General features: G+C 36.5%; 1 protein-coding gene across 1 annotated transcript; it reads left to right on the top strand.

The window, feature by feature from the left end:
* Positions 1-17,764: 17,764 nt before the first annotated feature.
* On the top strand, positions 17,765-60,996 carry PPM1A (protein phosphatase, Mg2+/Mn2+ dependent 1A). The gene is made up of 6 exons (XM_068544571.1): positions 17,765-18,169; positions 50,022-50,875; positions 53,255-53,372; positions 57,541-57,649; positions 59,089-59,146; positions 60,102-60,996. The coding sequence occupies exons 2-6, from the start codon at positions 50,042-50,044 to the stop codon at positions 60,129-60,131; spliced, it is 1,149 nt and encodes a 382-aa protein (XP_068400672.1). The 5' UTR covers positions 17,765-18,169; positions 50,022-50,041; the 3' UTR covers positions 60,132-60,996.
* The last annotated feature ends 11,093 nt before the right edge of the window (positions 60,997-72,089 follow it).

Here is a 72,089-nt window from a genome sequence, read left to right as displayed (position 1 = left end):
GTGAATAGAGCAAGTTAAAACACCACAAAGCTCACTGTTCTTACCAAGATTCAATAATTTTTCTTGAATAAATATTCCCAAGATTGTTGCAAGCCTTTGGTTTTTTTCAGAGTTCTGAAAAAACTGTCTGACAATTTCCCCAGTGTTCTCATTGCTTTTAGGGAGGAGAGGATTTTCAGAGGTCCTTACTCCACCATTTTCACTGGCATCTTGTAGCACCTTCTAAAACCTAAGATTATCATTTTAATCAATAGACATAGTGTCACTTCTGCCATATTCTCTTATTAAGGCAGTTATAAAAGCATTACCAATTTTAAGGAAGAGAGACTTTTTATGGGGGAATGGTGAGGTTCTAGAAGAACATTTGGGACTAGAAATATTGTTTTGGTCATTTTAGGAAAATACAATTTACCACAGTCCATCCTCTAACCATAATAATTCACAACTCTCCCACATGCAAAATCCCCTAACCCCTTCCCCAAGAACCCCTAAAATATTATTACCATGAAGGCATCAGCATCGGGTTTAAAGTTCAGAATTTCATCATCTAAATCACCTCTAGGAATGGATGATGTTTCTTGTGCATGGCTCCTTAGGCATAGCTCCTTGAGTATCTTTGATCCTTTGATCTAAAGACCTGCAAACTAAACAGTCAAGTTATCTGCCCTGCACATACCTCAAGTATAATATTAAGATAATTGCTATAGACACTCCATTCAAACAAGGAGAAATAAGAGGCACAAAGTAGTCACTGGCCCATAGTAACACTAAAGTCCAGCTGGGCACATGTTGCCAGTTCTTTAATTATGGCTTAGTCATTTTACCTAGAAATCATGCTCCATAGCTCTTGGCTTTATTCCCTAAGCTCTCGGTTCCACTCTCTGTATTATTTTCCTCTTTCATCATTAGTTTGGATTTGCAGATAAATTATTTTCTCAGCTTGCTTCTGGCCCATAGAAGTTCAGGTATGCAGAGTCCTCTTTTAATTTTTTTGCTGTCTCTGTCTCATTTTTTTACAAGCTGATAAAATTCTATTAAAACTCTGTGGATTTCTGTGTATCAGTTTGTACCTGAATCCACTTCATTGAGGTAAGTCCTTCCCTACCTTGGGCTGTCTGTACAGCTGCTGTGGGAAACACCCTTAAGATTCTTGGACACTATTTTTTTTTAGCATCTTTATTGGAGTATAATTGCTTTACAATGTTGTCTTAGTTTCTGCTGTATAACAAAGTAAATCAGCTATAGGTATACATATATCCCTATATCCCCTCCCTCTTGCGCCTCCCTCCCACCCTCCTCATCCCACCCCTCTAGGTGGTCACAAAGCACCGAGCTGGTCTCCCTGTGCTATGTGGCTGCTTCCCACTAGCAATCTATTTTACATTTGGTAGTGTATATATGTCAGTGCTACTCTCTCACTTCATCCCAGCTTACCCCTTCCCCCGCCCGTGTCCTCAAGTCCATTCCCTACATCTACATCTTTATTCCTGTCCTGCCCTTAGGTTCATCAGAACCATTTTTTTTTTAGCTTCCATATATATATATATATGTTAGCATACAGTATTTGTTTTTCTCTTTCTGACTTACTTCATTCTGTATGACAGACTCCAGGTCCATCCACCTCACTACAAATAACTCAGTTTCATTTCTTTTTATGGCTGAGTAATATTCCATTGTGTATATGTGCCACATCTTCTTTATCCATTCGTTTGTTGATGGGCATTTAGGTTGCTTCCATGACCTGGCTATTGTAAATAGTGCTGCAATGAACATTGAATTATGGTTTTCTCAGGGTATATGCCCAGTAGTGGGATTGCTGGGTCGTATGGTAGTTCTATTTTTAGTTTTTTAAGGAACCTCAATACTGTTCTCCATAGTGGCTGTATCAATTTACATTCCCACCAACAGTACAAGAGGTTTCCCTTTTCTCCACACCCTTTCCAGCATTTATGGTTTGTAGATTTTTTGATGATGGCCATTCTGACCGGTGTGAAGTGATACCTCATTGCAGTTTTGATTTGCCTTTCTCTAATGATTAGTGATGTTGAGCATCCTTTCATGTGTTTGTTGGCAATCTGTATATCTTCTTTGGAGAAATGTCTATTTAGGTCTTCCACCCATTTTTGGATTGCGTTGGTTTTTTTTTGATATTGAGCTGCATGAGCTGCTTGTATATTTTGGAGATTAATCCTTTGTCTCTTGCTTCATTTGCAAATATTTTCTCCCATTCTGAGGGTTGTCTTTTTGTCTTGTTTATGGTTTCCTTTGCTGTGCAAAAGCTTTTAAGTTTCATTAGGTCCCATTTGTTTATTATTTTTATTTCCATTTCTCTGGAGGTGTGTCAAAAGGATCTTGCTGTGGTTTATGTCATAGAGTGTTCTGCCTATGTTTTCCTCTAAGAGTTTTATAGTGTCTGGCCTTACATTTAGGTCTTTAATCCATTTTGAGTTTATTTTTGTGTATGGTGTTAGGAAGTGTTCTTTTTTATATAAATTTTTAAAAAATTTTTAATTAATTAATCAATTAATTAATTTTTGGCTGCGTTGGGCCTTCGTTGTTGCACGTGGGTTTTCTCTGGCTGCTGCAAGCAGGGGCTACTCTTCATTGTGGTGCACGGGCTTCTCATTACGGTGGCTTCTCTTCTTGCAGAGCACAGGCTCTAGGCGCAAGGGCTTCAGTATTTGTGGCACGTGGGCTCAGTAGTTGTGGCTCGCAGGCTCTAGAGCGCAGGCTCAGTAATTGTGGCGCATGGGCTTTGTTGCTCCGCAGCATGTGGGATCTTCCTAGACCAGGGCTCAAACTCGTGTTCCCTGCATTGGCAGGCGGATTCTTAACCACTGCACCACCAGGGAAGCCCCATTAAGAAGTGTTCTAATTTCATTCTTTTACATGTAGCTGTCCAGTTTTCCCAGCACCACTTATTGAAGAGGCTGTCTTTTCTCCACTGTTTATTCTTGCCTCCTTTATCAGAGATAAGGTGACCATATGTGCGTGGGTTTATCTCTGGGCTTTCTATCCTGTACCATTGATCTATATTTCTGTTTTTGTGCCAGTACCATACTGTCTTGATTACTGTGGCTTTGTAGTAGAGTCTGAAGTCAGGGAGCCTGATTGCTCCAGCTCTGTTTTTCTTTTTCAAGATTGCTTTGGCCATTTGGGGTCTTTTGTGTTACCATACAAATTGTAAAATTTTTTGTTCTAATTCTGTGAAAAATGCCATTGGTAGTTTGATAGGGATTGCATTGAATCTGTAGATTCCTTTGGGTAGTATAGTCATTTTCACAATGTTGATTCTTCTAATCCAAGAACATGATATATCTCTCCATCTGTTTGTATTGTCTTTAATTTCTTTCATTAGTGTTTTATAGTTTTCTGCATACAGGTCTTTTGTCTCCTTAGGTAAGTTTATTCCTAGGTATTTTATTCTTTTTGTTGCAATAGTGAATGGGAGTGTTTCCTTAATTTTTCTTTCAGATTTTTCATTCTTAGTGTATAGGAATGCAAGAGATTTCTGTACATTAATTTTGTATCCTGTTACTTTACCAAAATCATTGATTAGCTTTAGTAGTTTTCTGGTAGCATCTTTAGGATTCTCTTTGTATAGTATCATGTCATCTGCAAACAGTGACAGCTTTATTTCTTCTTTTCCAATTTGGATTCCTTTTATTTCTTTTTCTTCTCTGATTGCTGTACCTAAAACTTCCAAAACTATGTTGAATAATAGTGGTGAGAGTGGGAAACCTTGTCTTGTTCCTGATCTTAGAAGAAACGGCTTCAGTTTTTCAACATTGAGAACGATGTTGGCTGTGGGTTTGTCATATATGGCCTTTATTATGTTGAGGTAGGTTCCCTCTATGCCCACTTTCTGGAGAGTAATTATCATAAATGGGTGTTGAATTTTGTCAAAAGCTTTTTCTGCATCTATTGAGATGATCATATGGTTTTTATCCTTCAATTTGTTACTATGGTTTATTACATTGATTGATTTGCGCATATTGAAGAATCCTTGCATTCCTGGGATAAACACCACTTGATCATGGTGTATGATCCTTTTAATGTGCTGTTGGATTCTGTTTGCTAGTATTTTTTTTTTAATTTATTTATTAATTGATTGATTTTTGGGTGTGTTGGGTCTTCGTTTCTGTGCGAGGGCTTTCTCTAGTTGTGGCGAGCGGGGGCCACTCTTCATCGCGGTGCGTGGGCCTCTCACTATCGCGGCCTCTCTTGTTGCGGAGCACGGGCTCCAGACGCGCAGGCTCAGTAGTTGTGGCTCACGGGCCTAGTTGCTCCGTGGCATGTGGGATCTTCCTGGACCAGGGCTCGAACCCGTGTCCCCTGCATCAGCAGGCAGATTCTCAACCACTGCGCCACCAGGGAAGCCCTGTTTGCTAGTATTTTATTGAGGAGTTTTGCATCTATGTTCATCAGTGATACTGGCCTGTAGTTTTTTCTTTTTGTGTGACATCTTTGTCTGGTTTTGGTATCAGGGTGATGGTGGCCTTGTAGAATGAGTTTGGGAGTGTTCCTCCCTCTGCTATATTTTGTAAGTTTGAGAAGGATAGGTGTTAGCTCTTCTCCAAATGTTTGATAGAATTCACCTGTGAAGCCATCGGATCCTGGGCTTTTGTTTGTTGGAAGATTTTTAATCACAGTTTCAACTTCAGTGCTTGTGATTTGTCTGTTCGTATTTTCTATTTCTTCCTGCTTCAGTCTTGGAAGGTTATACCTTTCTAAGAATTTGTCCATTTCTTCCAGGTTGTCCATTTTATTGGCATATTTTTGCTTGTAGTAATCTCTCATGATCCTTTGTATTTCTGTAGTGTCAGTTGTTACTTCTCCATTTTCATTTCTAATTCTGGTGATCTGAGTCTTCCCCCTTTTTTTGCTTGATGAGTCTGGCTAATGGTTTACCAATTTTGTTTACCTTCTCAAAGAACCAGCTTTTAGTTTAATTGATCTTTGCTATTGTTTCCTTCATTTCTTTTTATTTATTTCTGATATGATCTTTATGATTTCTTTCCTTCTGCTAGCTTTGCTAACTTTTTTTGATCTTCTTTCTCTAATTGCTTTAGGTGGACAGTCTATTTTTTAATGGAGAGGATCTGTGGGGCATGCTATTAAGATTCTTAGATGGTCTTGTGATTATTTGAAATGGTCTATGAGGCACCACATTAAATCTTTCAAATTCTTAAAAAACGTTCAAAGTTACATTTTTGACTTCTTTTTTAGACTGTATCTTCCTGAAAAAAACCTTGATTTGATTTCTTCCAAGAAGCCATTTCTTACTTTGGCATCATTTGCTGTCTAGAGACATTCGGAATGAGAAACAGTTTTGTTGTTGTTGTTTTTTGGTTGTTTTTGTTTTTTAAACCCAGCAAGTTCTGGGTCTTTATATTTACAGCTCTTTCTTTAGCTTATCTCTCTCCTGTCACATTTTACTAAGGCACCTAGAAAAAGCCATGGGTCATATTTATCACTCTGCCTGGAAGTCTTTTGGCTAGATCATCCAGTCAATTAGGTAAATTCCCTTTGTTCTACTTTACTGCAGTCAACAGTGTTGCTAAATTTTCTGCCATCACATGAAAAGAGTCTATTTTCCTCTAGCTTCCAATAACATTTTCCTCACTTTCTTTAATCCTTTATTAATTGGCTTCTTGAGGACCGCAAACTTCCACTAACAGTGTCTTCAAGACCCTTTAGGCTTTAACTCTTCTCAAGGTCCTTTCACCTTCTGCCTGCCACTTAGTCTGAAAGCCATTGCCTCATGTTTTAGGTTTTGTTACAATTCCACCCCACTCACAAGTACAAAAATATGGTCCAGTTATCTTTTGCTCTTTAACAAATTTCCCTAAAATGTGGTGGCATAAAACAATTCTCTATTATGCTGAAGGAGTCTATGGGTCAGGAATTTGGGCAGGATGCAGTTGAGATGACTTCTCTCTGGTCCATGTTGCCTAGGGCATCAGCTGGATGACCCAGAGGCTGGGGGTAACTTGATGGCTGGGAAATCAGCTAAAGGCTTATTCACTCTCACGTCTGACGATTGATTCTCTTACTGTTAGTTTGGACCTTAGCTATGGCTGTACAATGACTTCAGACACCAACTACCCAGAGTTGGGCCAACCTCACAGGTTAAGGGCACAGTCCTCCATAAGACTACACTCACTTCAGATACCAGTGATAAGTCTGAGGATCTCCAGGTCATCCTCATTTCCGACCAGCTGGCTACAAATTCAGGGGTTCCCACTACCCCTTCAGGATGGGTACATCACTAGTATGACTCACAGAACTCAGGAATGTGCTATACCTATGATTCAATTAAAGGATACAAATCAGAACCAGCCAAAGGGAGAGACACTTAAGGTGAGGTTTAGGAGAGTTCCAAATGTGAAGCTTTCATTGTCCTCTCCCCACAGAGTTAGGACATGTCACTCTCCCAGCACATCAATGTGTGAAGATACGCAGAGTATTGCCAACTGTAGAAGCTCACCCAAACTTCAGGGTCCAGAGTTTTTATTAGGATTCAATTACATAATCATGATTAATTAATCTTTGGCCATGTGACTCAACCTCCAGCTCCCCTCTTCCCATAGGTTGGCATAATATTACCCAATTCAAAACCCCAACGCTCTAATCACATGGTTGGTCTTTCTGGCACAGGCAGCTTCCATCCTGAGTCATCTCATTTATTTAAACTGTCTAAGAGCCCACCATTAGAGTCACCTCATCAGCATAAGCTATCAGGGAACATGATGAATAACAAAGACTCTCCTATTACTGGGGAAATTCCAAATTTTAGAGGCTACTTCCCAGGAACTGGGGACAAAGGCCAAATACTTTATTATACAGGCTGTCAACTAGAACACCTACACATGGCCTCTCCAGATTACCTGGGCTTCTTTACAACATGGTAGTGTGGTTCTAAGGATAAATGTCCTGAGAGAAAGAGAACCAAGTAGAAACTATATTGCCTTTTATGACCTAGCCTTGGAAGTAATGCAGTGTCACTTCAATCATATCCTATTTGTTGAGGCAGTTTTAAAGACTCGCCCAAGATCTTGATGGGAGAATAGCAAGGCTTGGAAAGGAGAAATAGAATTTTTCAAACAACAAATATCATAAGGGCCTCTTTTGAAAAGTAAGTCTGACATAACCATCAAGTCTAAAGTCCTCCAAGAGGTTTTCAAAACCTTTGACAATTTGGTCTCATACTACTTTTCCTTCAAGATATCTAATTGCCTCTCCACACTTCGCTTCCAATTCAGTTAAGGGAGTCATTCCCATCTCAAGGATTCTGGGCATAGTTTCCCCCTACTTAAAAGTATCCTCCTAATGAAAATCTAACCCATCCTTCAAGGATTACCCCTATCATGACATCTATGAACCAAGAGACAGAAACCCCAAGTTAAACTGACTTAACAGAATTTATTGCCTCAAGAAACTGAACATTCCAGAAAAGGAGCTAGCTTTGGGCATGCCCCTGGAAGCGCCAAACTCTCATCATCATTCCTTCTAGCAATCACAGAGAAATAGGGTGTCTTTCCTCTAATGTCTCCCAAATAATTCCTGGGATTTACTCTAACTGGTCCACTTGGGTCATGTGCCCAAACTGCAACAGATTCTGAGATCAGAGGAAGAAATTATACTGAGAGAGAGGAAGAGATGGTTTCCCCTAAAGAAATGTGGATTAATGTGTTACCAGTCTGGGGAAATAGATGTCCGTTTCCAGAGTCAGGGTTTTTTCCTTGCTAGAGTGGTGGAATGTTGAAGCTGGAAGGGACTGTAAAAATTATTTTGTTCACCACCTTTATTTTACATATGTGGAAACTTGAAATTCAAAAAGATGGAATGACTCTACTGAGTTGCACACAGTGGCAAAGCATCAGAGCCAAGACCAAACCCTGTGTTCTGACACCCCAGGCCAGATGATTTTTGTATAGCCCGATGTCTGAATAGACACCAAGATTATATGTTAACCTTCAGTTTTGCATTATAAAAAATAGCAAAAATTGCAGTCACATGGGGTTCAGATATTATCCACTCACTTGCTCTAAGAATTTGGACAAGTGACTTAACTCCTCTAAGCCTCCATTTCTCGTCTGTAAAATATAGTAATAAAAGCTATCTTGAGGAGCTGTTGTCAGGAGTAAATTAGATACTATAGAAATAAAGATTCTAGAAAACAGAAAGTGCTCAGTAAATGGTAGCTATTATTTGTATCTCTTGCCATGTTTAATAGGGTTTGTCGCATACTTTGTTTTTATCCTATACTTGGTGTTTGATTAACTTAATTCTTTTCATAGGTGGGGGTTTATTAGAGTATTTTTATTGAGAAGACAGCGAAAGTTCTTGTCCTTAACAGGCTTCAAAGAAATATTAAATAACCAAGAAGGACCTAACTAATCCAAATTAGATAGAATTACAATCTTGGCCTTTTAAACGCCCTTTTGTAACGTTGCCTTTGGGAATCTAAGTGTAGAACAGGAGAAATTTTATATGTTCTCAATTCCATGTGTTTCTGTATTTTAGTTTTTGCTTTTGAATTCAGGCAGGACTGACACGTGATGAGTTTAGTGATGACAGTCTAAAGAGTCTGACTGCCTTGAAGCCAGTGTTTATGGGTACATAACCCAGATATGGTGCACATGACTCACCAGGCTGTATAAGTCACTGGTATTTTATATCAAGCCAAAATTTTTCTTTTGGCATCGCATGTTTCAAGTACTCACATTGTTCCCTTTAACCTTTCCATACTTTTGCTGTGATTGACAACACAAAAGAGTTTTGTATGTCTTTCCTACTTGGACAAAGGTCAGTACTTTTACTGACCCCCAAGTAAAAGTACTTTACACATGGCACTTTAAAAGTACAGCTTGGGCTTCCCTGGTGGCGCAGTGGTTGAGAGTCTGCCTGCCAGTGCAGGGGACACGGGTTCGAGCCCTGGTCTGGGAAGATCCCACATGCCGCGGAGCAGCTGGGCCCGTGAGCCACAGCTACTGCGCCTGCGCGTCTGGAGCCTGCGCTCCGCAACGAGAGGCCGCGATAGTGAGAGGCCCGCGCACCGCGATGAAGAGTGGCCCCCGCTTGCCGCAACTGGAGAGAGCCCTCGCACAGAAACGAGGAACCAACACAGCCATAAATAAATAAATAAATACATTTTAAAAAAATAAATAAATAAATAAAAATAAAAGTACAGCTTCATATATTTTATTAATTCTTTCTTTCAAGAACTTATAATTGCCATAAAATATAATTTAAACAACAAATTATATCTAACAGATATTTTTAATAGAATTGATATGCCATATTTAAGAGTCTGGTATATAGGAGGTTTGCAATATATTACGGCAGCTATTATTTGTATCCCTCTCCATGTTTAATGGAGTTTGACACATGGTAGGTTTTTAATCAGTACTTGGTTTTTGTTTTTTGTTTTTTTTTTTAAATTGGGTTGCTTTTTTTTTTTTAATTAATTAATTTATTTATTTATGGCTGTGTTGGGTCTTTGTTTCTGTGCGAGGGCTTTCTCTAGTTGTGGCAAGCGGGGGCCACTCTTCATCGCTGTGTGCGGGCCTCTCACTATCGCGGCCTGTCTTGTTGCAGAGCACAGGCTCCAGACGCGCAGGCTCAGTAATTGTGGCTCACGGGCCCAGCTGCTCCGCGGCATGTGGGATCTTCCCAGACCAGGGCCCGAACCCGTGTCCCCTGCATTGGCAGGCAGATTCTCAACCACTGCGCCACCAGGGAAGCCCCAGTACTTGGTTTTGAATGATTAATTATTCTTTCCAGTGGTAGGTGCTTATGATTTTCACCACCTAGTGCTAGGCTGAATTCGGCACTACGGGCAGAAATTGTTATTTGGCACATCAATGTGGAGGCTACAGATTCTACAAATGTAATATATAATATCCATAATACTTTTTATTATGAAATAATTCTTGGATATCTATAATGTACTAGTTATAAGATTAAACATAAAATTAGTCATGGTCCTTTCCCAAAGGTCTATTCTAGGTTTACTTGGAAGACAACTAATATATGACCATCAGATTAAATGAAGAAAACCCAGTAGCCAATAAGAAGACCGAATATGTGAAGTGTATGTATTTCTTTCACAGCTCCACGAGCAAGAGGGAACCTAGGTATGGTTGTGGAAGTACAATTCCACAACTGGTGTTATTGAGGTCTTTACTAAATCCCTTCTTAAATTTCTTTTACCCTATCTCACCAATGTGTGTCAAGGCAACTTGCTTCTAGAGTATTAAAACTTTACTCTGCAAACGATGTAAAAACTTTCATATTAAGATGTAAATGTCTGCCTTAAGTAAGGGACACCTAAACTATCATCCTCACTGGATAGCACAAGGCATAAATTAACTAGCAGAATTTTAGTCTTCAGCCTTCAGGTGTGTGTTGGGAGAATGGTGAGTGGAGAGGGAGAGAGGAATGAGTTCTTAGAGAATATTTTTGAGGACACTAAGTATTCACCTGAAATTGAACACTTAAGTGGGCATCTATTTTACCTACTCTTAACTTGGCTTTTCCTGCAAGGTACACTTTGCTACAATTCACTAAACTTACCAAGAAAGGTTACTTGATGAGTCATTCGTAAAAATATCTAAGTATAGTTCCCAGAGAAAGAAAACATGAGCCCCAGTAACAAGAACTCTCTAAAAGACCACATTCCTACCACCAAAATGTAATCACTGTGCCATTTAAAGCTGAAAGCTAATTTCACTTCCTCTTTAAGGATTTATGAAACTGACATGAAAGGATTTTTCTACTTCCACTTTTGCTTTTCTAAAATCTCTTCTCCATACTGCAGCAAGAGCAAAACAAATTAGATCACATCACTCCCCTGCATAAAAACCACCAGTGGTTTTCCATCACACTTAAGATAAAATCAAAATCCTTACTGTGGCCTAAAGTCACGCTGCCTAAATAGCTCTCTCTCCCTCCATGACCATGCCCCAGACATCCCAGAGTTCTGTCTGGTCCTTGACATGCCAAGCTCACTCCCACCCCAGAGCCTTTGTTTTTGTCTGGGACACTCTTCCCCTAGATTTTCACATGGTGGCTTCCTCCTGTCATTCAGTCCTGCCCAACTGCCACCTCTTCTAACAGGCTCTCTCTGATCAACCGGTCTAAAGTAACCTCTCCTTGGCCCCCTCTCCCATACTGCTTGCCCACATCATACTCTGCTTTACATCCTTTATGGTACATATCCCTCTGCAATAACCTTGCTTATTTTCTATTGACCCCAAGTAAGTTCCATGAAAACTGCCTCTCTTTCTCACTACAATATTCCTGAGATCTAGAGGAATGCCTGGCATATTCAAGATGCTTTGATTGAATAAAATGTATGGTGACTCAAGTATATAATATAAAAATTATAAATACTATAACACATATAATATAGGGCTCGGAGTCCTTCCGAAGAACTGTAAGAAGAACAATCTAGAGTTTAGGTTCAGAACCAAACGGTTGCCTTTGGTGCAGGCGGCAAGAAGGAGAAACTCACACGAAAAGGGTCAACATTGGTTGGGGAGGCAGAACACTCCAGCAGAAGATCCTTGTCCTAGGTCATGCAGAAGTTCCCACAGGCCTCACCAAGCCAAAGAACTAGAAGTTAAAACAAGTCTTGAAAATAATGAGTTTAGTCCTATAACTGGCAACTTTTCTCTCTCCTACAGGCCTAGACTTAGGCCTGTAGGAGAGATAAAATATTGCATGCATGGTATGTTGCCACTGTTAAAAATATCACATGATGTGCTTAAAAGTAATGGTTACATCTTTTTGTGTGTCTACACACCATGGTATAGGGCAATGTGGCACGTTAAGTGTAGGATTTCATCTGTTTCTGCAAGGTGATTATTCCCATGTTCCAGATGAGGAAGCCAAGTCTGAGAGAGGTTAAACAACTTGTCCACAGACTAGACAGCAGAGATAGGCTTTGGGATATCTTCTTTGGTTCCAACATGCTTAAAACATTAAACAACTATTGTTTTGGATGTCTTCATATGGAATAAATATGCTCTCCTTCTCCACAGTTCTCACCACTGCCTATTGTGTTATACCCAGCCTGATCTCACATGTGGAGTACACCTGCTTGGCCCCAGGCTCTTTAGTTTTCAGTCTATGATGCTAACCTGATTCTTCCTACTACCTGCTGCTTCTCTACAAAGAGGCCTCTGCCTTGTTTGTACCAATTGCAGAGGCTCTCCAAGGACATGTGGGGTGGGGGTTGATAGGTGTTATGTTAGTTTTTGTCTTGCTAAGTGGGATTTATAACGAATGTGCCCAAAAGAAAGGATGGTGTGTTACAAGAAGGGAAGAGAGAAGTTTTCCTGGAGTGGACAAAGCAGGAGAATGGAGGAAGTGATGGCTGGAAGCAAAACTCTAGGATAAGTGATGATTTTACATGGAGCTTGGAAATATTTTGCTGTGTAATATGCAATATAACTCCTCTCCCATCTCACCAAGACGTCTTCAGTTAGGACACCATTGTAGGAATTGTTCCGTTTTCCTGGATAAGAAAATGCAGTGGAAAGGGCCTCAAGGAGAAAGAAAGTCATCTCAAGAAGGCCTAGTCTGCTTCTGTAACAGAAAAAGCAGGGACTTTGGAATCAGAGGGTCCTAGGTCTGCAAATGAGCTCTTTTCTTAGCTGTAGTTTCCTCTCTTATAAAATGGAAAAATAGTATCTTCTTTGCAAAGTTATTTTGAGAATTAAATAACACTCATAAGGGGCCTGGTATGGAGTTTAGCACATTTTAGGCCAAGTTCATTCCCTTCCCCTTATACTGAACTAAAATTGTCTTCTCTGTAATTCCCATGCACTGGTTCTAATACTACTCTGCAGAACATGAAGGGGTTATGTCACCTTTCTCAGGCAACAGAGCTCTAGTTTGTCAAGATCCTTCAAGAAAAGACAATTCATATCAACACCTGTGTCCAATTGCTCTCAAGCTTAAAATGATTTCATTTTTCAATTACTGCGTTTAGTACCCAATTTAAAACACTTTTAAGCAAGAATCAAGGTAAACTTTAAAGGTGAATCTAAGTACTGAACAAATCGCTCAAATGTTTAGAGAATAAGTTTACATCTGACCGTGCAGCTTTTCTATAGGCAAAGGATCCAATTCGGTGATTAGCTAACCTTACTGAGCACTCACTGGGTGTAGAGGATGTACCAGCTCTTCTACTGTATTTGGGTGCTTTTAGCTACAATAACTGAATACAAAAATAAAAGTGGCTAAAACAATGAGGAAAATGTGTTATTCTCCTTAAATATAAATTTCCAAAGTACACAACTGCTGGGGTGGCTCAGTGGCTCAACAATGTGCAGCAACCAGACTTTTGCCATCATTCCCCTTCTCCTCGTTACATTGGTTTTTTGCAAGATGGTCCAGAAGTGCCAGGCTCACCTACAGACATAACAACACATGTAAAGGTACTTTCTCTCATGTGACTCTTATTATTAGGGAGGAAAATCATTCTGAGATCCATCCCCCCAAAACTTTTCGTCAGGTTTCATTGGTCAGAATTGTATCACACATCCATGCCTCAAGCCACTGCTACCGAACTTTTTCACAGCATAACACAAATTAAAAAATAATGTTTTAATGACACAAGGAGTGCCTGGGTGGGGCTGCTTTGGCCAGATGGGACCATCTCAGGTTTCAGCAGCTGAGCCTCACTCAAATGTTCCTAGGGCTTAAGGGACCAATACCTTGTCACATCTGTAACCTATTTGAGATATAGCAGTGTGCACTGGCATATAGGCCGGGACGCTGCTCTAGGCTACAAGGGAGACTGAGAAAGCATGTATCCATATACAAACTCTAGTGAGTGAAGGGTCTGCCAGTGAGGAGAAAGAAGGATGTGCTGGTCAAGATTGCCTCATCTATTCTAAATATCACAATGCATCCTGAGAGGTAGTGTTTCGTGAAGACTGAAAGCAAGGCTAGTAGTATAAGTGACATGCTTAAGTTCACAGAACCTATAAGTGGCCCAGTTGGCATAGTACAGCGGATCCAGTGGTGTGCTGGTAAATGTTTAACAACCAGCTCTCCAAATGTAGTTCTGACATGGCCTGTTGATTAATATTTTCATCTAAGATAAAAGTGACACAACAAAGATGTATATGGGAACTTACTTGCCTATTATGTGAGTGACTTCTTTGCTGAGATGAATGTGTGCCATTCACCACGTAACAGCTATAGACACAACATGCTTTTTATGTTTAATTTGCATTATTAACGGTTCCTCTGTCACTTTCTTAAGTCTAGACCATCAGCAAAGCAATAAGTCAAGCCTTGATCTGTGGCATTTGCTGATTTCCATCGTGTAAATACTCCCTCCACAGCCAGTTTCAAGCTCACAAAGTGAAGTCACTGAATGTGGTATTGGGAATAGATGTGCAGTAACACATCATACAGTATTTCTATCATTTAGACACAATACACATAAGTACCTCAAGAGCATAGATAATAGTAACATACATTCAGATAATTTAGAAGATACATTTTTAATATATATTATCTTTTTTTTCTTTTTTTTAAAATACAAAGTATAGTTGATTTACAATGTCTTGTTAGTTTCAGGTGTACAGCAAAGTGATTCAGTTATACTATGTGTGTGTGTGTGTGTGTGTGTGTGTGTATATATATATATATATATATATATATATATATATATATATATATATATATATAGTTTTCCAGATTCTTTTCTTTCCCTTATAGATTATTACAAGATATTGAATATAGTTCCCTGTGCTATACAGTAGGTCCTTTTTGGTTATCTATTTTATATATAGTAGTGTGTATATGTTAATCCCAAACTCCTATTTTATCCCTCCCTCCCCTTTCCCCTTTGGTAACCATAAGTTTGTTTTCTATGTCTGTGAGTCTGTTTCAATAACATATATTATCTTCGTTTAAAATTTAATTGGAGGTTTATATAATTTAATTTTTAACAGTGTCTGTGTTTAGCAAACAACTGGCAAAATTCCTAAAAATTTAAGTCTGCTCTCATGAGATAGTATAAGCCAGTTCTGCATACCACTGTTGACTCTTAAGTCCATGCTCTTTCCACTCCTGACTCTCCTTGCTACCTTATTACTGGCACGTAAAAGCTAGGGATGATCTGTAGGATACAGGGGAAAACCTGGGTACCAGTCATTACTTTTGGTGACCCTGGGCAACCGCTAGCTCTCTGACACTCAGATTTCTCTGCTGTAAAGGATGAGAACAGTCCTTGCCTTGCCGAGGGTTATTTTGAGGATAAAATTGGTTGGTCTAAGTGACAGGGCTTTGTGAACTGTAGAGTCAGATACAAAAAAAAAAAAAACAGCCTTTATTATGATGGCATTTCATCACTGGTTTTCAACCAGGCCACCATTGTTAAGGATACAAAATGTGTTGCAGCTTTCAAAAGTATGCTTTAGTTTGAGATCTTCTGTAATGCCCACAGTAGACAGTAAACTCCCAGAAAAACTGTTCTCAAGATGTCCAAATTTTTGTTAGTCTTTACTCATTAAGAATAGCTATCTAAATTGGGAGAAAAACAACTTTTTCTAAACTTTAGTTTACTCATTTCTAGCTGCTGTTGGACTGTCTGAAGGGACCTCTTTCTGGCATTGTGGAATGCTTCTTAATTTCAAGAGTTGAATAAAAGTCCTTTGATTTTTAATTTTGATTTCTCAAGCTGCTTTGCTTTTTGGGCCAGACCAAATCAGTAAGTTATTTTGTATGGACTGTGCCCCTCTACTTAAGGTGGTATCCTAGCTGTAAATTGGATTAAGTATTCCAAATATCCTAAGTTATAATTCTAAACTTGAGCAACTATATAAAATATTTGCCTGAGTTTGCTGAACTTCTCTTTGGTCCTCAGATAACTTTTCTGCCAAGCTCTTTCCCACAACAGGCCCTTTGCCCACGCTGATCCTTCTGCCTGTAAAGCTCTCCCCTGATTCTTTGCAAAGCTGGCTCCTCATCCTTCAGCTTGAATGCTACCTTCTTAGAAAGGTCTTCTCTGTACACTTGTTTCAAGTCATCCCCCCAATCTATTTCCTTACTTATTTCCTTCACAGCACTGATCACAACCTGCAATTTCCTTGTTCATTTGTTTACTTCTTTGTCTATGTCTCTCATTATAACATCAGCTCCTTGGGGGCTGGGACTTTGCCCATTGATGTCATTAACTACCCCCGGTATCCAGGGCACTCCAAATAGTGGTTGCCACATGGGCTATTCTATTTCAGAATGGTAATGAGTCTACTAGCATGCTAATCATGCTGCTATTTGTCCGAAATATTAAGGATTCCAATAAGGTAGAGTTTCAAAGATCTTTGATCTAATTTCCTTTTTTTTTTTTTTTTTTTTGGCAAATGTGGGGAGAAGTAATTAGGAAATATGTCCTCAGATAATACTGGGGCCAAATGCATAAATGAACTTTATTTTTACTTTCTATACCTGGAAATGATCCACCTTCATCTTATGCTAAGAAATTCTAACCCCAAAGATATCGGGTAGAGTAATTTCGGTGTTCCTTGAAGAAGTGGCCTGCCAGTGATCATTAGGTGATATTGTTTCATACTGTTGTTAGATCCCAGGCCTAAAAGTGAAAGGAACAGAATCTTCCCAAAAAGACATGTTGAAAAAACTGGAGACAGCTTTTACAGCTTTAAAAGCAGCTAAATGTTTGCTAAATGACAAGAGACAGAATAAATAGGTTGCTTTTGATCTAAGAGTTGGAACAACAAAGTGGTTTTAGGAGATACAAAGTAGCAGTTGTTCTTTTTAAAGTACCTGCCTCTAATAATACAGTATTTGGTTTTTCTTTGTATATACCAGAGCATCTCTTTAAAACACGGATTTTTCTTTTAAACTTCCCTTCCTGCAAATGTGGTGTAGGTCGAATCCATGAACAGGTTAAGTCTCTGACAAGAGAGGGATAAAGCACCCCAGCCAATAGGAGACCAGGCTGGTGATGTACTGTTCCCCAGTTCTGATTCATTGGCCGCCTAGGGTTTGTCATTATATCCGCTGCGGCGTCCGCAAACAGCGTGCGTCCGGCGTGGGTCCGGTTTTCCGTAGTCTAGCTAGCTAAACTGGATTTTGGCCGTCTGCACGTGCCGTTTCAATCAGGTTCAGCAGATCTCTAACTTTTAATAGAAGGAGCTGTTACGTTTTTGATTATCCTCCGGATTTTGAAAAATCCTTCGTTCCTTTAACCTCACTGGAGGTCGATGGAAGTCCCCAGTAGCAGAATCACGTGACTGTCTAACAAGTACAAATAAATACGATGTGAAACCCCATGAACTACAGACGGAAAACCTGCCAGAAACTCAGAGCATGTGCCTCGTGCGTGTATCGGCTGCACTAGCGTGTGGGTGGGTGGTAGTAGAGTGTGTGGGTTGTTGCCCTTAGGGACCGGAGGCGTGTGGCTGGGGCACCTCCGTTCCGATCCGGGATTCGGATGCTCCCTTCAGCTTGGGCCTGAGGCCGGGGCCGCGAGGCTATTGCGGCGACACAAGCCGGGTAGGACAGTGACGTCATCTGCGTCCGCCCCTCCCCCGCTCGCCGGCCCGCGCTGCAGTTCCGGCCCAACGGCATCCGGGTCTCTCCAGCTGCTCCACCGCGCCGCGGCTGTAGTTGGGGCTGAGCCGACGGGGCGGGGCGGGCGGAGGCGTGGGGGAGGGGCAGCACAGCGCCGACGTGAGCGCGCCTGCGCGGGGACGCGCTCGACGCGACGGCGGCGGCGCTAAGGGCGGGAGCGCGCGCGGGAGCGAGGGAGCAGTGGTCTCTGAGCCGGCCCGGCCCGCAGCTTCGGGTGCTCGGGCAGCTGCAGCTCGGGAACCGGTGGTTGGGGAGGGGGGGTGGGGGGCGTCAGGCAGGTGGGGCGCGAAAGCTATGAATCTTCGGCTCTTCCTCGTCTTCCTCCGGGACCCGCTCTCCGCCTCCCGCTCCAACGCCCGGATGATCTGAGCCGCGAGGGCGCCGAGAGCCGGGGGCCCGGACGCAGCCCGGCTCCTCCCCTCCTCTGCCCCCTCCCCGGCCTGACCTGGCCGGCCGCCGCCGCGGTGACCCTCTTCCCGCCCCCTCCCCGGCCGCCGTCGCCGCCGCCTCGGCGGACCAGGGATCTGCCCACCCTCTGCTGCTCCGGGTAAGCGCGACGCTTGGGCCCAGGGCGGGCGGGCGGCGCGGGCCTGCGCGGCGGCGACCAGGCCTGGGGCCTGTAAACAAGCCGGGCGTCTGCCCGGGCGCTCCCGGGAGGAGACGCGACAACTCCACCCCCTGGCCCGGCCTCCTCCCCGGAGCCGGGCGGCGGGCGGCGAGGGGTTAACGCTCCGCGAGGGCGGCGGTGGGGAGGCGGGGGCGGGGTGTTTGTGGCGGCGGCGGCGCGGCGAGGGGGCGCGACACTCCGGCCGCCGAGGCCGGGCGGGGTGTTTGTGGCGGCGGCGCGGGCGAGGGCCGTGGACCGGCCCGTCCCGAGAGCGGCCGGCGGAACTTTCCCCAAGCGGGGAGGGGGCGTCCGGCACCCGCACCCGCCCGGCCACCCTGAGCTCCAACCCCTGTAGGGAGGCCGGGAGAAAGAAGAGGGGAGGCCTCCTTTGGACCGGACTTGGCCGCGAAACACTAAATTCTGGAGAATTAGCTTCAGGTTTTATAGGGGGCGGAGCTGAGCGTGAGGCTCCTTCAGAACTCGTCAGTGATGCTTCCAATTCATTCATTATTAAGGCATCGAACGAATCCACCGAAGTAAATCGAACTGATTTCTTCTCCTCTTTTTAACCGTGTAAATTGTGGGTAAAAGTTGTTGATGTTAGAGTTTGGTTGAGATGTGGTTTTGTTCTGCTTGTACATTTTAAATATTTTCTTGAAGGACAGTTGGCTGTGGAGTGCCTCTACCAACCGCAGTTTTAGATACGTTTTGAAAATTTCATCACCGGAGGTATTTCTTTTTTCTCAAGCACCGCATGGTACTTAAAAATCCACAAAGGTCATACTTAAGTTGTCCAAGCCAAGAAATCTGTTCGGCGCCGCGCCCCTAACCCTAAATTTTCTGCTAATTGGTGTAATGAGCCGAATGCATTTTAAGTGATTGAAAGACCATGGGAGGTGTAAAAATCTATGGGAGGTAGTTATTATTTTCCCGGAGTAAATGATTTTGACATTACTGAAGGAAGTTAGGAATTAAAAAAAAAAAATTGTTCTGAGGAAGAAGGTTTAATCTTTTCAAATTTGCACACTGGAATTTTAAACACAATCACTTTTTAGGTGCACAGAGCTCTGAAGAGTCAGAGCGCTTATTTATTTTAACAGTGCTCTTCTGAGCCTTAGAGTTTCCAGAGCTCTCAGGAGTCCAGCAGGGCTTGCTCCCCAACTGCTCTTTTAACTCGAACAACTTCACTTTTATATTTTTATCTTTTTACATATTGGGCCTTTTCCAGAGTGTAGTTCTGTAACTCTACAGATTAGGAAACTGACTAGGGCAATAGTGACCCACCCCTCTGCCTACTTTATAAATATAGATGTTCCCTTTATCGATATAATGTTTTTTTTGCCAATAAATAATTTGAAGCCCAAAATAACATTCCTTGTTTGATGTTTTAGTTCTGTTCCTATGTGTAACTCACATATATCTGTTTAAACATTCAGTCATACAAGGCTGATTACTTTTAACCTGCAAGTTACAGCAATACCACATGAAACTATAATGAGCTAGACATGGAAATTAAGACATTTTTGATTAGATATCACTAAATATTTTTCACATCAGTGAAAAATATACCTCTCCCATCAGTAATTATGGGAGAGGTATATTAAGACTGGTAAAGTTTGGCTAGCTACCTCAGTATATATTTGAGAAATAAAATGGTTGAATGCTTGAGTCATCAAAAATTCTTTTTATGTGATGTGTGTGTGTGTATTTTAACATATAATATAAAAGTGGTTTATATTTTAGTTTGAAGAGCAAAAGTGATGCCCATAATTACAATATAAACTGTTGAAGGGAACACTGCACTAGGAGACAATAATTGTTTGGTCATGGCTGTGCTCCAAAATAATCAGCAAAGCCAGAGGGGTAGATTATATTATCAAATGTACTGTCCAGTTGTTATATTTTTTTATTCTCAACATTGTCTATTTAATATGCTTTGACTAAATGCCTGTTATGTGCCAGGCACTTAGATGTTTCAGCATTCTGAAGCTGATTTTCTTTCTGGGTTGTCTCTTATTTAAAAGAATTTAAAGTTGTTGATTGTTATTTAGGAAAGATATTTCTGTAGGTAGCTTTTATTGATTTTTCTGTTGGGATTGAGAAGTCTAGAAAAACTCTTGGGAGGAAGGCAGATGGAGATTCCACAAGAGACAAAGGGTGGTTGAGACTACAGGTTTGAACAAGCACACGACCCTTGGTAATTTCATGTGGAGAGCATTTTAAGAACACGTTGTTAAGGTTTTTCTGTCAGTTAAAGCTGGGTCTTGCTTATCTTGACTTGTTAATAAACCTTCATTTGAAAATTTGTTCTCTAATACCCAATTTTTTTCAAAGAAATTAATAGTACATCGTGTTGTCACATGGTAAATATTGCTAAGCAGTTAGTAAAAACCTACAGTCTTTGAATTTGTTCCCGTAACACCTAGACTGTTTATTATAGTGGCTAATAGCATGTGTAGCTGATTCTGGTTTAACTGTAAATGCTTATTTATTTAAAAATTTAAAACTAAAGGCTGACATATGTCCATAGGGAGCTTGTTATCCCTGAAATGCTCATGCATGAGAGCTGGATTAATTTCTTAAGATGTGAGGTTGTGATCATGTAGAAATAACTAATTATAAGGTGATAATTTCGATGATCCCCTGAATGACTGACTCTTGTCTGGGCACCTGACTCTGAGTGGTACTCTTGACTACTTTCCATCCTTAATCAAATCAGAGGAAGGAGGCAGCCCTGTAAGAAAATCAGTGCAAGTGGTGTCCTATAAGTTAAACAAGATAAAACAAGGTGTGGCCCTGTGAAATATATGGACCTTGGGGGAAGGGAAAGGTGTTGTGAGGCAACTAGGTAAAAGTCTGTGCCTTCCTGTACCCTGGGTAGTAACTTTATGCCAGAATATGTTCTGTCTTCCATCTCATATTACGTTGGTGACAAAATTTTAAAACTTGAGTTGCTTCATTTATTATTTCACTATTAGCCAGGAAATTCTCTGAATTTCCACCTGGGATTATTAACTACTCTTATATGAAAGTAACTTGGGTTAAATTATATCAAAATCAAAAGGTTGATTACCTCTATTTTTCTTCTTTTGTTCTTTACAATGTCTAATGTGCTCCGTATTACACAAGTAACAGTTTTATATTTTATTGAGTCTCCAGAATATATTTCTTGATGATTTTGACCTTTGTATGTCCTAGCTATCTGTGTACTACCTAGATAAGCTCTTTACCTAGCTTTTCTTTTGCTGAGGCAGGTAGGAGGAGCTAGAGAAAGTAATGAAGAGAGGTGAGCTTCTGTATACCTTTATCTAAAATGTAATAGACTTTAGAATTTTTCTAAGAAACTGAGGGAAAGGTACTGGATGTTAATGTGTGTTAATAGATTGTTGATACTGTGTTTATAAAATTAGAGATGTTTTAAACATTCCTTGAGTAAATGTGATAAAGAAGGGAGTTTGAGTTTTTAATACAATTCTTAACATGTTTATCTGGATCCCATTGACTTAGTTTATGTAGTATTCATGTTTGGGATCTGGATTGAAAGTCACTAGATTTTTTTGTGGCTGATATGATTTGAATTAAAATTCTATGAAACCAAACTTCTTCTAGATACAAAAGAAAGTGAATAATAAAAGCCATAATTTATTGAAAATAAAGCATCAGCCTTTAATTTTCACCACAACCTTCTAAAGCATATGATGTTATCTTTGTGTTACAGATGAAGAAATGTAGGCTTAGAGCGTCTAGTAATGTGCCAGAATCAGATCTGTAAATACAAAATTATTTTCAAAATACTCCTGAGTAGACTTTCCCCAATTAGATTAGCCTTGTTGTTCCTAGGAGTCAAAATTTGAAAAGCTGAATGTTACACTTCTGATACAGATTCCTAGAATTTAAAGGAACCTTACAAATTTATGTAGTTAAGTCTTCCAATGCAAGATTCCCTTCTAAAACATTCAGTAAAGATTTAAGAAGTTAAAATCATTTTCTCATTCCCAAAGTTTCAGAAGTCAACAGAGATAAACAGTTTTATATGTTTAGCTATCATTGTTCAGATCGAGAAATTGAATCAATATTAATTCTCAAATGGTTGATATCTGTATTGAAGGACTTAAGGAAATGTTTCTGAGTACGTACAGTCAGTGGAGCCACATTGTAGGCTCCAGAGAACATGGTAAAACTTCCTAGTGGGGTGATCTTGGGCAAGCTACTTGATTTTTCTAAGCCTCAGTTTTCTTTATCTGTCAAATGGAAAAGCCTTTCTCATTAGGTAATCTTGAATATTAAATGAGATAATCATGTAAAGCACTTGACGTATTTTCTACTGTAAAGAAATACCAAATAAATGGTAGCTGCTATTATTGAGTATGTGAAATCTTGAGATACTTACGGGAATAGAAACTTAGTGAGTGTGAGAGGGTTGTCTTTCAGTATAGTTTTAGCAGTGAGCCTGGAAGACAAACTATAAGTCTTCGGATTGAGTAGAGACTTTAGAAGAGGTGCTAAAGGTTGTGGGCAGATAGAACTTGTATATGAGCAGACTAAAAGTTAAGAGGTAATGGAAAAGAAAGTTGAGTATGAGTAGATTTATTTGACTGTATGAAGCTGGAGAGAAGTCATTAGGTTAATGATTAGGTGGGAGTCGATGGTTAAATAGAGGATAAAGAGTAAGTAATAAAGCAAAGGTGAATGTTGAGACAAGAATGATCAGTAAACGAGGAAGGACACAGGTTGGTGTTTTGAAGAGGGGTTACGGTTCATGATTAGAAATGGTCAAGAAGATATTGCTACAGAAAAGATGCAAAAGAGAGTAAGAAAAATAAATTATTCTAATTAACTCAGTTCTTCTTGTGAAACAAATAAAAAAAGAAAATAGGGAGTCTTCATGAAAGGCATTAAGGCTTTGTATGTGGGTCCTGGGTTATATAAGGTTGAAAAATTGTACTGGAATATTTCAGGTCTTACTACCTCATACCCAAACCATGTTTTAACACTCCAACTGGTCTTTCCTACTTGCATCTTGTACTGCATCTCCCTCCTCCATCACATTATTTCTCTGCTCAGTATGTTTAGTGACTCCCTTTTGCCTCTAGAATAAAGCTTAGAATTCTTGGTTTGGCTTTGACACTTTCCATGATTCGACCCCAGGACTGATCTATTTCAACCAAACTGGTCCTCTTGCCATCTCTGGAGCACATCCTGAACTTTTCTCTCTTTCAGTGGGTCTTTGCTCATGCTAATTGATAGTTCAGAATTCTTGTTCCTCCTTCTCCAGCTTTTGTTTTCTTTTTTTATCAAAGCTCATTTCTATTATTTTCTCCCCCACAAAACCTTTCCTGATCACGAGAGTGTTTCATTTCTGTTCTCTCTGTACTTCTACAGCATTATGATTGTATTATTTGCATGGCTTTAATCATATACTTTACTGTTAAGCATTTGTGTTTTAAGTATAATTGTGTGTTCAATTTAATTATAAAATTCAGAAGGGGAAAGTACAATAACTTTACTGTACCCAAAGCCTGGCACAGTGCCTGTGGATAGTGGACATTCAGATATTTTGTAAGTATTAGGCAAAATCTACCTGAGAATGGGAGTGATTGCTGTAGCAGGTGGCGAAAGAACTTAAAAGCTTTCTGGTGGCAGGTATTTCTGACTCTGTTCTTATATATTATTTTGGCTGAACCTGGATTTTTTTTTTTTTTTTTGGCCGCACCACTTGGCTTGCAGGGTCTTAGTTCCCTCACAAGGGATTGAACCCGGGCCATGGCAGTGAAAGCACTGAGTCTTAACCACTGGACTGCCAGGGAACTCCCCCTGAACCTAGATTTTAAGTGTGAAGATTATACAAATCGGAAGGGTGGCAGAGCTGTTATGTTGGTATAGAAAATTATGTTGGCTGATTTTGGACCTAAGTATTTCATTTTAACTTCTTATGTTTTGGCTTTGAGGGTTAACAGGACATTCATAACCATCATGCATCTCTTTCCAGAGTTATATCTGCAAATATTATGAAGTAGGCATCCTTTTAACAGAAAGGAATTGTGGAATCACAATAACTAGACAATGTATTATTTAAAAAAGGGAGATAACTATCAACTTCTTTTTAAATTAAATTTAATTTTTTTAAAGAGCAGATTTTTATTATCTATCTTACACATATTAGTGTATATATGTCAATCCCAATCTCCAAATTCATCCCACCACCACCCCCGCCCCGCCCCACACTTTCCCCTTGGTGTCCATATGTTTGTTCTCTACATCTGTGTCTCTATTTCTGCCTTGCAAACCGGTTCATCTGTACCATTTTTCTAGATTCCACATATATGCGTTAATATACGATATTTGTTTTTCTCTTTCTGACTCACTTCACTCTGTATGACAGTCTCTAGGTCCATCCATGTCTCTACAAATGACCCTATTTTGTTCCTTTTTATGGCTGAGTAATATTCCATTGTGTATATGTACCACATCTTCTTTATCCATTTGTTTGTCGATGGGCATTTAGGTTGCTTCCATGACCTGGCTATTGTAAATAGTGCTGCAATGAACATTGGGGTGCATGCGTCTTTTTGAATTATGGTTTTCTCTGGGTATATGCCTAGTAGTGGTATTGCTGGGTCATATGGTGGTTCTATTTTTAGTTTTTTAAGGAACCTTCATACTGTTCTCCATAGTGGCTGTATCAGTTTACATTCCCACCAACAGTGCAAGAGGGTTCCCTTTTCTCCACACCCTCTTCAGCATTTGTTTGTAGATTTTCTGATGCCCATTCTAACCGGTGTGAGGTGTACCTCATTGTAGTTTTGATTTGCATTTCTCTAATAATTAGTGATGTTGAGCAGCTTTTCATGTGCCTCTTGGCCATCTGTATGTCTTCTTTGGAGAAATGTCTATTTAGGTCTTCTGCCCATTTTTTGATTGGGTTGTTTGTGTTTTTAATATTGAGCAGCATGAGCTGTTTATGTATTTTGGAGATTAATCCTTTGTCCGTTGCTTCGTTTGCAAATATTTTCTCCCATTCTGAGGGCTGTAGTTTTGTCTTGTTTATAGTTTCCTTTGCTGTGCAAAAGCTTTTAAGTTTCATTAGATCCCATTTGTTTATTTTTGTTTTTATTTCCATTACTGTAGGAGGTGGGTCATAAAAGATCTTGCTGTGATTCATGTCAAAGAGTGTTCTTCCTGTGGTTTCCTCAAAGAGTTTTATAGTGTCCAGTCTTAACATTTAGGTCTTTAATCCATTTTGAGTTTGTTTTTGTGTATGGTGTTGGGGAGTGTTCTAATTTCATTCTTTTACATGTAGCTGTCCAGTTTTCCCAGCACTCTTATTGAAGAGACTGTCTTTTCTCCATTGTATATCCTTGCTTCCTTTGTCATAGATTAGTTGACCATAGGTGCATGGGTTTCTGGGCTTTCTGTCCTGTTCCACTGATGTATATTTCTGGGTTTGTTTTTTTTTTTTGCCAGTACCATATTGTCTTGATTACTGTAGTTTTGTAGTATAGTCTGAAGTCAGGGAGTCTGATTCCTCCATCTCCTTTTTTTTCCATCAAGATCACTTTGGCTACTATCAACTTTTAATTTGAGTCAAACAAATGTCTGATATATGAATAGTCTGTTTTCATATAAATTTCTAAGCCAAACTTTAAACCTTATCAAATTGTTATGCTATTTCTAGTATTTAGAAAATGCATAGTAAAATTTCCTTTATTGAATTTTTTGAATGGATAATTTTATATAGGCAGTCTGTGGCTGCTTAGATCCATTTATTGGAGTATGATACTAATGAGACCAGAATCATGAATTTGATTCTTTGTGTGGCTCTTAACTTTTTCTAGCCTTAACATTAGCTAGTAACAACGATAACTAACATTATTGACCACTTACATGCCAGGCATTATCATAGAAATTTTCAAGTACTAGCTCATTAAATCTTTATATCTATCTCTATGAGATACATACTGTTATTACTTGTATCTTAAAAGATGAGGAAATTAAGACAGAGGTTAATTTTCACAGCTAGTAACAGAAGCCAAACACACGTCCTTGGACTTTTCAAAGTAATTATATATGTGGGTCACTGCAGTTTCATTGCTACTGCTATAAGTAACTCTTTTGGCGATTGTGATGGGTTAGGAAATCTTTGTATATGAATGGTGTGACTGCAGTTCCATTGTACCCAGAGAGTGACTCTTGTGATTGAGCTGCAGTCTGAGGTGGAAGTGTACATAAAGTCGAAAAGTACAGTATCACATGTCATGTCAGCTCCCTTTAGAACTTTTCACCAAGAAGAACCATTAAATTTTTTACTATAAAAAGCACGTAAGTTAAAGCTATAATACAACTAGTACTATAAACCGTACACAATTTTGTCTTATGGCTTATTTTATTCATGTTCACTTCTATGCCTCCCACTGACATAAATGATTTCATCAGTCCTTCATTCAAAGGAAATTCTTAGTGAGTTTAGGAAGATAGTCTTAAACACAAGCTAATTGGTCTCACAATAGAGATTATACTATAAATGGAACATTTCAGTATTAAGGTTTATTAAAAGTAAATTCCTTGAAAGCAGGGACCAGGTTTCATTTATTTTGAATAAGTGCTCAATATATGATTGTTTAATCTTTGTAGTCTCCCTGCTCATTTTCTGATAAACACATGACAAAGAAAATCGAATGTGAGCCAGAAGTACAGCATACTATGAGAGACCATAGGTCACAGATAATCTAGTTTAAATTTAGGCTGGTGCTTTGTATTCATCTGTGATATGACCGTCTCAGGAAAGGATATAGATAAACAGGTTTTTTGGTTGGTTGGTTGCTTTGTTTTGAGTCCTGCTGTATGTGGCTTAATCATTTTATTTAAAAATATGCTATTCAGGAACTGTTGTACTGCTTCAGAGAATAAGAACATAATTCATTACCAACTTTGAATGTCTTGACTTCTTAGCCCTGCTCCTTGTCTTTAGTATGAGTGGTAGAAAATTGTGTCATATTTCATATTATGTCTATAGGAGATATGCAGTTTGCTTACTTTGTTACCAAAATTTAGTAATGAAAATATTAACGATAAGGATAAGCAAGGAGTGGCTATGTATATATTTTTTGTTTTGTTTTACAAACAGAATTACAAAACTTACCAGACTTTATCTATTTATTTTTTTTTGGCTGTGTTGGGTCTTCATTTCTGTGCGAGGGCTTTCTCTAGTTGTGGCAAGCGGGAGCCACTCTTCATCGCGGTGTGTGGGCCTCTCACTATCGCGGCCTCTCTTGTTGCGGAGCACAGGCTCCAGTCGCGCAGGCTCAGTAGTTGTGGCTTACGGGCCTAGTTGCTCCGCGGCATGTGGGATCCTCCCAGACCAGGGCTCGAACCCGTGTCCCCTGCATTGGCAGGCAGATTCTCAACCACTGAGCCACCAGGGAAGCCATTTACCAGACTTCAGAAAAACATTTTTGTAGTATTCCATCATACTTCAGAATATAAATAGGTAGTAAACACAATTTTCACTTTTCATAAAGCAGTAGAATATCATCCTTGTTTGGATGTCAAGGGGCTGATCTTAGAAATGGCAGCTTTTGTGGTCAACCCACAGTTTAATCCTATATTACTCCATATCTGTCATCTTCATTTTCTCTCTATAAATGCTTCCTGATACTATAAGTACTTTAACAACTAGTCAACCATCTAGAGTGATCTTGTAGTGGTTTGCTACAGTCAGTAGAATCAGGAGCTCCTTAAGCGCAAATGGGATTGTTCATTTTATACAGTAAAACTCCCAGACTAAATTTAAGATATTTTTGTCTAAAATACATTGAAAGTAGATTCCTAGCTCCCAGAAATTACTCCTTTGGGTTTAAATTACCTTATACTTTGCTTCTCACATAGAAAAGACTTTTTAAAAAATGTACCCATTCATGAATGTTGAATGAATGAGCAGATGAATAAGTAAATAGCCCAGGGAAAGAGAATGTATAGGCTCTAACTTCTAGTCAAAACTACATGTTTTCTCTTTTGTCCCCTTCAACATATCTCATGTGGCACTTTTCAGTAATGAATGTGTATCTAATGATGTTGAGAAACTTTTAAAAGTCATTAGTGAACAGTAATCTGAAAATCAAGTTTTTGACTGGTAACCTGCAGCTTTGCAGGGTTTGATATTTTAATATTAGAAATCAATTGTGTTAGTTCTGCAGAGATTTTTAAAAATTAGAATTATGTATTCTATAGAATAACAAAGTGGAAATGGTAGGATACAATTCAGCTTCTATGGGAATACCTTTTCCTAGGTAGAAAACAATTCCTAACTCTGTTGACAAGGGAGAAGTCATGATGATGTCCCATATATTAATCAAGTGTCGCTATGTACTAGGTACTTATGAACAGAAGAGACATGATTCCTTCCCCCATGGATCTTAAAATCTAAACAGAGAGATAATTCACAGGGCCTTATGTGCTATGATAAGAGAAACGCAGGATTCTGTGAGCTCATGACTAATGGTAGATTTACTTCCCGAGACAGGGAACTGGGTAGGAGAAGGGGTAGGGAGTTGAGAAATTCATTTTGGGCCACATCATTTGAGGTATGGCTAATCAAGTATAGGAGGTGGTTGGATATATATATATAGAGAGAGAAAGGTAGAATTTTCCCTTCAAAAAAACCCTTTTTTCTCTTACTTTCCAGCACCTTTTTCCATATACACAAAGCATCTCATAATGCAATTTATGGACTCAGTGAATTATTCTGTTTTGAAGAATGTTAGATTTTATGGACAGAAGTCTATCTTTTAAAGGCATATACTTTTTGGTCCTTTTTTCCAGCAGAGACATTATTCATACGTGTAAAATATTTAGAACCTTCACATATTTTGTGTTTGAATGAACCTTTTACCATCTTAAATATTTAATAAGTTTTATTTTTCCCTTATTTCAACTTAAATATACAGGGTTATCAGCAAACACTTACAAATGCTCTCTGTGAGGGGTTTTGTTTTTTTTTAAGCAAAATTAAAAATGATGGATTGGCTGAAGAAATCAGTTATTGTTTTCTGGGTCAGTCAGAGTCTGAATCCTCAAGTATGCAAGAATTAAAAAACAGCAAACTGGGAATTGAAACCACTTCTCAATATGTAGACTTCTCAATATGTATAAGTTATCCAAAACTGAGAAATTTGAAAAAGTTAACAGATGAAGCAAATTGAGATTGTGAATACCAGAACAGTCTTAGGAAACTTTAAAAACTAAATAGATCTATGCCATCTCAGTCTTTTAATGTTTTGCTATTCTATAATGTTTAGTAAAAATAGGTCAGTATCTAATTTTATAGTCACTAGAACCCTCCAACTAAATTAAGGTTAGGTATTTCTCAGACAATTGTGTACTTCTAAATTTTACTTTTAAAAATTGTGCAGTACATACTTTTGTAGCAATTAAAGAAGACTACCTTATGGAGTATGTGATTCAGATCACAGCACATGTCTAGAAGATGGTGATACATTAAAAAAATCATGAAACATGAAGGAAACATCAAAAGTGGCAAGCTCTGTCTCACACACACTTTGTGAAATTGAAACTGCTGCTAATATCTGTGTAAACTGACTATAGTTTGAGTACTAAATGACTTGTGTCATGGGCTTTATGGAAATACTATTTAGCATAAAAGAGCTTTATCTGACTTATTTTTGTTGGTTTGATTGGTTGACTTTGGTTTTTTGAAATTTCATTTTTAACGTTTTAATTTACGGTATTATTTAACTCAGTAACAGTATTTTGCATTAGAATTCATGTGAGTGAAATTTGGTTTGTTGAAGGATGTTAAGTAAATATTTAATTGAAAGAGTGAAGTAAATATTTAGTTGAAGCTATAAGATGAAGAGATACTGAGCAGCTGAGAAATTATCAGGTAACTTTTTTTAATCTGTGAAAAAATTTTAATATAGTATTTTTCATGTTACTACAAATAATATATAGTCATCTTTTTAGACCTTTTTATGCAAAATAAAATATAGATACAGAAAGCCATATAAAACCATAGTAATCTTTTAAAACGGCTTTATTAAGATATAACTAACAATAGCATGAAATTCACCCATATGAAGTTTACCACTCAGTAGTTTTCAGTGTATTAACGGAATTGTGCAACCATTACCACAATTTAATTTTAGAACATTTTCATCACACCCAAAAGAAACCTTGTTCTCATTAAGAAGCACTCGCCAGTCTCTTCTCCCCTGTCCTTTGTCAACCACTCATCTACTTTCTGTCTCTGTAGGTTTGCCTTTTGGATATTTCATATAAATGGGATCCAAATAACTTTTTGATCAGTGATTTCTAGCCTGATAAACATCATGTATATCTCATGAGATAGCCAGCTATGAATAATTTAGCCTCCTTTTTATAGCTTAATTAATGGCTGTTTCCTCCTGTGACCAGGAAAAATTATTTAGTAATTGGAAATACTATCCAAATTTAAACCAGGAATCAGGTTCTTCACTAGTAGTATAACTTCAAGGAATATGTAGTCCTCACCTCCAGTAGTGCTTTTCACTGTGGGTTGCTCAGTAGCCCCTCAGCTTTGTTGATGTAGTAGCCATTTCTCTCCTACCTCACAAACTCAGACTTGCATGAATTCACTGAAATATTTTCCTTGCCTGAACTCTGCCTTTTTACTCTCCCCTAAACACAAGAATGAGGAAGAATTAAAAGCAAGAAAGGGAAAACAGAAGAGATTGATTGCTCAGACTGGGGAGGGACAAAGAGCAAGAATAGAAATGGTATAAAATTTTCGAGGAGACTTAATTTGTGGGCAGAAGAATAATAAAACTTGGAGGTTGCTTAGAAGAGAGTAAGACCTAGAGGGAAGAAACAGAAGGCAAAAATGTTATAATATATTAGAAGATAAGAAGGAAAGTGAAATATAGAAAATTTTCAGTTCTGAATTTTAGTCATATGTCTGTGAAGCACAAATGATGAATCCATTTTCTGATGAGGTGTAATGCCCTTATTTTCTTTCCAAAAATTTGTAGGAATTTTGAAGCTGAACCATAGTCATATGTTTCTTTTGGGTTATTTGAAGATCCTCAGGTTTGAACCTGTGCAGACTCAGAAACTCCTATCACCTTGGGATTATTCTTTAGAGAAATCCCAGAGAAAATAAAAATGGCACTGTGCCCCTGGGCTTTCTGAACTGGAGGGGCAGAATCCTATTCTGGGTGCTACCATATTGGGCTGCTTCAGAGTTCCAGAATTAGCCAGAGAATGGCAATAATTGAGAAATCGCTGCTGCCAGAGAAAATCTTGATTTGTTAGAGGTACCTTCTGGTTGGATTAGAATTGTTAGTGAGATTTTAGGGATACTCAGTAAAATTGCCCCCAGAGATCTTGAATCCCACGTCTAGCTTTTAAAGTCAGTAAAGTCCTATAATAAGCAAACTGGAATTTTGGGGGGAGGGGAGTGCACACTAATGGGAACTCTTAGTACCTATATTTGACCACTTGGATGATATGTTTAAAATCCGATATTCAGCTCCTTATCAGAAATATGCCTACAATGTTTTATATATACATTTTTAAGGAACAGCTGATGAAGATAGGTTACATTTTCTTTAGAACAACTGAGATTTATTATTTAACAGGTAAAATGTGTTATCTAATTTAAGTGAATGTTCTAAGTACTGGAAACCAAGTTTACAAAATATGTGTATAATTTGCTTTAATAACAAGCATTCCTTTATTTACAAAAGAACTCCTCTATATATAATCTATGACTGTTTATTAGATTATTTATATTGTAGAAAGAGAAGCTTAAGAGTACTTGTTGATTTGACTGACTATAAGATTGAGCTTTATTACAAGAATATTTAACCAGAGAAACCTGTAAAAATATTTTTGGTCTTGAGGAAGATTGGAGGAATGTTCTAGAGGAATGTTCTTGGCCCTGTGAACTGCAAACTAATGGACTATATAAGAAACTTCTATCTCTAACTAAATAAAGATGTGAAAATTTAAAGATTGCTATGATTTAAGTATATTTAGAAAATATGAGATACCAGAGGAGCATTTGTTAAATGAAATTAAGCCTCACTGTATAGTGTAAGGTACCATTATTTTGCTGGTGTCTTCTGATTCTTTCAGTGGAATAGATGTTGGTAATAGGGTCTAGAGAACTCGACAACTTCTGTGTTCCAGGGAGTTGACATGAACAGAGATTAGTTAATATTTCCTGGGCTTCCAGGAGCACTGCAATGTCCAGATCTTAAATTTCTTAGCGCGTACATCTGTGGACTGTTTATGCTACTTACTGTTGTTGGAGAATTTAGTTGTTGTTGTTTTTTTTAAATTTTATTTATTTATTTATTTATGGCTGTGTTGGGTCTTCGTTTCTGTGCGAGGGCTTTCTCTAGTTGCGGCAAGCGGGGGCCACTCTTCATCGTGGTGCACGGGCCTCTCACTATCGCGGCCTCTCTTGTTGCGGAACACAGGCTCCAGATGCGCAGGCCCAGTAATTGTGGCTCACGGACCTAGTTGCGCCACGGCATGTGGGATCCTCCCAGACCAGGGCTCGAACCCGTGTCCCCTGCATTGGCAGGCGGATTCTCAACCACTGCGCCACCAGGGAAGCCCCTAGTTTTCTTTTTCACCTTCCTCTTTCTCTCATACTTTGGTTGTAGGTTTTTTGAAGTGAACGTAATTTTTTAAATTTCCTCAACTCAATGAGCTAATTTACTGCATTTATTTATAATCTGTTTAAGTCATTCTTTGAGTTTTTAATATCCACGATTTTTTTACTTTGATTTCTTTTTTTAATTTTATTGAAGTATAGTTGATTTACAATGTTGTGTTAATTTCTGCTATACAGCAAAGTGACTCAGTTGTACATATATATTTTTCATATTCTTTTCCATTATGGTTTATCAAAGGATACTGAATATAGTTCCCTGTGCTATACGGTAGGACCTTGTTGTTTATCCATCCTATACATAATATTTTGCATCTGCTAATCCCAATCTCCCAATCCTTCCCAACCCCCACCCCACCTCCCCCTTGGCAGCCACAAGTCTGTTCTCTATGTCTGTGAGTCTGTTTCTGTTTCGTAGATATGTTCATGTCATATTTTAGATTCCATGTATAAGTGATATCATATAGTATTTGTCTTTCTCTTTCTGACTTTTCGCTTAGTATGATAATCTCTGGGTCCATCCATCTTTTGTAAACACATCCATGTTTGCAATAATGCAAATGGCATTATTTCTTTTTAATGGCTGAGTAATATTCCATTGTATACAATATACCACATCTTCTTTATCCATTCATCTGTTGATGGACATTTAGGTTGTTTCCCTGTCTTGGCTATTGTAAATAGTGCTGCTATGAACATAGGGGTGCATGTATCTTTTCAAATTATAGTTTTGTCTGGGTATATGCCCAGGAGTGGAATTGCTGGATCATATGGCAACTCTATTTTTAGTTTTTTGAGGGACCTCCATACTGTTTTCCATAGTGGCTGCACCAATTTACATTTCCACCCAATTAAAAAAACAATTTTTTAAAATTTCCAAATGTGGCATTTAATTCTTTCAATAATTTCTTATTTCTCATTTTTCTGTTTTTTTTTTAACCTTATTAAACGTTTTGTACATAGCTATTTTATATCTTATATTCATTAATTCTAATATCTGAAGTCCTAATGAGACAGGAAGGAAGGGGGCAGGGCACAATCATTAAAAACAGGATACCACGAAAACTGGTTAGAACCTAGTTGGCCCAAGATGGTGGAAGATTCAACTTCCAGTAGACCTTGAGTTTCATTATACACTCATTGTAATACATTAGCATGCTAAATGACACACCCACGGGTGCCATGACAGTTCCCAGGCTGACCATAAAAGGCCAAAAAGTGGGTGGTGCCCCAATTCCTAGAAATATCTGCCCCTTGTCCAAGATATTTAGGATATTCCTTCCACCTGTTAGCCTATGAAATTACCCAACCCATAAATACTAGCCACCCCCACACCTCTCGCCTTTTGAGACGGACCGCATTCTCTCTGTGGAATTTGTATCTCCCAGCACAACTCTCACTTTCCTAGAGGACCCCATGCCCTGGGGCTGCCTTTCTCGCCCTCCAAGACAGCCCACACTCTGTCTATGGAGTGTGTATCTCTCTAAATAAATCTGCTTTCAGACTCACTCTTGAATTCTTTCCTGTGCAAAGTCAAGGACCCTCACTTTGCGGCCCGTCCCAGGGACTCACTCAAGATCTGGGACATGACCATCTTCTCGCACCCCATTTTTCCTACACCACCAAGGGAGTATTTGTTATATGTTAACTCCTACTCATGGCAACTTGTTTCCTTGTATATTTGATTTTTTTTATGAGCTTATATTTGATTAAACACCAAACATTCCTCCATCATGTGTATATTGCCTACAATTTTATTTCCCCTTTTTGTAGCATAAATTTCACTTCCTTGTTTATAGTTAATACCTAATTTAATCAGCCACTATATTTTAGCAGTTTTTGAACTTATTGTTCCTTGTATCTCACTCTTGGATTCACCTTTCTTCTTGCTAAAGTATATCCTTTAGTAATTTTTTTTAGCAACAGAGTATGGCTTGTAAATGTCCTTAGTTTTTGTCTGAAAGTATATTTTACACAGTACATTTTTTTTTTTTTTTTGCAAATAAAAATTCTTGATTAATAGTTTTTTTCCCGCTTCCTATCAGCACCCTCAAGATATTATTTCATTGTATTATGAAACTTGGCAAACTTGGAACTCCGAGAAGTCTGTTCTCTACCTAATTGTTATGCCTTTGTATGTAATTTTTTCCTCTGGTAGTTTTTAAAAAGATTCCTTTTCCGTATCCTGTCACCACTATTTACTGTGTGACCTTGGGCAAGTTCTCAACAGAGATAATGAAATGGTATCTGTATTATAGGGGTTGTTGTGATGATTGCATTAATAGATGTAAAGCATTTAGAGCCCTGCATATTTCAAGTATGATATAAATATTAGTATTTTTTATTTGTTTGTTTTACCATACTTGATGTTCTGAACACATTCCCATGGTATGCCTAGGTATGTGTATGTTGTGTTATCTGTAGGCATTCTTTGAAATAGATTGTTGATCTGAAGTTCAGTTCTAGGAAATTCCTTAGCCTTTATATCTTCGAATATTGCTTTTTTAGTAATCCTTCTTAATCTCTGTGTTTTGTTCTAGGCAGTTCCTAGGTACATTTTCCAATTTACTAATTCACACTTTGACTTTGTTCAGCTACTTTATGTGGCCTCGGTTGCTTTTATTTCTCAGTGAATACTTTCTCATGTTCAGGTTCTCTCTCTCTCTCACTCACTCATTGCCACCTATTCTGGTTTGACTTCTGCTGTTATCCTTTTACCCCCTTCTTGTCTGTTGTTCTTTTTAGCTTTGGAAGGATCCTAAACATACACATTTTAAGTTATTTTCTGATTGCTACTTTTTCTTCTAGATGGAATTCCTACAATTTTTGATGTTTGTTGGCTGTCCATCTTAGTTTAGTTGTCCTGGTGTGTTTTGGAGTTTGGTTTCATATTAGATAGAATTTTTTTGTTTTCTTTCTTTTCACCCTTCTTATCCAGTGTTTTTTGCATGCACCTTTACCTTGGCTCTGGGGTGCCCAGTCTGAAACCATGTCTTATATTAGAGGCTTGGTTCCCCTGATTCTTGACAACATCAGGATCAGGCTTATCTCTCCAAGAAATACAGACTTAAAGAAGGTGTGTGCTTCTGTTGAAGGAGCATGTAATTTCATTTAAACTAAATTCCCTGGCAATAGCTAGTAAGTAGCTTTTCCCTCCCCCTTTTACAAGCAAGAGAGCCCCTCCACCACAGGCATTCGTTTCAGTGAGGCTGGTTTCTATCCCAGCCTTGCATGGGGGCATTTTTAGTTCTGTTACTATCCCTACAGGATGTGGACTTCTGTGCATCTCTGTTACTTGAGCCCGGGAGAGTCACAGTTTCAGTTTCACCAAGTGCTTTGTATTTCAGGAGTTTATCTTTAGCAGGTGGCTTGGTCTTCTTAATTTTCTGTTTTATAGTAATGTATTTTAAAAATACATTTGGAACAGAGGAACACTTCAAAGTGTGAATATACAAAACCATTTTAATGGAAGTCATCATTTAAAATTAATGTATTATATATCATACATAGCCTTCAGAAAGGTACCAGTTTGCTCTCCTACGTACGAGAAGTATATTTTTTTACTCCTTTGCCAATAGTGGGCGTTATAAATTTTTGATCTTTGATAAAGTAATGTGTGAAAAATAAGTTTATTTTTAATGGCTAGTGAGATCTCGTCATTGCTCCATATATTTATTGGCCACTTGCATTCTTTTATGAATTTCATTGTCTGTTCGTGTTCTTTGTCCGTTTCTTCTCCTTTAAAGTGTTCATTTTGTTGTCTTATAAGACTTTTGTTATTTTGGGAATATTAACTTTATCATATATATTTGCCTTTCAGGCTTATGAGCTTTGTTTTATAGTGCAGAAGTTTTATTTCTCTGGAGTTACTTTTTATTCCTTTGGAGTCAGTCAGTCTTTTCCTTTTTGCCATTGTGTCATACTTAGAAAGTCCTTTCCTACCATAAGATTATAGAAATATTTGCCTAGATGTACTTGTATGATTTTATTCTTAGTATTTCAAACTTAAATCTTTAATCACCTGGTGTTTTTTTAAGATCCGCGATAGGGATTCAGCTTTCCTCCATGGGAGGGCAGGAGTGGAATAGGCCAGCCGTTCTAACACCAATTATTGAATTTTTGTTCCTGCAGCTCTCTTTCTGGAGTCTTGGTTCTATTCCACTGATCAGTTTATCCTGCAGTAGTATTTCCTCTTAAATACCATAATTTGAAATTGTTTTAATATTAGGTGTGGCAAATTCTCATGTTTTTTAGAATGTTTTGGCTGTTCTCATACATTTAATCTTTCATATGAATTTTGGAATCATTTCATCAAGGTCTGGGAACAAAAAGACCCAGTTGTGATTATATTGAATTTATTATTAATAAAGGGATGAAAAATGTCTTTACAATATTGAATCTTCCTATCTCAGAAAAAAGAATGTCTTGTATTCTGAGGCTCTTAAAGGTGATGAATATTTCTTGTTAATTATTCAGATATACCTTTATTGACATTTTTATTTTCTAAATGATTATTATTGTTAATAGTTTTCTTATATGATTTTTTTTAGTCACATAACCTTCTTGAACTTTTTCTTCTAACAGTGTTTTGCATTTTTGAGTTTGCCATCACATAGTCGTTATCTGCAAGTAATAATCTGATCTCATAATTTTATGCTTTTTTTTTTTAATGTGACTGCATTGATCAGTATTTCTGGACGTTGCTAAATAATAGAGATATGAGCAGGTATCCTTGTTCTTGTTTCTTTCTTGGGAATTGTTCTAATCACTATGCTTCCTTTCTGGCTTGAAATATGTATAATCGTATCATAGTCTATGCAGAGACGATCATATGGTTTTTCTCCTTTTAACTTTTAAAGAGGTGACTTATATTAATGGGTTGCCGAATGTATTTAAATTCCTAAAATGAACCCTACTTGGTAACTTGTAAGTGACTAGCGTTACTTGTCTTTATTCCGTAATATATGGTTATATTTTACTTGGGGTTTTTTGCATCTGTATTAATGAATGTGTTTGGACTATAGTTTTATTTTTTTAGTGCTATCTTTGTCAAATTTTACGTCAGGATTGTGTATGTTTATAAAAAGTGGTAAGTTTTTTTCTCTGTTCTTTAGGTAGTTTAAGTAATTTGGGAGTTACATGTTCTTTTAAGGCTTAAAACATCTTGGTTGTGAAATTGTCTTGCCTGATGCACTTTTATTTTTAATAACTTTATTTTGAAAACAATTCAGACTTACAGAAAATATTAAAAAAAGAATACAGTGAACTTCCATATTTACCAAATGACCAATTGTTAACATTTTGCCACATTTTTTTATAAACTCTTTTTTCCCTCTATGTGCACACATGCATATTCTCTTTGCTCACACAAATACATATAAGCCAGCGCACAATCACACATTCCACTTGGTTGTCATATTTTTTTGGTCTTTAACCTCGAATTGTTCTTCAACCTTTTTGCTTTTTGTTTTTCGTGGGCCCTGGAGCTTTTTCTAAAGATAGTTCTTTGATAACTTTCTCATTTTGTTCCAGAGTTACTGGTCTTTATTCCGTCACTCCTTGGCCCCCCAAAAGAAAATTGGTGATTTGTTTTTCCTAGAGCATTGTCAATTTCCTTCATATTTTCATATTTACTGACAAAGAATTATACAGTGTGTTTTATAAAAAACAAAACAAAAAAACACCTACCTGTGAGGTGAGTTTAGCCTGTTTGGTTTCTAAGTTTGAATTGTAGTTTTTCTCAATTAGGCTAACTAGTGATTTACCTATTTTAATCATTTTTCTCTCATGTAATTATCATATTTATCTTAATTTTTCATAACATATTCCTTCAGCTTTCCTTAGGTTTTGTGTGTATGTGTGTGGTTGTTGTTTTTACTTCTTGAATTGAATATTTAGTATACTGGCCTTTACTTTTTTACTAAGAAAGTATGAGTTTCCATGAATAAGATTTGGTTACATCTCATAGAATTTGATATGAGATTTTTCTTATTATTATCATTTCTAAATATTTTGTAACTGTAAAAATATACAAACTCAATGCAAAGTTGATTAGAAGCATGCCTTTTAAAGCAATTTCCAGATGTTTGAAGTTTTCTTCTTTATTGTTACCAGTATCTACTGTTTGTTGTATTAAAGTCAGATAATATGGTATCATTTGTTTCCTTTCTTTTTCTTTCTTTTATTTGGTCCCCAGGGTGAGGTGGGTGGGAGTGCATTAGGAAAAGCTATAAAGCTTTTGTTTTTCAATATACGATCCAATAAATGTTTGAGCTTTAATTAGTGTTTTTAAGTGTGTTTGAACACAATACATAGTTTTGATTTCAGCATATAGTGTTTTTGATAGGTTTGCTATGAATTATCTGGCATAAAAATATTTAGCACATAAAATTTGTAAGTTAAATTATAATTTTAGACAACACCCTCATCAATTAAAAAAAGATGCCCATCTTCGTTATTGCTTTACTCCTTATGCTTGCCTTTGTCTGATATTAAAATTGCAACCCTTGGTTTCTTTTTGGTTATATTTGCTTAGTATATTTTGCCCACCCCAAAGCCCTATATACTAGGACAACTCCATTATTGAGTTTCTTGTTTTGATTAATCTCTTGATAGCATTAATCTGTCTTTAAACAGATTTTTCAGAAATGGTACATGTATGATATACTTCTTTAGTGCTGGCATATTTGATAATATCTTTCTATTATCTTCATAATAAATGCCAACTTTGCTGGGTCTAGATTTCTTGGAATATACCCCTTTACCCTCAACATTTATAGGTATTAGTTCATTATTGCCTGTCATCTGACATTGCAAAGAAGTTTGAGGCCAGCCTGGTTTGTTTTTGTTTTTATTTTTATTTTTTGGCACGTTTTATTTGTCTAAATTCTCATATTTTTTTTTCTTTTTCATTTTTTTTAATATTTTAATTTTATTGGAGTATAGTTGATTTATAATGTTGTGTTAGTTTCAGGTGTACAGCAGAGTGATTCAGTTATACATACACATATAGTCATTCTTTTTTAGATTCTTTTCTCATATAGGTTATCACAGAATATTGAGTAGAGTTCCCTATGCTACACAGTAGGTCCTTGTTGGTTATCTATATTTAGTAGTGTGTGTGTGTTCATCCCAAGCTTTCAATTTATCCCTCCCCTAAATTCTTGAAATTCATTATCTTCACCAAATTATGCTGTGGTATTTGTCAGTTTCTACTAAAATTATCTAGTACTTGATGAATGCCTTGAATCATCAAGTTCAAATTTTCTCTCAGTTTAGGATTAATTTCTTCTTTCTTTGAGGTTTAATTTCTCTTCCATTATTTGATTTTCATTTTACAGTGTACTAATAAACTGTTGAATCTACAGTGTGTGTGTCTTTAATCTACTCACTTTTACCTCTTTATTCTTACTATCTGCATACTGGATGATTTTTCTTATTTTGGATTTTACTTCTTGTAAATTGTTTTCTATAAGTTCTTTACTTCTCATTATTGCTTTTCATGTTATTGAAAATAATACAATAATGTTTTATCTCTTAAATTTCATTCCTTAGCTCTGTTAATACTGTTTATATTCTAGTTTCTGATTTTTCATACACACTTATTCTTTTACAGTTCTGGAGGTCACAAGTCCAAAATCAGTTTCATTGAGCCTGCAGGAATGTGCTCAATCTGGAGGCTTTAGGGGAAAAATGCATTCCCTTCCTTTTCCAGCTTCTGGTGGCTGTCAGCATTCTTTGGATTGTAGCCACATCACTGTAATCTTCAAGGCCAGCATCTTCAGATCTCTTTCTGCTCTGTCTTCACATCACCTTCTCTTCTGTGTGTGTCATATTTTCTTCTGCCTCTATAATGGCACTTGTGATTGCATTTAGAGACCCCAGTATAACCCCAGATATTCTCCACCAACCCCCCCAATCAGAAGTTTCTTACCCAGTATAACCCCAGATATTCTCCACCAACCCCCCCAATCAGAAGTTTCTTAAGTTAATCACATCTACACAGACTCTTTTTTCCAAATGAGGTAACGTTTATGTGATTAAGACCTGATGTCTTTGGGAGCCATTATTCAGTCTACTACAGGTATTGATTGCTACTTTGGGATGAGGTGGCCACATTAGTGAAAGATCAGATTAGAGTAAATCCTCATGGATTGTATGCTGTTAAAATCACAGGTATTGTCCTCTTTACCAAATGATGCAAACTCAGATGCCGTGGTGGAAAAGTGGATGAAATGGTCTAGATATGGTCAGTAAGGAGTAGTGGGGACTCTGGAGAATGCATGTTGCTTGGGGAGAGGAACTAACAATATATGTGAAGGTCAAATTCAGGCTACCAATTTGTAGTCTTAGTTGGTAGCTGCTTTTTTCTTTTTTCCTTCTTTGAAAGTTGACTTTTCTGTAGTAAAATAATCTTATTTATCTCATAATCTTCATCTTGGTATTGAGAATAAGTTTTTAAATGGGAATTCATTAGCATGATTTTAGACTAAAGTATTAATTTACTAATGTCATTTATGTAGGTATTCCTAAAACTTTAATCTTCTCACTTAATTTCTTATACATTTCTCAGAACAATTACCTTGTTAATTAATCAAGGTTGATGATTTATCAGTAAGGACAGTTAGATATTAAGCTAAAGGACTTGTCCAAAGTCACATATTGGATAGATCTGTAACTTTTAAGTTTAGTCTTATGAAAGATTTTTTGTTTGTTTTTTTTGTTTGTTTTTTGATTTATATGTGCTTTGCTGTTGATGTGAGAATAATTCTAAAGACATGAGAGTGTCTCCCTAGTGTTAAATTGGATAATTGGGCCACTTCCCAAGTTCTTTTACTTTATATATTGGGATTTTGTTTTTCTAGATCAGTATTTTTAAGAAGGTTCTTTTTCTGTAATATTATTAAAAAGGTAAACTAATGACAAGTCTTAGAGATGAACTTAATAGTTTTAAAGCATAATAGATGTTTGCTTGTTTGGAATTTTTTCTTGAATTTTCCATAAAGTATGAGTATATGCTTTGAGTCCTTATATATCTTTTTTTTTTTTTTTTTTTGAGTCCTTATATATCTTAAAATGTCTTTCCCCCTATACACATGAATAATAGTTTGGATGATTATGTAATTAACCTTAACTCTTAGAACTCTGTTTATTCTCTAGTTTAGGATTCAGTTTTACAGTTGGCAATGGCTGATACTAATTTGATACTCTTTCCTTTGAAGATTACCCAAGATTTTCCTAGAAGCTTATGTTTTTTTTTTTTTTTTCTTTTCTTTGAATTTCTTCAGTTGTGGGTAAATAGGGTGGGTTTTTAGCAATTAATCCTCCTAGATATTCAGCGAGCTTTGTAAGTTTGAAGACATCTACTGAGGGAAAAATTTATTTCTTTGATTATAGCTTCTCTGTTTTCTCCATCAGAAAGTCTTATATTTTTATGTTTATATTTATTCCCTGGGTGTACTCATTCTGTTACCAAATTTTTATTATTTGCATCTGCTTTTTCTTTTGAGCTAATTCATTCAGCAAGTGTTTATTGAAGGTCTACTGTGCTAGGGGAATCCACAGTATTCAAAGGAGGCTCTCCTGAAGACCTGATACTTGAGTTAATAATCTGAAGAATGAGTATGAATTGGCTAGAGTAAGAGAGGAAGTAATAGCTTTTTATAGAGGAAGTGGCATTTGTTTATGTTATTTGGAGGAAGGGGACATGATGAGTACTAGGTACTGTAAGAAAGCCCTTACGGTTGGAGTAGAGAATGTTATTGGGGTGGCGCATTATGAAGTAAGGTAAGTCTGGAGAAGGTTGATGGGCGCCTGACTACTCAGGGCTTTCATGTGAGCCATATTAAGCAGTTCATTATCCCCCCAAAGAGAGGAAAGCCATTGAATGACTTTTAGTATAGAAGTGATACAGTGAAATTTGTATTATGTTATCTTTTTCCTTCCAGTTTTATTGAGATATAATTGACATACAGCACTGTGTAAGTTTAAGGTATACAGCATAGTGATTTGACCTACATACATCATGAAATGATTACCACAGTAAATTTAGTTGAACATCCGTCATCTCATGTAGGTACAAAAAAAAAGAGAACAAAATTTTTTTTCTTGTGGTGAGAACTCTTAGGATTTACTATCTTAAAAACATAAATATAACATACAGCAGTGTTAATTATATTAGTCACATTGTGCCTTACATCCCTAGTACTTATTTATCTTGTAACTGTTAAGGTTGTACCATTTAACTACCTTCATCCATTTAATTCCCTTTCCCACCACCCCTGGAACCACAAATCTGATCTCTTTTTCTATGAGTTTGTTTTTTGTTCTTTGGGTTTTTTGTTTTGTTTGAAGTATAATTGATCTACAACACTATGTTAGTTGCTGGTGCACAACATAGTGACTTGATATTTCTGTAGATTACAAAATGATCACTGAAATCTGTATTTTGAAAAGCTTACTAAAGTTGCAGTTTGTAGAATGAATTGGAGGGAGGCCAGCATGCATGTGAAGAGACAAAGTAGGAGGCTGGTATAGAATAATGCATTGAAAGATGATGGTAGCTTGAGGACTATGGTGTTAGAGAAAAAACTGGGCAGATTTGAGAATACTTAAGAAGTAGAATCCATGGAATTTGATGCTGGACTGATGGGAGATAAAGTAGAAAGAGGTATCAAATGATACCTCTGAATGATGAATGATATTGCCATTCACTGGCAAAAGCCATGAAAGAAAAAAAAAAGAAGAAAAAAAGATATGAAAAAGTACCTTGGGAGCTAGCATAGAGTGAGAAGAGGGCCTAGGTCTAAGCCTTGAATGCTAATGTTTAATGGCTTGAGAGATGAGGATGGGCCTGCAAATAAGACAAGGATGGAAAAGCTAGGGTAAGAGGAAAGCTAGGAGTGTGTAGCATCTTGAAAAGCCAATGGGAAGAGTGTTTCAAAGAGTATTGTGTTGAATCCTGCTGTGAGCAGTCAGACAAGGGCTAAAATGTCCATTGGATTAAGCTTGGAGGAGCTTGTTTTGATGGAATGGCCAGACAACAGTTTGGAGCATCAACACTTTTTTTAAAAGACTTTGAACTGTAGAGGAAAGAAAGAGGCAGGAGGTAGCTAGAGGGGAATGAGTCACCTAAAGACTTATTTTTTTTTTTTAATAAATAAATAATTAATTAATTATTTTTGGCTGTGTTGGGTCTCTGCTGCTGTGCGCCGGCTTTCTTCAGTTGTGGCGAGCAGGGGCTACTCTTCCTTGTGGTGCGTGGGCCTCCCACTGCAGTGGCCTCCCCTGCTGCAGAGCACGGGCTCTAGGCGCGCGGGCTTCAGCAGTTGTGGCTCGCGGGCTCTAGAGGGCAGGCTCAGCAGTTGTGGCGCATGGGCCCAGTTGCTCCGTGGCATGTGGGATCCTCCCAGACCAGGGCCCGAACCCGTGTCCGTGTCCCCTGCATTGGCAGGAGGATTCCCAACCACTGTGCCACCAGGGAAGCCCAAGACTTATTTTTAATGGATGACATTTGAGTGTCTTTAAAAGTTGTACTCCAGTAGAAAGGGGGAGGTTGAATATAAAGGAGTGAAAGAGGATAATAATGTTATTATTCCTGGGAAGACATATAAGTCATGTAAGATTCCTTTGAAGCATGGGCTCCAAAGCTCTAGCAGAGGGATTTAATTTAAGTGAGAGGACATAGAGTACTCTGTTATAACAGAAAGGTATGAGGATAGGATGGGTACCAACATGGGTGGGTTTGTATGTTTGGAATCAAGATGAGGAAAGACCTGAGTTCTAAAAGAATTCCTCAAAGTGATCTCATTTATTGTTTTGTTTTGTTTATTGTTTAAACTGTGGTATCTATTTGGCTATTCATTGTCTCTTTTGAAAATTTTAGTTCAGTAATTGTTTTTCGTTTCCATGAACCTACTTTCAGAGTGGTTTGTTTGCTTTTTTTGTTTTTGCTTTGGCTGACAGCTTGCAGTTGTTTCATTCATTCAATGTCATCTCATAAATTGATGGGTGTTTTCTAGTTTGGAGCTAATGAATACTGAGCTCACCCACCCACCCCCCAATCCCCACCTTTAATTTCTGAATCTTTAAAAATACATCCTCTTAGTTTTCTTTGCTCATTATTATATTTTATTTAGCTCGTGTATTTGAAATTGGCATTGCCAGAAATTGCAGTTAGTTCACTGTTGTTTTCTCTTAGTCTTGGACAAAAAATAAAAGTTGGATTTCTTGCTTTTCTTCCTTTCTTTTCTCTTCTTCTTTACCTTCCCTTCCCTCCTCTTTTTTTGGTCATTTACCTTTGGTAGTTTAGAACACAAATTATGTAGAGTAGGCAGAGGAAGAAATGACACTAAAAGAAGTTTCTGCTTTCTTCGGTGACCATCTTCCATGTCTGTCTGCCTTGTGTGTTGTCTTTTTAAAAGCCTACATTTTTAGATTTCCATTACTTCATTTGCAGATATACAGGATGGCTTGTGCAGGAGAATTAGAGTGTTAGTCCAGAAACCTAGGTCCTTTTCTCAGGCTTAGTGCTGAACTAGCTTTTTGACCTTGGGCAAGTCATTCTGTTTCTCTGTACCTTCTCATTTGTAAAATAGGTTTAGACAGATCATTTCTACATTTTGGCTCTGATTATTTATACGTTACCAAAATCAAATTTGTAAATATAAATGTGATTATTTTTGTAATGATAAGAAATTTCAGACTCCAAGTGGGAGAAAAATTACCCAAGATTGATCTTTTTTTTCTCCTCAAATTGTGTAAAATTTTGTTCATGTGCTTATGTATCATTACCATAGATAACTTTGAGATGGTTGCCTTGGATTACAAAATATAATTTATGAATTACCATGTTTCATAGCTTGGGAAGTTAAAAGTAGTTTATGTAGCCTAGATTATCCTTTGCAGAGACATGTGGCCACAAGGACTTTGTGCTTCTTCTCTGAACCCCATCTATGCAATAAATTGCTTAGTATTCTATTGTTCAGTAAGTGTGTATTCCAGAGGTCAGCTGACCATTTGTCTTCATCTTTGACAGTCTATTCATACATAAGCATTAGTGGGCAATGTAGGGTATACCAAAGGTTTGGTAGTAGTAGAGAGTTCACTCCTCACTGCAAATGACTTCAATGTTGCCATGTTATACACTGCAACCAGTGCTGCTAACTGGTATTCCATTTTTTCCCTTTTCCCCCAAGAAGCTTCAAGTCTCTCTTGCTATATAGTTTTTTTGCCTCTGGATTTCCCCCCACCTTTACATTTCTTATTTCTTTTGGAGGTCTGGTCCAGATTTTCCTCCCCAGTTTTTATAATCAAACCTATCTCAGTGCTCATCAAGCAGAGGTCCTTCAGTTAGCAGCATCTACCCTCCTTCAAATGCTTGTTTAGCAGTGATCTTTTGTTATGTGAGTATATCTTTTGATCCTTAACCCCTTACTTACATATCTGATCAAAGTAGTGTTTCTCAGAAAAAGTAGGGCTTGCTGTAAGAAGAATTCTGATATCAATTACTAAGAGAATATAATTTTCTCAACATTGTTTACATAGTCTATTTTGTCCTCTGTTAATGGAGCACCGGGGCGTTCTGTATTATACTATGTGTCCATAGGTAAACAGAAAAGAACCCTGTAGTGTTTTAGTCTTCAGTTTTTTACTAAAGGACTCTGCCAGAATTGTCAGTTTAATAACTCTTGTTTCATGGCTAATATGGTGCTTAGGGATCTTAACAGTGGAATGAATATATAGAGCTTTTTTTTAACTTGGGATAATTCTGAGTGGGTTAAACCAAATGACCAGGTTCAAGACTCTTCGTTATGATTGTGAGATCGGTTTTACTTAATAAAAGGCAGTGGCTGAACTTTAATGAATACTTCCTGACTCAGCCTTAGGATTTTTCAATTTGGAAGTTTGTTTGGTTTTAAAAGACAAAAATGGTCACCAAATTTTCTGATTATATCAAAGATGAATTTAGTCTTGTGATTGTCATAGTACTTTGTATTGAAATGTTCAGATCATCTGATAATGCTAGTGTTGTGATCAGACCCAGCATGTGCTCAGAGTAGATTTAACACTAGGTGAGAACTAGAATTTCTCTCAGAAACTAACTTAAACTTTCATGGGCAAACTGAATCGCCTTGGGATTTACTGTTTGTAGATACATGCCAATTTAATAACTTGACTAAATAAAATACTCTTTAGTAGTCCACTTATGGAAAATGACTATGTATTTTTTAAAAGTAAAAATTATTTACTTATAGATACTTATAGTATGTCATAGTATTTATAAGTAAATAATTTCTGATAACTATTATTTTTATATAACTATCTGCTGTATTTTGTAGCTATAGTTGGCTGCTTCACCAGGCTTTTACAAATTATTCAGAATCCCAGGAGGTAAGATTTCTGAATCACCTATTTTCAGTATGTAAAAGTCCAGACACAAAATTATTTGCCCTTGATTATATTTTTGCATTTGCAGTAGGGCTGGACCTAAAATTTTATCAGATGATTGACTTGGTTTGTTACATTTTTATATTTCTAATATATATTTTTCAAAAGTTGGGGTTTTTATTTTTTTAGAAAGCATACCCTGTTTATCTTCAAAGAATTATTTGTTTGGTAGTTTCATATATATATATCTGGAAAATAACTACTGGACTTTTCTATAAAAGGGAGAGTAAGATCCCTGTTAGGTAATATCAGAATCTAGATGTGTTGTGTATGTGGGAATGTAGTCATAATTAAATAGTTTCCATTTGCTGAGTTCCTCATTTTTGCTCTACTCTATGTGGCTACTTTGCAGCCATTACCTCATTTAAACTTTGCAGCAACATTCAGAGGTAAGTATTAATATATGCCCATTATACAGATGACGAATGCTAGATTAGTGGTATCAAGTGTCTTAAGTATACAGTTGTCCCTCAGTATTCGCAGGGATTGGTTCCAGGAGCCCCCATGGATACCAGAATGTGTGGATGCTCAAGTCCCTTCTATAAAATAGCATAGTACAGTGAATACGGTGGGCCCTCCATATCCATGGATGTGAAACCAGAAGATATGGAGGGCTGACTGTAACACCTCCCACCTCTCCTTTAGCCCAGCTAAAGGAATTGAGGTACAGAGATGAGGCAACTTGCTGTTGACCTTCAGCAGATGACTTAACCTCACCATGGCTTAATCATCTTCTATCTACCTATCTATCTAGGCTTTCCATCTAATCTTTACAACAGATACACAGATGCCTAGGTTCCAACCCTACTGTGGAAATTCTGGGTTTTTTAATCTTAACTTTTCAAAAGGTCCACAGATAATTCTTTTGTACAGCCATGACTGAGACCATTGCCGTAGTAGTAAATGGTGCTTTAGAGCCAGGCAGGCTTGAATTAGAGGCCTGACTCCCCTCAACTTGTCTGATGAGTGACATTGGCCAGGTTCTTTAGTCACACTAAAGTTCATCTATAAATTGAAGATAATATTATTACCTACTGTAGAGTGTTGTTGAGAATGACTTCAGGTAACAGTTGTAAAACACTTATCAGAGTGATTTAGAATTCATCTTAAACATTGTCTGCTATTAAGGTATCATTACTATTGTATCTTTTGTCCAATCAAAACACTCACCCTTGCCATATTGTGTATCAACTTGGTGTCAGAAAGGTAATTTGATGAATACCACCATAAGGAATGAATAATGGCTAGTTTTCATTATTTAACCTCCATTAGTGGAATTGTAATAGGACACAGACAAGCAGGCAGGAGATCATTTTATCATACCAATCAGCCAGACTTCTCTGCTGTGTATTAGTTTGGCCCTCGTAGGATAGAGAAGGAGGGAGACGTTGCCGGGAAACTGTTTCCTTTCTGAGTTGTTTTTCTTCTTCCTTTCTCTCTCCCAGCTTCTCAGAGCTTAGCATCACTAGCATCATCAATCCCCTAATCTCCTAAGTGCATCCTGATTTACCTGGGTACTTTTCCCCACTCCTTCCCATCTCACCTTCACCTCCATTAAATCTCATTGTATCCTTCTTTCAGATTGCATTAAATTGTGACTCATTTGATGACTTGGACCCCAAGTCTCTACATTCTAGGCCATTACTCAAGTAAAGGCCAACTGTCTTCCTGCCTTGTGTAAGCTCATTCCAGACCAGGGGTTTTAGCTTTTGATTATTGGGAAAGGATTAGATAGCTAAGCTTTCAGGCTTGTCCACAGTGCTGTCCTAGACCTTTTGATCTCCTTTTCTGTTTATACCAAATGGTTATAGAGTACCATATGATGATACGTGTTATTACCACTAGATTAGGTTACAGTAGATGAATTTTGTTATATCTACATATGACAGTCTTTGTTATATGTTTGTATAATTGCTTTGCAACTTGAAAATTGAGACTGAACCACCTACAGTAATCTAATAATTTATTGGCTTATCAGAGACTGAAAAACCTATGGAAAAGGTAGAATTTGAGCTAGACGTTAAAGGATGGGTATACTTATTTCTATAAGTAAGGAGGAAGGGAATTGAGTCCTCCTTAAGGGAAGGAGCATGCAAATTTGGATCATTGTGAGTAGATCTTTTTCTACTTTTTCAGAGAGTTGATGTAGTAGGAATAAAACTAGATATTTGGAATCAAACTTTGGAAAATCCTGAATGTTCAGCTAAGATGTTTGAATTAGTAGGCTTTTGGTATGTCCTGTGAATTCATTTATTTGTTTTTTCTTGATTAATATATACATACAACTTAGTTCTGAGATTCCCTAAGAGAGTCACATATTCAGTGCATCCTTAACCACTTGACATGGTTCATGTAAGCTGATGGCCACTGCCAAGTCTCTTTTCTATTTCAAGTACTTGTTCCTTGGGGAGAGTGTCAGATCAGCTACTTCTATCATGATGCTTTAGTTCTCTCTGCCTGTTGTACATTCTGAGCTGTGCCTGATCAGCCTTTCCCCCAATTCTTCCTTGTTAATCATCAGGTTCCAAGTCAGCAGTGAGTGCTTATCACAAGAGTTGTGAATTCTTATTTAAAGCTTTCTTTGTATTTCCTTCACTCTTAAAAAGGTTGTTGGATATGTAGTTTGTTTATAAGATAGTTATTAACTTTCCTGTTTCTCTTCCTTTGCAGACCTAGAGGATCAAGACATAATGGGAGCATTTTTAGACAAACCAAAGATGGAAAAACATAATGCCCAGGGGCAGGGTAATGGGTTGCGATATGGGCTAAGCAGCATGCAAGGCTGGCGAGTTGAAATGGAGGACGCACATACGGCTGTGATCGGTTTGCCAAGTGGACTTGAAACATGGTCATTCTTTGCTGTGTATGATGGGCATGCTGGTTCTCAGGTTGCCAAATACTGCTGTGAGCATTTGTTAGATCACATCACCAATAACCAGGATTTTAAAGGGTCTACAGGAGCACCTTCTGTGGAAAATGTAAAGAATGGAATCAGAACAGGTTTTCTGGAGATTGATGAACATATGAGAGTTATGTCAGAGAAGAAACATGGTGCTGATAGAAGTGGGTCAACAGCTGTGGGTGTCTTAATTTCTCCTCAACATACTTATTTCATTAACTGTGGAGACTCAAGAGGTTTACTTTGTAGGAACAGGAAAGTTTACTTCTTCACACAAGATCACAAACCAAGTAATCCGCTGGAAAAAGAACGAATTCAGAATGCAGGTGGTTCTGTAATGATTCAGCGTGTGAATGGCTCTCTGGCTGTGTCGAGGGCCCTTGGGGACTTCGATTACAAATGTGTCCATGGAAAAGGTCCTACAGAGCAGCTTGTGTCACCAGAGCCTGAAGTCCATGATATTGAAAGATCTGAAGAAGATGATCAGTTCATTATTCTTGCATGTGATGGTATTTGGGATGTCATGGGAAATGAAGAGCTCTGTGATTTTGTAAGATCCAGACTTGAAGTCACTGATGACCTTGAGAAAGTTTGCAATGAAGTAGTCGACACCTGTTTGTATAAGGTAGCTAGACTTTTTTTTTTTTTTTAGATGAAATGATTTTATGTCATCTTAATTACTACTCTAGTATATAATCATCTTAGAACCTATAGTACTCAGAAATAAGTTTTTGGTACAATTGCAGGATACTTTTCATCAATTATGAAAATAACATAGGAATACTTCTTAGAAATAAGTTATGCGGTTACCAAAAATGCAAGGGTTATAATCTGAATGTTTAGTCTTTTAGTAACCAAGACTACTTGAGCTTTTTAATATTGTGGAATTTTATCAAAGGTAAAAAGACTGTACCATGTTTTAAAAAAGGGAATGGGGAGGGTTAAGCCTCAGTGTCTATATATGGAAAGCATTTTAGAATTTTAATATTTTATTTTTACCATGTGATATCTCAGTACATTTATGGAAATACTTTGAGACTATGGTCTAATGAATCTGTAGCACCAACAGAGGATTTAGTGATCATTTGGTGTGATGTAATAGAAATAGCCTTGGACATGGAGTCAGAAGAACTTGGTATGAGACTGTGTATGACTTCAGGTAAGCTATTTAAATTGTCTGGAAAATCAGTTCTTTAATTGTTTAAAAAAGAGAGAGAAAGAGAGATATTATTACCCTGTCTCATGGGGTTGTCAGGATGATCAAATGGGATCGTGTATATAGATGAGCAAGAGAAGGCTCTGTGGACTTAAGAGTCAGACCTGGAATCAAATTTTAACCTCTGTTACTTTTGTACTCTATAGTCTTGAACAAATTGTTCCACCTCTCTCAGCTATTGAATCGAGAAAATAGTATCTAACTCATAAGACTGTTGGGGAATTAAATTAATGAGCTAATGTATACATATGAAGTACCTAGTTTTAGCAAACAGTGTGTGCTTGATACATGCTCCTCCCTTTTCTAGAAAAGTTAAAAATGTTACACAATTTACTTCTTTAGTTGCAGCGCTAAGACTAGAATCCAAGTCCTTGACTTAGGTGCAGTGTTCTTTACACCACAGTTCTATTTTGTCAATAATGCTCATTAACTAATTTTTTGTGTTTGTTTGTTTGTTTAACAAATGGTGATTTTATAAAACTCTTCTGAGGCTGTATATTCGATGTCCTTTTAAAACTCAGAAATAGAAAGTCAACATAATATTCTTTGTGGTTTTATATGCACAACTGCCAGCTGTACTTAAAATCTTAATTAAAAATCAGGTTTATGTAACATCCAACACAAATCAAGTTTATGTAACATCCAACACATATGTTAAAAAAATCAGTAGAGCAACAACTTGATAGTACACACTATTGTTGTTAATTTCTGAATTTGGGGGGAACCAAACAAGGATGCTTATGTTCTTTATCCCTTTTAGTATAAAAAAGGGACAAAGTAGCATTCATTTGTTAGGTTTATTCTGTAGCACTTGAGAGTTAAATACTTGTTAACTAAATTAAAAGCCGTTTTCTTGAGAGACTTGGTCGGATTCAGATATTAGTAAATTATGACTCAGATTCTACTTTATCTCTTCTGCATTATGCTCTATTTTAAAAATTGTTCAGTATCTTATCATTTGCCTCATTCTTATACAATATTCCCCAATATTTTAAATATTAAATTCTTTGTATTGTTTGCTTAAATGAATGGTATAACTTCAATTTTCCCGTATAGGGGAATTAAATACTTAAAATTTTAGAACTCCAGTTGCTAATAGGAAGAGGAAGTCTGATTTTTGGGGAGGCCAAAATTGATTCAAGTATTTTAATTATAGCATTTTGAATATCTAGGTGCCTTTAAAAATGAATGTACTTCCTAAAAGTTAAACCTTTTTTTTAAATTATGAAAGTTAAAAGCTGGTTTATAAACTTTATATATGTAGTTTTACTTCTAATTCCATATTTCTACTTATTATGAAGCAAATTAATTAGCCCCATAATTTATTTTAAATGTAAATTTGTCAAAAAAAAGTAAATCTGTCAAGTATATGTGTAACTACAGATCAAATCATGTTGTAAAGAATATCACTAGAATTTTCTATCTTGTTAAATTGAATGAATGTATGTGTGTATGTGTATTTGTATTAGGTATCACTTCATGTTAAGTAGGCCACCAGTAAATGTTCAGAAATATTTGTTTTATAGAACTTTAAACTCTATTGCAACAATCATTTTTTTAATCTGTAGTGTTTCTCTCCTGTCTTTTGGAGTATTGGTTATTCTGTATACCATATGTACAATATATGTATTGGGGGTGCCCCTCCACATGTGCATATATATTTTTCTCTCCTTAAAAACAATATATATTTTCACTAGAACAAGTGTAATTGGCATGACTGTAAAGGTTCTCAAAGCTTTGAAGAGCAAAAAGAAAACAAAATATTTTCTCAAACTTTTTTCTTCCCAGGGAAGTCGAGACAACATGAGTGTGATATTGATCTGTTTTCCAAATGCACCCAAAGTATCGCCAGAAGCAGTGAAGAAGGAGGCAGAGTTGGACAAGTACCTGGAAAGCAGAGTAGAAGGTGGATCATTTAACAAAAAATAAGTAGCTTTATTAAAGAAAAACCTCAACATAATCAAACTTTAACATTTTAGCTTTTAGACCTTTACATGCCTTTGACATTTAGTGTACAAAAGTGGGAAAGGGCATTTCTGTAGTAGCTGTTTAGATATTTGTTATTGTCCTACCACAGTTATATTAGAAATAGCAACTCGGATGGCCCAGTACATTCTGTTCAGGATACTTTTGTTTAAAAAGGCTAAAGTGTTGTGTGCTTTCAAATTCTTGATGAATTCATTGGCATGAACAATTTTATGCCAGGGGAGTCTAATTTGTGGTTTATTTAATTATAAACAGATTTTTTATGATGGTGATAATTTGAATACCATCTTTCTGTGTAAAGCTGTGTGTATGAATTTAAGATCTTTGGGACTTTTAAAAAAATGACTTGAAGATCATAGCCTGGTTATTAACAACTTCCATGTGCCACAGCTTTTAAAAATTTATTTTAAACTGTTCCAAAGCGTCTTGCCTAAGCCATAAACTGCCTCACCTAGGCAATGTAAACCTGAATAGAAGACATACCTGGCATATATCTCTACCTGGCAGAAATATAAATGCTGAATAAAATCAAGAAATAAGTTGGGAATTACAGAAGTGTATTTGTCATAATTCTGCAAATTACTTTGAGACAATTAGAAAGGTATTTGTAACTCTCAAGTGTAATGCCTTTAAATATTTGAAAAACTTCTAAATGATCATTGATGCAGCTACTATTTGCCATAAATATTAAGTCTCCCCAGAGAATTCCAGTTTACTGCATATATGCAATAAGCATGTAGATTATGCAGTTTCTTTAAGCAGAAAAATTTGACATGCCAATAATAGTGTTAAAATGCATTTTTGGCTCCTAATGTCGTTACTTTGCACGTTAAAGACCTTTAATAGCATGTAAACATTGATACACTATACACTATTACATCCTGTGCCTGCATTGTTAAAATTAATATGCACTTTAATTTTGTTTTCTCCCTTTTTACTGTTTGATACCAATTATAATTAGTCTGATACTAGAATCATGGTTGGTTTTGAGTTTTCAGTACTGTTTGGAGCTGCTATTTTGTTTTTATTTCTCTCCCCTACTTGATAGTGATATATCTAGTATATGTATATAGTATTTAGTATTTCATTCACTGGACATACTATTCAATGAGTTTGTTTCCTCACTGTTTCCAGGGGTCTTGGAAATTTTTTGTTTTAAGTGATTCATTTCAATATGTTATCAGTGAGATAAAATATTTAGAATGCTACCAAGTCATAGCACATTGGTTCAAACTGCTGGTTAGTGGAAAAATATGAAACCTGAAGAAGAATATGTATTGGGATATGTTGATATTTAATATATTGGCACTTTAACCTGAGTGTACATGTTTTCTTACCAATTTAAAGAAATAATTAGTTTTATTTACTATGAAATGGGGTCAAATTTTAGAAATGAATTGCTATTTTTTCTCTTTAGTGTGCACTCTTAAGTTTTTGGTGCAATTCTAAATAATTGCTTTAGATAAGTAATTTTATGTTACAATATTAAGTTTTATATTGCTTATTATCAAGCAAGAATTGCCACCTGAACAGACTTTACATTAATACTCAATATTTTTGGTATGTTGAAGTGTTGTTATACTTGTACTGTTCAACTGGAGATTATTATGTCATAAATTAAATACAGTATTATTTACTGAGGTAGATTTGATGAGACTGCATCTAGTTAAATATTACAGTAATTAAAACCACTACTATATTTAAAAACATAGAAAGAATGTAACTATTTGCATTGTAAAAGTTGTTATATGTCTTAAAAAGTGATAAATACTGCAATCAGCTTCCAAAACAGGCACTGAATACCTTTTTCTTTTTTTCTTTCTTTAAATACATGCCTTCACTAAATTGCTGTGACCTATTAAACCTCATTTTATTTGCTTTGAATACTTTTGGCTTCTCTGTCCACACCACAGAAAAGGACAAAGGCTTTTTAGCTCTCCTCCTATGATATTCTAAATACTTGACTCTCTAGGGTTGTGAAAAGATTCAGCTCATAATTTAAACCATACCACTTAAGGTCGTGGTCCTTCTAAGCCAATTTAAGAGGATACTTGTGTCATGTATGTATTTTTATTTGCTACTGACTGCCCAAGCTTTAAAGTTGCTAATTTGGAGAAAACTGATAGAATCCCTCAGACTTGGTGGAGGGGCGGGGGGCAGAATATGTTTATACATGAGTATGTGGAACATAGATATTCTATACATATATATTCCTTAATAAAAGCATTCAGTCTTTTTACAATTCTAATTAAAATGTATAGTCCAAGAGCAATTAAAGGAATATTTCTTAAAATTTCTTTTTCTTTATTTTTTAAAGCAGAAAGAAGCAAGGCTAGTGTAGTATTAATGGTCAGATAGTTTTAAGTGTATTGTCCCATGTGGAATAGGAGATATAACTGTTTTTAAAGTCTTATATTATTTTTTTAAAGAATTTGTCTTCCTGTAATTTTCTTCACAATTAAAATATCCTAATTTTTATATTTTAACAAAGAAGATGTATGAAACATCAAATATAGATGATTCAAGGTAATGTTTTTAGACCTGAAACCATCATTGATTGAATTTATAATCAGTGTTCATTTATATTGTATCTAGTTATCTATCCAATAATTGTATTGGCTTAGCAGAGACTGTATGTTAAGTGTATTACAGCGTTAGATTGTGAAATTGTGCAGTTTAGGTAAACATCAAATTCCTTTATTTTTGTACAGCAAATTTCCAGCATTAGAATCATGTAGAATAAATATACTAGATGTTAAAGATTATACAATAAAGGAACTTGGCAAACCAAATCTGAGATCCTTGCTTTTTGTTCAGATTAAAGACTGGTTTAAAAAAAAGTAAAAAAAGCAAAAAATAAAAGATGGTAAAATTTGGCCTTAATCCTCAAAGGACAGTTTGAGCCATTTAAAGAAGTATGGGTAGCAATGTCTGTCTTTTAATATGTGGCTTTAATGATGAATTAATATTTTGAAACTTGATCAAAGGATGAAAGGTCTTTACATGCATTGTTATTTTCAAAGGTATTTACAAATTGAGAACTAGAATGATCTCCAATGATGACAAAGAAAATTTCTTAGTGTAAATAATGGAAAACAAAAAATTGAACCATATAACTTACAAATACCCTTGGCATGATCTTACGTTTAGAATAAATATGCTGAAACTCCAGGTAAAGACTTCCTGTACTTAAAGTGAATAGTTTGAGAGCTCTTTAACTTGTCTGTGCATAATGGTTGGTATTTTGTGGTATGAATAACAATATGCATCTGCATGGCAACACTGCCGATCATATCACTCTACCCATTTAATAACTGAATGTTTTGAAATTAACAATTTTAAATACGGTTGTATGGTTTATCATATTTTTTCTTTTTAAAAATTTTGTCCTGAAATTTAGCCTTTTTCCATTCTGTAGGCTTTGTTCAAGTAATCAACTAAGGAAATGGTATATATCTATTTATTGCTTAAAGATACTTTAGACAAAAGTTAAGCTGAGAGTGGTGTTCAAGTACATGACCTATTCTGCACATGCTACTTAAGTATCATTTTGCAAATATAAACATATGTAAATATGATTTGGGTTAGTATATAATCAGTAAATCCCCCATACTTAAAGGTTTTTTTTTTTTCTTTTTTCAAATCTTGAAATTGTTTATTTTTTAAAAAAATCTGTGTACTGTATTTTCAGGGCAAAGTTCAGGAAACATGTTTCCAGTCTAAAGAGAGGAGTTAATCTCCTCAGATGTAATTAGTTGGCATCTTAAGAGGAATATCCTCATTTGTACACACATATCCCTGATTATGGTAATACATTGATTTTAATATGAAATTTTTTCACATTTTTATCTTGTTTATTTTCATTCTTTGAAGTTAATCTGGAAAGTATTGTATCTCTTGTATCATTTTGTACATCCCTTTGTCATCAATTTTCAAAGGTCAATTTGATTTTTACTTTTTTATATAGTTTCGAAAATCTCAGATGTGGTAAATGCCATCTTTAAAAACCTAAGTTATCTTTGTTTCGGTTTTTTTAATTATTATTAAATTTGGATAACACTTACAAAAAAAGTACTTCTGATTCCCAGAAATCATAAAGAAGCAGGGGGAAGGCGTCCCTGACTTAGTCCATGTGATGCGTACATTAGCGAGTGAGAACATCCCCAGCCTCCCACCAGGGGGTGAATTGGCAAGCAAGTGAGTTATATTCTGCGTACTCTTACCATCTATCTCTGTACATGAAAATGTTAGGTGTCCGTTGATCAAATGTGTATTTACCTAATTTCTAAAGTGACTTCAAAATGTTTAACCTGTGGTTCGGTGTTTTTCAGTATTAATGATATATGGTGCTTACTTAGAATAGGTATCAGAATATCATTGTAACTAACTACACTGAAGGCTGTCTTCAGTGGAGGCTTGGATTACACTGATTGCCTCATATAGCATAAATGAGATAATACAGTGAAAGAAATTTTTAAACTAAATTACATAGTACTACAAAATTCTAAGTGTCATTATTATTCCTACTATTATAATTTGATTTTCTTAATCCCTGGATAACTGAACACCCCATGGATGAGCGTTTTTCTCTTCTTCCATCTGGGCCATTTTTCTGTATCTCTGATTTTCCTAGTGTTTTTGGTTGTTGATGCTGGTTGGTTGGGTTTTGGTGTAAGGGAAGATAGGTAGATGCATTTCTTGCTTTTTTTCTCTTTTCACTTTAGTTCCTAGAACTGTGGGCTAATATGTGTTAGATACTAAGCTTACATCTTTATAAACTACAGTAGAGACTTTAAGCAATTTTATAATTCAAGGCTTAAAACATTTTTACCTCAGATATCCATGTAATTGACCTACAAATATATATTGACTAATTTCCTTGGTCCTCCACTTGATCTGTAAGTGTAGCCATGTTGTTTAATCATTTCATGTAACTGTAAAACTTCCTGTTTGAAGGTTTTATTTTTTGGAAATTGTTTCTTCCAATATGATCTTCTGTGAAATGACTGTCTATAAAATTGCTTCAAATCAGTTTTGTAAGTAGGGAGGCTTATAACTTATAAATACCATTACTGATTTCTTACTTTTAATAAAATATTATACAACAAGTAATTCCTAGACTTGCCCGGGAAACGTCATATTTGACATTTCAGTTTTAATAGAGCTTTTTTAAAGGGGCATTATGAAAAGCAGAAATTTAAGTGTAAAATATCTAAATTATTTTACCATAACAGGTATTGAAGTTATTTCTACTTCAAAACATTAAGCTCTTAACCAGAATATATTAATATTATATCTTAAGAACTGCAATGTCATTTCTGACTCATAACCACTAAATGCCAGTTCAAATAGAAGTAGCCCATATAGACTGATTTTTTTTTTTCCAAGCCATGACTTTTAGTCTTCTATTAATTGCATTAGTAGAGTGTTAACATTCTAGAATAAATTCACCGCTACTTTAACAGTGGGGCCCAAATATCTTAAAGTATGGCTCACTTATTGACAGTAAGAAATAGAACTAAAATAATTTAAGTGATGATTATCTTTGACATTTTAATGAACACCTGGCTATGAGTTACTAAGCAGTTTTGTGCTCTGAAGAATTAACTTTCTGCATTTTTTTTTTCTAAATTTAGGCGGAATGTTATTGAAGCCGTTTACAATAGACTGAATCCATACAAAAATGATGACACTGTAAGTGGCATTTAGCTCCCTCTGCTTTCCCTTCCCCTCCACTCTAAATGCATATCCTTCCTACCTGTTTTTGCAGAGCTGTTCATTGCACCCATTCTCTTACACACACCCCTGACTGATTGCTCTGAACTCTGCCAGCACCACAGTTCTAGTGCTTGAGGATATAATCATGGTGAGTGGCCATTTAACTCAAAAAAGAAAGTCCCTTTTAATTATTCTGGTTTTTTTAAGCCTCTCCAAGCAATCAACTTCAGAAGTTTTCCGCCCCTAAATGTTTTTTTGAAGTTGGGAATATCTCTGCTCAGAATCTTGAATTAATTCTGAGTTTTGTAAGCAGCTGTAACAGAGCTTCAGAATGCCCATCTCCATTAATGCCCATTCTTTGCCAAGAACCCTGCATATTTCATTTAAATACTAGAGAATTCTGTTTATATAAAGACATTTAGAATGCCATATTCTCCAATTAAGTTTCCTGTTACAATTCTGTTGTAGTATGGTGATTACAGAAAAGTGGTAACTTAAAATCATTTGGGCCTGGCTCTGAAATATTTTATATATTGCATTATGAAGCTTCCTCAAATCTCTTATTACTTGAGGTTTTTATGCAATAAAAACTTGTAAAGGTAGTGTTTTAAAAATAAATTCAATAAATTATTGAAGAGAAAAATAAAATTCTTTTTAGTAGTTGATTGGTTTAGAAATACATTTGGTCAACTTCATGGTAAAATCGTATTTCAAATATTTTATTCCAAAACAAAACAAAGTGTTCACAATTCTTTGAACAGATTAAATATTGATATTTCATAAACACATGTACACATATTATATATTTTAGAAAACATTTATATTCTAAAGGTCAGCTTTACAAAACCTTATCTTTCTTCATTACCCAGGAAATAATGCATCTCTAAGTTTTAATTTAGTTCCTTGTTTTGCTTTGTTTCCTTTTATAAAGGACTCTACTTCAACTGATGATATGTGGTGAAACTGCTCATCTAGCCATGGAGTTTACCTTCACCTCCAAAGGAGAGTACAGCTCAACTTCCTTGAACCTTTTAAACATCCATCTTCAACTTTAAAGAAGGGCATGTATGACATGGGTGAGAGTGATTACACGAGAGAACTTCAGCAGTACCACAGCTAGCCCAGAACTGATTTTTTTTTTTTTGTAAATTTGAGACTTACGTAAACGTGATTTCAAACCATAATTCATGTTGTAAATCAGACTCCAGCAATTTTTGTTGTATGATTTTGTTTTTTGTAAAGTATAATTGTCCTTGTATAAAATGCTCATATTTAATTATGAATTGCTTTAAATCACTATCAAAGTTATAAGAAATGTTTGGCTTGTTGTGTGACGCAACAGATATATAGCCCTTTCAAGTCACGCTGTGTTTGGACTTGGGGTTGGGACAGGGAGAGCAGCAGCCATGTCAGCTAGACGCTCAATTGTGCACGTGATTATGGAGAATTATTCCAAAATCTTACAAAGCTGAATATCCAGGGAGTTAATTGAAAACTAGTTTAATGTTTTTGGCAGTGGGATTGGCATTGTCGATAAAGCTGGTCCCTTCATTTAACTGTCTTTTAGGTTCTCTCCTTGTTGCCATGAGTATTACAGGTAATACAGTATATTCATAAGAATATCAATCTTGGGGCTAAAATGCCTTGATTCTTTGCATCTCTTACAAGTCCTTACATTTAATTACTAATTGATAAGCAGCAGCTTCCTACAAATAGTAGGAGACTGCCACATTTTTGCTATCATGATTGGCTGGGCCTGCTGCTGTTCCTAGTAAGATATTCTGAATTCCATTTTATCAATAAAGCTTGATTTAACAAACAAGAAATTTAATCATGTATGTGTAATTCCTCCTTTACTCCGCCCTTATTTTAAAGCACCATACCATTGTAAATGAGAATTTTTCTCATGGGGAAAGATGTTAGTCTCTTTTAATTGGAAAATACTGTAACTCAAGGCATAAATGGAACTGTTTCCCTTCCATTAGAAAGACTATAAAAGATTTAAGTCTCTCTGTTGTTCCTTGATCTATTTTTAAATGGGTTTCTTTCAGGCTGCTTATTTTTTCATTAAGATGTGTTATCAGCCTGAATTTGCCTACTGTTTAGTTAAAATAATTGTCAAAGCTTGACAATCTAACAATCTATCGTAGGGGTGTATGTGTGTTTGTGAGTGTGTGTGTGTCTGTGATTTTTAATTAGCCCATGTCTTTAGAATCCAAGTAGTTAAGATGTATTTAGTGATTTGAAATATAGCATGTTGATAATATTTAGCTGTCGGCCTTTAAAAATAACTTTCAAAAGCTTAAAGAATTGTAGATATAAAAATAACCTAATTTAATTTAGGCTTAAATTCCTCTGATTAAGCATGTGAAAGTAAGTTTTAAAATCTGTCACAGTGAAAAGACTCTACTGTTCTGTGCCCTTCTGTAATTTTGTCTCCTTAGGTTGAATATTGTATTTAATCACCATGTAATTTAATCATTCAGTAAGCAGATTCCCCACTAGAAAACTATTAAAATGTAAGATATAAATACAACACTGAATACAAAATCAAAACTGTGTATAAAAGGTAGTATAATTTTGTTATATTTGTTTTTTCCCTAACTTGGAAATATACGTATTTGTATATATAGCCTTAAAACTAATGTAAAGTTAGGGGAGTATTGGGAAAAGTAATGTGAAATATCTCAGACTTAAGTAGTTATATACCAGCAAAATCTTTTCATTATCCCTCTTATTTGGGAGGTGATTAAATGTAACTTAATTGTATTTAATTTATATCTTAATCCGGCATGAAGAAAAACAAGTACTATTTATATTTAGAAATTCATAACAGTTGGAATTACAGAACCAATTCCATACTTAACTTACAAATAAATGCTTAATGTCTAAATCTGTGGTAGAGTGCGAAGTATGATAATGTTCTAAGTTATGACTGTAAGCATCTAAATGTACATTTAATGAATACCAGTGCTTCTAGTATAGATTACCAGTACTGAAAACTAAATTCCTATTATAATTCCTTAATTTTTAAGTAGACTAAAGTTTTTAGTTCTGGAAATTTCAAAAACTTGAACTGGATTTTGAGATGCAAAATCTTAAATCGTGAGTAAAATATGTGATGGAAAGCTACATTTCAAACCATAGTAGCATATTTAGAGACTTTTTAATTTGAGGGTCTTTAAAAAAGAGAAGGTTAAAATATTCCTCTGTTAAAATGTTAAAATTATTAGTACTGAAATTAGGCCTGGAAGTGAGAGAAAACTGTATTAAGTGTGACCTAAGAAGACTAAAGCTTTTCCACATGAGTCAACATTGCCATACTAGATAGAATTTTTAATTATAAAAATACAGGAAAGAAGTATACATTATAATGGCAAACTGTGTGTGTTCTTGATTCCTGGGGCTAATGGTGGTGGTGGGGAACCAGCCACACTTTAAAAGGCACTTTTGCACCTCTCTTGTGCACTTCATTTTTGTACCACTTAAATTCTTGACCTCCCACCCCCTTTTGTGTGCTAATTAGCATCTCAGGGCAATGCCTCAATTTTTTGATATGTTGTATGTTATTTTCTTTGGAGGGAAAAAGTTCTTGTGTGATGATAACATACTATTCAAATGTACTTTCATTTAAATGTTTTAACAGGATGAACCCACTTTGCTGCTTTTAATAGGAAATTCATTTTGTATAGCAGGTTTCTGTTGCCCTAACAATAATTTCACTGATCTCTTATTGTTTTAGCAAGGTAAGCTTTCTTAATTTCCACTTTCTTAGGGAATATACTTTTACAGATAACAGAAACAGTTCTCAGTATTAGCATTAACTTTAAAAAATCTAAGTGGTATTTTTCTTATTCAGCTTTAGAACCGTTTCAAACTTATTTTTAATTATGATGCATTAACTTGTTTCTAGAGTTCTATGCAATTAGTGTACTGCTCCAGCCACTTTTTTTTTTTTTACTAACTTCATAAAATTAAGAAATGTGGAGTAAAGAATAAATCAACTATGTAATTCAAATAATCTGAATTATAGCAGTACTTTTAGTGATCATTTGACCATATATTAATCCAGCTAGTAACTCACCTTTTCTACAAAATATATAAAGTGTTAATTACAAAACACTGTTTTAGGGTAAGCACCTTGGAACTATAAAGAAACGAATAGGTCCTTGCTCTCAAGGAGTTTACATTTGAATAGAATTTATAATCTAATGTATGTTAATATTATAACTGGATCAACTCATCCAAAAAAGTTACTGCTCACCTGCTGTCTGCCCGATACTTTCCTGAACAAGGTGTGTCTCTGCCCTAAAGAACTCATTTGCAGTTCCTTTAGTCACTTGAAAACTCTTTCTTCTGTTTTATTCTTCTCAAAGTTAAAAATCGAATTCAAAAGAAAATTTTGCTTTGCATAAGAATAAAATTGGACTGATGAGGCTCAAGTCTGTTCAGTATGCTTGATTGCCTTTCACGAATGGCTTATATTCTTCCTGCTGACAGCAGCAAATCAGAGAAATAAGGTAATGTATTGAATATTTCTTAGAATTCTCCAACCCTGGAAATACTGGTGGAATTTAAGGCATTTAAAAACATATATCTAGGACTTGCCTGGCGGTCCAGTGGTTAAGACTCTGCACTTCCAATGCAGGGGACGCAGGTTCAATCCCTGGTTGGGTAACTAAGATCCCACATGCTGCGTGGTGTGGACAAAAAAAAAAAAAAAAGAACATGTATCTAGCTAAATTTATCTTATTTAACCAAAAGTGTGTATTTTCTTGAAAAAACAATGCCAATGTTAATATCCAATTTTAGCTAAGTGATTACTGTGTTTTAATTTTGTTAAATAATTTTACTGACCATCTTTACTGGACAAATTCATATGGAAATTCAGTTTGCAGTTTCTGAAAGAACTGATGAAACTGGTTACAGGGGTTTATTTTAATTTTGAATTTCATGGTGTATACTTTTAATTCATAAAGTTTGAATGAGAGGTTTAAACCTTTAATGTTTTGATTGCCATTTGTACAGTATTATGTTAGGGTTTGGTATTAGAAAATATTATGTAAATATTTCAGTATATAAATATTTCTCATTTGAGGTTTTTCTTCAAAGAAAACTTCTAGAGTTTCGTATACTTTTGCTTACAAATACTGCTGGTGAGTTGACCGTTTTTAAATTAAGTGATCTAGTCTTCTGATTAAGTTTTTCTTTTAGGCGTTAGAAAGACTTCTTTATACTTTAAAATTTTAGAAGCTTAATTTTACTTCTTTCTATAACATGCTATGAATTTGGGGTTGTATTTGTTTTAAATTTTATATACAGTACTTCAGAATATGCTTGAAAGATTTAAGAATACATTTCTAAATGTTATGAGTATAATACTGTGTTGTTTTGTTGGTCAGAATAGTTAAATGTCAGTTAAGTGTCAGTTATTACTAATAGAATGCTACACAGAGATGATGAAAGGCATTTGGTTCCACTTATGTTCCCTCTGACACAGATTCTTTCCCTTTTTCCTGTTTTATATATTTAGTGGCCTCTGCTCTCGTGTTTTCCTAATTATATTACCAGCGGGTAGGAGTGTGCCAGTTAGAAACACTGAAATGTATTAAAATTGAAATTGTAGTTGACAACTTACACTTTTATAAGATGGGGGTGGGGGGGAGGTTGTTTAACTTGATGTAACAACAGAGTGACATTTTTTCTCCCTTATCCTGCAGGAAATGTTGCTTCATTTCCTCTACTACCCTCTTGGTGGCTTCTCTTTTTTCAAACCAAAAGAGGCCAGTTCCATTTTCTTGAGCAAGAAAGCTTAGTGCATTACCTCACCAAGGCCAATTAATACTATGTAAACCTGGGCCAAAAATAGGAAAATGTGGGAAATGAAGGGGTGGGAAGATGCCAGTGAGGAGGACAGAGGAAGATTACTCTTAATTATTTAAAAAGCCATAGGAAGGTCTTCCTTGGACCTAGCTGTATATTATTAAGAACTGTTGCATCACATAAACCAGCAAGAACCAGCCTTTGCTTCTGCACATAATTTGATTTTCCCAGCAAGGCAAATAATGATAAAAAATTACTGCATCTCCAACATAGAAACAACTGAGAAAAATAAATGCAATGTTTCTTCACCACAAAACCCAATCCTTCAGTTCTTTTCATTGTTTCAAAAACCCAGTTTTCTATAATAGCTTTCTCGTTGAATTAAATGTTTAGAAAAATTGTTTAGAATTTTTTCTTTCTTTTTACATTGTCCTGATCCAGTAAAGGACATTTAGTAACATTTGCATTTGTATGGTACTATTTGAAGTTAGATTTGTGTAAGAGATTGGGTAGCTGCAGAACCAAATTAGTACTCTCTTAATTAGGTATAATGAATGGCACAAATTCATTGCAGCAATGCTTCTTAACCTTTCAGGGTCACAGGCCCTTTGAGACTGAATAATCCTAGGAATTTGGCACCCAGGAAAATGCATATAATGTACATACCCTCCCCAGAGTTTACAGTACTGCAGTGGTTCATGGGCCACTGTAGTATAGGTTAAGATCCTATACTACAGCATAACAGAGCATCAGCATTTTTCCTTCAAAGCCCATAAAAAATATTAACACATCAAGGGCGTCAAAATAATTTGAGTCTATTTTAAGGAATCGGTTTTTTTTTTTTTTAAAGATAGAGTAGGTAGATGGGTGTCTAGGTAGAATCTGATATTAAAATAATACTTTTTAAAATTCGTATCTTGGGGGGGAAAGAGAATGATTAGTATTTGGACTAGTTTTGGAGGATAACATCATTTCTAAATTTGCCACTTTTGAATCTCAACAAAAAAGAGGTAAAATGGAAATGTTCATGGAACATTTCTGACCTGCATAGTATAGATTTAATATAGTCACAGACAGCATATTTGACTTGTCAGATCTCACTCAGGTTTTAAGATTTTGAGCTTCCTGGTGTCAGAGTTTATTAAATGTTTAATTCACTTCAAATTATGAGAGGAATTAGGTGTTTACTGATACATAATGTTAAAGTAGGATCTAACATACAGCCACCAATGTACAGGACTGAGATTTCTCTTAAACATAACTACCATGAAAAAATTGATTAGCTTGTTGCATTTGTTGCCAAAATTGGATGTTCGGTTACAGCATATTTAATTCCCATTTGTGGGAATTTTGAAATGTAGAGACTGTTGTCTTACCTGGTTAGCCCTTAACTAAGTCAACAGCATATCTGCAGGAAAATATCTTATTTATAGTAATATGCCCGAATACTGCTTGGTTTCACTCTTGAAATGATTTATTTCAATTAATTTGTATAAATGTTATGAGTGGAGAGATCATCTACATGTTAAAAGCATGTTGCATTATATATCCATTTTTCAAAATCCATACATGTAAAACTAATACGATTACAGAAGTATTTCCTAAACACAGTGTTTAACAAAATTCTCCACAGTAATTCACCTACTGTTTGCAGTTTATGTGATCAAAACTCTTAAAGAAATTCCATAAATGTATATGTTGTATTACGTATCATTTCCTGGTCCAAAGAAAGTATGTGAATTCAGTTCTAACTTTAAGAATGTACTTTTTGTTTTCAAGTGCACTGAAGAAATTGCATTCAACCTGTGAGTGGTTGCAGATTGTATGAAATGAAAAGCAGAAATAATTCTAGCTTGCAAAACTGGTGCCACTAAATAAACAGGCAATTGCATAATGTGTGTGTATCTATGATTATTTGATACTGCAGGCAGCATTTTTGTTCTGCATAGAAACCTGGAAAATTTGAATTTATTTATTAGGAGACCTTAAGAAAATTTTTGTTCAACTGAACTTGGTTAATTTGCTTAAAAAGATAGATCTGATAGTCACAGTTTGAACTAGACTTGTCCCTCCCTGATTTTAGGAAGATGATTGAAAGCCAGTAAGTTCAGATTGATGATTATTTTCATGAAACATCCCAGAAGCCAAAAAGCCATAAGTTGTCCCCTTGGCAAGAACATACCGTTTGTCGTCTTATAGATGTATATTTCTTACTCCCTTAAAGAGTTGAGACTGCATGGGGAGTGGCCTGGAAATGGACTTCTCCACCTAGCTAGTATCCCTGGTGTAGTGCCTGCTTCATATTAAGACACGTGTTTAGGATGCTTACTTCCTCTGCTCATTCTGAAAATTGGTTGTACTACCTCTGTCCTGTGTTCATTCGTGTCTGAAAGTGTGACTTATTTTATAGGCTTGCATAGTTAGAGGGATTTTAGAGTACATTGAATTGATGATGTAAGTGAAGCTCTATGAACTGCAAGAGCTTATTTTGTTCACTGTAAAATGTGCAATGAAAACACAGTAATGAGGCATCATAGCCAAAGGGAGCAAGTCTTACAACTAAGTAAGGTTGAAGTAAAAAAGGATTCGTTTGGCTTATGCATAACTAGTATCTGTTCACTGGTCAAATTGTGTCCTGAAGTTTTGGTTTTGTTTTTTTTGTAGTTATTCTTTTGAATGTTGAAGCTAGGTTTTTTGTGGGGTTTGTTTTCGTTTAGTAAAAATCGTTTCAGTTTTTTCCCTTAATTGATCACATGCTGAGAAGCTGATATTGGGGTACCCTTTTTTTGTTGTTATCACTTAGTAGCTCAGACTTGAAATTCCCATCAAATCAGAGAAATTTTGATTTTAGTTGAAAATTCTATTCTTAGATGAACTACCCCAAAAAACTTGGCTTGCATGCCCTCTCTAGGACTTGGTTTACTTGGCACAAAACCACTGGTAAAAGATTTGTGTTCTGCTGCTGCCTGTTGTCTACATGAGATTCATATTTATTCTCATACCTAATATAAGGTGATTCAGAGTACCTAAAAAGCTTTTTATAAAATTGTGTTTCATGTTAATAGTTGTACTGTTACCTGAATAGTGCATTAGCTAAACACACTATATGTGTGTCATTCTCTGCTATAGTTTGGGTACCAGCTTGGGTCTTCTGGATAAATCGTTTTCTCTGTGGCTTTCCTTATAGCTACACAAATGCTTTTCTAGACACTTGACCTAGTGAAATTGACAATATTTGATCATTTTTGATCTACCAAAATGGCAGTTTTTATCTGGTTCAATTTAATAGTTTCTGAAGTTACTAAATGATCAGATTGCAAGTCAGTACAGTTGACCCTTGAACAATGCGGTGGTTAGTAGTGCCGACCCTCTGTACAGTTGAAAATCCAAGTATAAGCTTACAGTCAGCTTTCCGAATCCTTGTTTCTGCATCAGCAGACTCAACCAACCACGGATTGGGTAGTACTGTAGTACATATGTAGTGGAAAAAGTCCACCTATAAGTGGACTGCACAGTTAAACCTGTGTTGTTCAAAGGTCACCTGCACTTCTCAGTATTTATATTTCAATTAAATCATGTCTCCTTAGATTTGATCCTTAGAACTGGATGACAAGTTTAAAGAAAAGCTATAGCTTTGAAAAAATTTGCAAATATGAAGTTCGATAAATAGACAATACCAAATTTATAATTCCTACCTTGAAATTAAATGAAAGCTCTTAAGATAACTTTTTATTTTAAATTAATAACTTATTCTTTGTCTTTCCGACTTTTCACAGAGCCCCTATAGTTGCTCTAGGATAGATCGACTTGCTGCGTAGACATTTGGTATGAGAAATGTTATTCCAGCAGTGACCCAGAAAGGGAATAATATTGAATTTAAATGTTCAGGCAGAATTATAATAAAGCATAAAAGATAAGGTGGGAAAATGATGTTTATGGTTTTATTTTTAATTACATAATTGAGGTGAGTGAAGAGTTCCTTTCAGACATTTTATTAAGCCTGTTAAGATGTATGGATCCAACTCAGTCTGTGACTGTGAGACATCATTGAAGTTTCTGAGAATCATACTCTTCAGTTCAGTCCTTGTTAAAGGTGGGTGAAAGCTCTAACTTCATTCTGAGTGATGATCAAACTCTAACTTAGGTTGTAGCCATGCTGTGCCCTTCCTAAAGATCTTTTATATTTTGCTATTTGTGTTTGTTTTGGTAACAAGTATTTAAAAATCAAAGGGTTTGCTAGAAGAGTTTGTGACTAAGTCTAAGGTGTTATGTATGTACCTTATATTAGCATCCTGAAACCATTCCAGGATTGTCTTTTAAATTCTCAGTAACATTTTGAATGTATAATTGATTCTATTTAATGAAGAAAACAAAGTTTAACTATATGTCATTATGAGAGCAGAGTTATTCTCAATTATTTTAGCCATTGATCTTTTAACTGCCTACTAACAAAACTGAAAGGTTTTTTAAACTAAAAGTCTCCAAAACATTCCTAACAAAAACTAAAATTTTCTAGTGACTGGATGAAGTAGAAGCACATGGGAAGTAACTTTTTAAACTTAGCATTAGGCAAATAAAAGTATTCATGTATCTGATGTAAATTCAATTTTTATAACTGTCTGCCTTTTTTGATGTACTTTGACAGACGCTTTGCTGCAGTGATCCTTAATAGAGAGAGGTCTTATTAAGGGCAATAAAACTGCTTCTGTGCCTAGATCACAGAAAGGGAGCTTACTTGCTGTCCTTAGTATTTCCTTTTCTGTCTGAAATCAGAATGCCTTGTTTTTTCCTTTGGTTTTGTCTTAAATATCTAAGTTCCTAGCCTACGTTCTGCTTTAGGACTTCTGTAATTATTTTTTAGAGAACCCTGAAGGCATTGAATTCTATATCCTTGGATATCATAAAGGTTTATCATGTGCTGTGTCCTGATTTTTAAAACATAGAAACATATAGACTGGACTGTTTAATGACAGTATGGTTATAAGTGTATTATATATGCATATACAAATATCCTTGTTCAAGGTCAGCTCCACAGTGCCTGTCACTACTGTTACTCGTTCAACCTGACCTTCAGAGAGGTTTGCCTGCTTCACCACCAGATGGACTTGGCATCTGACAGGACCACAGTGTCAGTAAAAGCTTCATCTCAGGAGGATCAGGGCTCCAAGAAGGAAACTTCCTAGAGTGCAAGTCTCCGTAATTTGAGATAAGAATGCAGTAGCAATTTTTGAAGATCACATAGTTGGTGCTGTAAATCTGTTGGAACTGTCTTGATATTTTAGTTTCTTGGACTGAAAGTCAAACAGTTCTGTTCAAAACTCATTTGTTCAGGTATAAAAATTTGAATACTTAATGTAAAAAGAATTGTACTTTTTAATCTTAGAATCTGATTTTTCTTAGACATTAACTTGAAGTCATTTAAGGAAGTTGGCATTTTTCTTTTTGGCACAAGAGGAAGAAGGGAATGTGGAGGAGGGGAAGAAAAGGAGATAGCTACTAAGGGCAAGAAGAGGAGGTTGTTTTAAAGTAAAAAAGTATCTTTTTTTAAGTTAAGAAAATTCTGTTTTTCTGAAATTCAAAATGGAATTAATTTAGTCCCTAGAAATCATCTTTGTTTTATAGTAGTCAATAATGCATGACTGTTTGATGGATTAGTCAAGTCTCTTTTTGTTCTCCCTCCATTAAGTCCCTCCAAAGGCCCTATATTAGGAGAAGAAGGGGATGATCCAACTTCAGTTGTCAACTGTCACTTGTAGGTTCCATTAGGAAAGCAATTAAAATGAGGTTTAAGGGGCTTCCCTGGTGGCGCAGTGGTTGAGAATCTGCCTGCCAATGCAGGGGACACGGGTTCGAGCCCTGGTCTGGGAAGATCCCACATGCCACGGAGCAACTAGGCCCGTGAGCCACAATTACTGAGCCTGCGCGTCTGGAGCCTGTGTTCCGCAACAAGAGAGGCCGCGATAGTGAGAGACCCGCGCACCGCGATGAAGAGTGGCCCCCGCTTGCCGCAACTAGAGAAAGCCCTCGCACAGAGACGAAGACCGAACACAGCCATAAATAAATAAATATTTTTTTTTAAAATGAGGTTTAAGATAAGAATTGCAAATTTTCCTTCTGTTATCAGTTCCCTGGCTTTTCTGAAGCAGTGGTTCTCAATCTGCTAGCAAGACAGAATGACTTGGGAAGCTCGAAAAAATCCTTCAGCAGTGAAGGTTAGGTTGAAAGGTTCACACTTAAAGTTAACCCCCCGCCCCCAACCATCTCCAGCGAATGCCTCCCTGGTTCCTCCCCAGGTCCTCTGTTCAGATCCCTGCAGTGGCTCCCATTTCACTCAGTAAAAGTTAAAGTCCTTATATGATCACCCTACAAAGCCCCCTGAATGACCTGGTCCCTGTGACCTCTTACACATCTCTCTCTGCTTCCACACTGGTCTCCCGGCTGGTCCTGCACATGCCTGTCTCATTCAAACCCTAGGGTCTTACAGACGCTTGCTTTTACCTGTTCCCTCTACCTTGATTGTTTCATTGACTAAAACAAGTCACATCTAACTCCAAGGGGACCTAAATGGAACAAACCAGAATATTTGTGAACAACTCTACTTACTAACATGGGTGCACAATATGCATTTGATGGATGAATAAGCCTGTTCATGTGTGTGTGCCTGCAGAAAATGAGATTGGTGTTATGTACGCTCTAGGAGATGTGGTCTCTTTTGAACTGTGCACTTTGAGATGAGTGCTGGTAGCAGAATGGCTGGGACCACATGGCATATACTAGTGTCATATTGTAAGTGCTCATAATTACTAAGGAAGAGGTCGATGCTACTGCATCTTTCGGTATGAAGTTGGAACACATGGTGTTGAGGATGAGGTTAGATTTCCATAGGCAGAGCTAAGTAGGAAGAGTTTTCCAAGCAGAGGAAACAGGTGAGCAAAGGAAAAGAAGTATCAGGGAGGGCAGCTGAGGCCTGTGAGAATGTTGGTCTTATTGGGAACTTCCCACACTCATACCCCCTAAGGGGTACAAGAGAGCTTTAGATAAGGTAGATCCCTAAGAAATCCAGCTACTTAACGTCCTTTGCTTCTTGAAAAGAGCT

This window comes from Eschrichtius robustus, chromosome 1 (genome assembly GCF_028021215.1).
Source record: "Eschrichtius robustus isolate mEscRob2 chromosome 1, mEscRob2.pri, whole genome shotgun sequence".
Taxonomy (NCBI): domain Eukaryota; kingdom Metazoa; phylum Chordata; class Mammalia; order Artiodactyla; family Eschrichtiidae; genus Eschrichtius; species Eschrichtius robustus.
This window is presented reverse-complemented; position numbering and strand designations above follow the sequence as displayed.

Bases quoted from the DNA above. Each gene is read 5' to 3' on its own strand.
- PPM1A (XM_068544571.1), top strand. From the start codon at position 50,042: ATGGGAGCATTTTTAGACAAACCAAAGATGGAAAAACATAATGCCCAG. The intron at 50,876-53,254 runs GTAGCTAGACTT...TTTTCTTCCCAG, and splicing joins TCGACACCTGTTTGTATAAG to GGAAGTCGAGACAACATGAG. The intron at 53,373-57,540 runs GTGGATCATTTA...TCTGATTCCCAG, and splicing joins CCTGGAAAGCAGAGTAGAAG to AAATCATAAAGAAGCAGGGG.